This window comes from Pipistrellus kuhlii, unplaced genomic scaffold (genome assembly GCF_014108245.1).
Source record: "Pipistrellus kuhlii isolate mPipKuh1 unplaced genomic scaffold, mPipKuh1.p scaffold_m20_p_20, whole genome shotgun sequence".
In the NCBI taxonomy this organism is placed as follows: Eukaryota; Metazoa; Chordata; class Mammalia; order Chiroptera; family Vespertilionidae; genus Pipistrellus; species Pipistrellus kuhlii.
In genome coordinates this window covers 17,024,279-17,093,629 of record NW_023425516.1, presented here as the reverse complement: position 1 = coordinate 17,093,629, position 69,351 = coordinate 17,024,279, and the positions used below count along the sequence as shown (strand labels likewise).

The following is a 69,351-nucleotide window of genomic DNA, read 5'->3' as shown; positions in this document are numbered from 1 at the left end:
GTCGGGCCCTGCGAGGCGTGTCCTTTTTCGACTACAAAAAGATGACCGTCTTCCGTTGCCAGGACAACTGCGCAGAACGGTAGGGCCCTGACGTCCCAAGCTCCATTCACTTCGGACCCCTTCCTTCTCAGGGTCCTGCCTGTGGTGTTCTTTTCCTTGGGAGCATGTGATGGAGGGCGAGCGCGGGGCCACAAAGAAAGGGTCTTGTAAGGCTTTGTGGATGCATAAGTGTGTGTGTGTGTGTGTGTGTGTGTGTGTGTGAAGCATGCCTTGTGTTAAAGGTATATACAGGTGACAGTCAATATGGCCATGGTATGTCTATGTGGGTAGGTGAATGGGGTATAAGACATCAGGTGGGGATGAAGGCAAGTGGGTGGTCCCTAGGGGTCCTGGCCCCCAGAGTCCTCTCATCCCAGGTCTCCTCGCTGGGTCCCCGGGGGTCTCCATGGCGGCAGCCGCGCTGGCCTGACCGCAGCCTTCCCTAGGGGTTACCTGTATGCCGGGCTGGAGTTCGGTGCCGAGTGCTACTGCGGCCACAAGATCCAGGCGGCCAACGTGAGCGAGGCCGAGTGCGACATGGAGTGCAAGGGCGAGCGGGGCAGCCTGTGCGGCGGCGCCAACCGCCTCTCCATCTACCGGCTGCAGCTGGCCCAGGAGTCGGCCCGCAGGTGTACGTGAGTCGGCCCCTGCCCCTCCCTGCAGCTCCTTCCTTGGCCAGCGGGCCCTGGCCCTTGCCTGCCTACCTGCATTCGGCTAATGTTCAGATTGGTCTGTCCCACACCTCCCATGGCTCCCATCACCCCCAGGCCGTCGGCTGCCCTCCAAGGCTGTCTCTGTCCTGCCCAGGCTCACCTCCCATCCACCGCGTGCAGAGCCCTTTGCCCCAGCTGCTTGGCATGTTTCCACCCCCTCCCCCGTTTATCTCCTGCCCTGAGTTGCCTGCTGGATCACTTGTCCCCATCTTCCTCCTTCATCTGAGCTAGAGCATAAGCTGAGCCTGTCCTTTCTGAGTTTCTGAAAGCAGATTGTCTCTAACAATGACAATGACAATGATGACAATGACAATGGCAAACAATGCGCCCTCTTCTAAGTCCCTTATATGGAATAGTACATCTCATTCTCACACTCATGCTTCACATAGGCACGAGGAGTCACCTACTCCCATTTTACAGATGAGGAAACTGAGGTTCAATGTCATATAAGCAGCAGAGAATTTAAACCAACTCCAGATCCTATGGCTTTAATGCTTCCATGGAGAGAGTTCATTCCTCGCTTGTCTGTGCTTCCGTCTTGTTGCAAAAGTTCTCAGTTTCCACCCTGAGGGAGGAAGGGGGACAAATAGCAGAGGCCAGGAGCTGAGGACAGTGTCCTACTGCCCCCTCTATGTTTGCTGAATAGCAATTAATATCCGAGTGTCAAAATCTGCTGTGTTTCAGGCACCTTGCTAAGCCCACGGCAGAACCCATCTCATTTACCTCTCCTACAGCCTTCCCTGGCAGGGATGTTACCATTGAGAATTGGATAGTGAGGAAAGCGAGGGCTAATGAATTTAAGTAAACCTGCCCAAGGCCACGCAGTCTAATTAAAGGTGACCTTCAGACTATAAAAAGAGCTAACGGCCTTGACAAAAGATGGAGGCTGGAGGAGGATGGTCCTCCTTACCCCGGGGCCAGCGCTGCCCGAACTTGACCGTGCAGGTGAACCCTGTGGGGATCTTGTTAAAACGCACATTGGGATTCAGCAGGTCCGAGTGGGATACTATTGTACATTGTTAAGGGCCTCTCTAGCGATGCCTGGCTGCTGGTCCAGGAACCACACTTTAATAAGTAATAAGGCCGTAGGCCCCGGGGGAGCCGATAAGGCCCGCCTGGAAGGCAGGCTAGCCCGCACAAAACTTCACACCTGTCTGCCCACGCAGAGCGGTCTCTTCCACCCGAAGGCCGTTGTTTATAAAAATGCATCCATGGTTTGCTTGAGGATGTGCTCTGTTTTACAAACGCCGTATTTTTGGAGCCCAGTTCAAGCTTCGCTCTGCAGTAGGGTCCAGTGAGTTTGCAAAGGGGCCAGTTTCTGCAAACGGATGCCCCACCCGCCTCCCTGTGGGTCCGAAGGCCTGGCTGGCAGAGGGTGCAGGTGGCGTAGGAAAGATCCCAGCTGGAGAATGTTGGCACAGCCAGTGCCTGGCTTGGCCGTTCATGTAATGAGGTTTTAATGTGATGGTAGGTTTATCATCCCCATCACTGAAGCCCTGTTGCCAATATTTATGTTGTTTTGATGGTGGCTTTGACCGTCTGAAGACATGGCCTTAGTGCCATGGGTATTTAAAGGGAAAAGATGCTGCCACTAAAACAACCCAGTGGGTGGGACGAGCCAGATAACAAGGCTGGGGCTGTGAGTGTCATTAGCCAGATATCAGCCAGACGTCCTTTTGGTTAATGTTCAGAATGGACATTCTCATTCTCTCTCTCTCTCTCTCTCTCTCTCTCTCTCTCTCTCTCTCTCTCTCTGTCTCTCTCTCTCTCTCTCTATCTCTATCTTTCTGTCTCTCTCATACACACGTGCATGCACACACACACACATTTCTGAGATTACCTATTATAATAACACTAGAGGCCCGTTGCACAACGTGCAAGCATAGGCCTCTGGCTTCACGCCCAGCTGCCCGGGAGCCGGCAAGTCCCCACTTCCACTGGGAACCGGCAAGTTCCGGCTCCCAGGCTGCCTGGGAGCCAGCACGTCCCCACTTCTGTCTGGAGCACCACTCCAGTAGCTCCCTCCGCTGCCTCCCTTCCCCTCATAGCAGGCTTCACACTGCTCCAGCCTGCATATGCAAATTAACCTCCTTCTTGTTGGGTTAATTTGCATGCTCACTCTGATTGGCTGTGGGCATAGCGAAGGTATGGTCAATTAGCATTTTTCTCTTTTATCAGTGTAGATGCTCACTGATCATCTGAGACTTTATAAGCTGAACTATAAGTCTCAACCCATGGAGACCACTAAGCGAGGGTGTGTTTTGCCCTTGTAAACGTAGGAGGGCTGGATGGTTGCTTGTGAGCCACCCCTAAGGTGTCTAGTGGAGAGACAGGCCCCTGGGAAGGGGGTTGTGGGGACTCTGTCTACAGGAGCCAAGGCAGCAACCCTGGAGCTAAACCTTCCTCAGAGGAGACTTCTAGGTGGAAGAGAGAGAGAGAGCCTTGTGTTCTAGCCACGAACAGAAGTCCAGGCTCAGCAAAGTTCAGGTGTTGAATGCCATGTTGGAAGCACCTTTTCTTCTGATGTCCCATTTTACAGTTTTGGAAACTGAGGCCCAGAGAGCAGACGTGGCTCAATTGACCCTCCTCGGGGAAGGCTCCCAGAGGAGGGCTGTTTGATTAGGGCCTTAAGAGACACACAGGGTTTTGCGTGATGGAGAAGAGGGAGACATCCAGGCTCAAGACACGTTACCAAGTCGCGGCAGAGAAATCCAGGCCAAGGGAATAGAGTGAGCAAAGCCTGGAGCATGGGGGGCTCCGGTCACCAGCATATGACACTCACACGTGTTCCATCCGTCACAGAAGCGACCTGCTGCCTCCAGGAGGCAGGGAGAATGGACACCGGGTCCCCTTTGTAGCATCGTCCGTTGGTATCGGCACCGTGTGGTGACTGCGTTTCCCTGAGCAGCGGCAGCGGACACCTGGAGACTGTGCGGACTCCAAGGGAGTTTGTTGTCTTCCAGGCACCACTGGGGCGGGTGGGGGGCATCCACCTTCCGTGGGGAGGTCCCGGTAGGCTCCCACGGCAGCAAGCGCACGAAAAGGTTGGCAGAGCAAGAGTCTGCAGGCACCCAGCTAGTCTGCCTTGACCCAGACGCTCCGGGACCCTTTCCTGTTGCCACAGAAGAACCGAGAAATGGACTCCCCTCGTGGTTGGATTGCACTTTTCACAGCAGTCTGCTAAATGTGTGGGCAGCAGCAGGGGTAGCTCTGCTCCCGGGGCAGCCACCTGCCGGGCCGTGCAAACATGGGTGGCTTTATTGGGTGTTACAGGAAACATAATTCGCTTGGAAGATTCTTGCCGGATTTGTATTGCAACATCTGCGAGTCAGTCCCGTGGTGGCTGTCCGTGGTGCTGAACAAAACAGATCCTGGACTTCATGGTTCACAATTCAGAGTGGATGTTTGTGTGCCGTTGTTAGCTCTAGTGATTTTTTTTTTTTTCCTCCCCGTCTTCCAAAGTTAGAAGGGAAATTTTGTTCACTGCTGCTGATTTATGCTCACGGATACTCCATTCTGACCACTTCTGCTGAGGGGCGCCTCCGACGATTGCAGGGAAAAAGTCCCATTTTGATGGATAGACCAACCCTAGTTCCTTCTTTGCCCGGCCTGCAGGCCTCTCCTCGCCCTTGATGTATGTCTGGGAATCCTGGGTTTTATGCGGGCCTTCATGAATTATGCAGTGCAGAACCAAGGAGGTGGTAACTAGAAGCTTTTTCTCCTTCTCCCTCATGAGGAGGGGAGAATTGCTTAGCTGTTCTCCCCTCCACACAATCCCAGAAGGCTGTGGGAGCAACGTGGGTTTTGAAGTCAGGCGGACATTGTTCCTATGCCAGCTCTCTCGCTTGTTTGCTCTGTGGACCTTGGCCAGGCCATGCATTCTCTTTGAGCCTCAACTGCCTCGTCTGTAAAATGGGGGCAATCAATCCCAACCTTTCAAGGTTGCTGTGACCCCCTCAGTGAGACACAATGGAGAAAGCATCTAGCACAGTGCCTGCTATGGAGTGTTTGTAAACACCATCCCCACCCCTCCAATCTCCTTAGAGTGGAAACTCCTCAGTCTCCTCCGAGCACCACCCGGATCAGGTTATTTGAAAGTGCACACGCCCACGGGAGCCTGCAGGGGTGCCCGGAGATGGCTGGTTTGAATTCTTCTCAGACAGTCAGGCTCTTTGCGTAATTCCATCTCTCTGTGATTATAGGGAGCTGTTAACGGCTCCCAGCTCGGCTCCCAGCTCTGCCTTCCTTCCCCGCCTGCATCTTTAATGCAGTGGAGCTTGGCCTAATTACAGGGGGGCGGGGGAGAGGGTTTGCAGGGAGGTGTTAGCCTCTTTCAAACCAAGGAGAACTCTTCCATGCCCGCCTTTAAGCCAACGACGACATTTACTTCATTTGTGTGTGTGTGTGTGTGAAGCCCCAGAACAAAAAGATAACGGGACTTCAGAGGCACTTGCAGCTGGTTCCGGGCTGTGACTTCGTCTGCCCCCAGCAAAGAGGGCTGCTGCACAGTTGCTCTGCCCGCCCCTCACTCATAACCGCCTCCCCCTCTCCCCTCCCAAGACGCGGAGGCCACACTCCGTCTCAGCTAGCCTGGCAGCGAGGAGCTGACTCTGTGGGGATGTGGGGCATGGGCCCTTGTGATATTCAATAAAATCAATAAAATATACATATATTTTAAAAATGAAAATAATTAAAAGTGCTTCTGTCAGAAGGTGGCTCTCCCAGCCTGGACCTGACGCCCCTTTCCCCTCTGGCTCTGCAGATGGCAGCGCAGTCTTCCGAGGCTGCTTCCGCCGGCCCAGCAACCTCTCCCTGGCCCTGCCCGTGACGGCCGCCATGCCAAACATGTCGGTGGACAAGTGCGTGGACCTCTGCACAGAGAAGGTGAGACGGGGGGCGGGGGGGGGGGGGGGGGGGGGGGGGGAGGCCGGGGAGGGGCAGTGTGGAACGGCTGGTGGAACAGGATGCTGGGCTGGCGAGGGAGGGGATCCTGTGATCCGTGACGTGGGGGAGGGTGTGCCCTTGTCATCTGTCTCCCCCCGAGGTAGGGCTTACACAGGGTCAGTTCCTCTCGCGATAGTGAGGAATACTCAGGCGTGAGCTGGGCCTAAAAGCAAGACTGCCAGGTAGATGTAGGGATCGCCCCACTTTGGGACGGAGGGAGTTCCCATCACTGCTAAAGGGGAGACCAGCCTACTCTGGTAGAACTCACTGGACCCAGCCATGGAGGAGCGCCTTTGGTTCGTTACCGGATTATTCCTGGACCAGCTTCCTGGGGGAATTGGGCTGTGGGGCTTGAGTAGAAGCAGACTGGACAAAGGACAGTCAGCCCCCTGCCCTCCGGATCCCAGGTCGCTCCCACTTTGCTTCCCATCGAACAAGCAAAGCGATGAGGAGCTGCTCTCCCAGCCCAGCCTGGTCCTCGCAGGCCCCAGGAGCCTCTGTGGCATGCAGGCACGGATCCAGGCGGCTTTCCCTGAGGCGTGGGCTGTGTCTCTCCATCAGACCAGGGGGCATGGACCCTGGCGGGTGGCACACCGTGAGGAAGGCATTTATTTCTCAGTTTTCTTCCCAGTTCCTCCGGGAGAAAGCTCAGCTCAGTGCTGGAGTGTCTTGCGCACTCTCTGCCCTCAACTAATCTCCCTTTTTGCAGGAAAAATGGAGCCGGCACAGGGCCCAGTGTTGGCAGGCAGGAGGCCTTAGTGAGAACTTAATCACACTGTTGTGTGTCCATGGCATTTGCGTGTGTAGCATGGACACCATGGAAGCCCTGGGAGGGGTACAAAGTTTCCTGGGAAATTTAAGTCCCAAAAAGTGAGTGGACTGAAAGGAGACAAATAGATAAATAAATAACAGGGAAACAACGAAGAAAATGGTCACCATTAAAGTGGCGGGTATGTTAATTAGCGTGATTGTGATGATCGACTCACCACGTATACAAGTATCGAGACATCCCCTTAAAGACATACTATTTTTTAAAATATATTTTATTGATTTTTTACAGAGAGGAAGAGAGAGGGATAGAGAGTTAGAAACATCGATGAGAGACAATCAGTCAGCTGCCTCTTGCACACCCCCCACCAGGGATGTGCCCGAAACCAAGGTACATGCCCCTGATCAGAAATGAATGTGGGACCCTCCAGTCTGCAGACCGACGCTCTATCCACTGAGCCAAACCGGTTTTGGCAAGACATACTATTTTTGTTTAGTTCTTCAGTAAAGCTGGAAGAATACCATAGTGAGGAGGTACACAAATGGGGCCATGTTGTAAAAGCGGGGTTCCCTCACCACTTCTCGGGATCCCCAGTTGGGGAGGGGGATGGGGACAGGACGGCTTGGGCTGCTCCATGTCCAGGGGTTTAGCAGAGTTCTCCCTCGTCCTCTCCCTCGCCCGCCCCAGGAGTACCCGCTGGCGGCCCTCGCGGGCACCGAGTGCCACTGCGGCTTCCCCACCACGCGCTTCCCCCTGCACGAGAGGGAAGACGAGCAGCTGTGCGCCCAGAAGTGCAGCGCGGAGGAGTTTGAGAGCTGTGGGACCCCCAGCTACTTCATCGTGTACCAGACACAGGTGCAGGGTGAGCCAGGCCTCCCCCGCGACCCTGGGTGCTCTCCCAGGGCCTCCCTCCCAGAGGTGCCAGGACGGTCCACTCCACACAGCCACACTGTGCAGGCCAGCGGGCCGGGATGGAGGATGGAGGGTGGAGGCGGAGGGCAGGGGCAGGGCTGGTGACCTTGGCAAGGCTTACAGATTCTGGATGGGCCACAGAGGGAGGACGAGGGGTGGATTCTAAGGACCCTCAACTCTATCCTTCATACTGCAAACCCCCTTGGTAGCTTTTTTCTTGAAATGGAGACTGTGGCGTTGAGTGGGAAGGCATCGGGCTGGGAGGGGGAGACCTGGGTCTCCGACACAGACCCACTGCATGATCCTGGGCAACTCATTTCCCTTCTCGGGGCCTCCCCTCAGCTCCCCTCACATCTGTAGGGAGCAGGCCAAATCACCCCTGTGCCTTCTTAGCTCCGGGCGGGGCTGCACCCCAAGGCTGTTGCATACACTTTCCATGGCATCCCGGGGTCTCTGTAGAGGCAGAGAATGGAGAGTATCAGAATGGTGCTCACCTGTCCCAACCCATTGTACAGGTGTGGAAGTTGAGGGCTGGAGAAAATTAATTACTACACCTTTTGAGCGCTTTAGCACTTCAATGCATTCCATGCAATGTTTCATTTAATCCTTACGATAGCCCTACAATCCTGATGTTCTTGTCACCCACCCAGCCACCCACCCACCCAATCACCATTGCATCCATCTATCCACCCATCCATCTGCCATCTGCCCATTCATCTGCCTACACACCTATCCATCATCCATCTAACCACCCATTCACCCACCCGTCTACTTAACCATCCATCTGGCCATTCATCTATCCATCCATCCATCCATCCATCCATCCACGCATCCGTCCAAGAAACATTTATTACCGCTGCTCTATGCCAGATAGTATGGGAAGCACTGCGGGGCCATGGAGTCACAGCACAGGCAGGGTTTCTTGCTAAAACAAATACTTTTTGAACGACAGTTGTGATAAGCGACACGAAGGAGATGGACACTGTGGTACTCGAACACTAGCCCGGGAGTCAGGAAGGAAGGAGGGGCCGGGTCAGCAGAGAGTGGGAAGATAAGAATCGGTCTGGCTGGCAAGGGCGGGGAGGAGACAGTGAAGGCGGAGGGAACAGCGTGCCTGAGGGCGCTGAGTTGGGTGCTGAGTCAGGGAGGCGCAGAGCGCAGGCGAGGACAGGAAGGGACACTAGGTGGCAGGTGGCAGGTGGGAGGTGGGAGGGGAAGCAGGTGAGTGGGATAAGACTTGGAGGATGCAGGGGCCCAGACCCCACAGGGCTTAGGAACCAAGTCAGGAAACTTGGACTGGATCTCACGTAGATGGACGCCGCCCGAGGGGTTTAATTTGGAGGAGAGGGTGCGGGTAGGAGACGGTGACGTATGGTGGCAGGGGGAAACTGAGGCAGTAGAGAACACTCGCTCTCCTGACTTACTGAATCCCTACTATGTGCGAATCCCTTTTCATGCATTGTCCTTTAACGCTCACATCAATCCTGTGAGGGAGGAGCCGTTTCCCTCGTTTTACAGAAGGGGAAACTGAGGCCCAGAAGAGGTTCCATCATGCAACACCGGGTCGAATGGCTAGGAAGTGGCACGGGAGGGACTCACACCCAGGCTACGCCTGCCCCTGCCCCCCTGGTCATGCCCTGCTTTTGCAGACAACCGCTGCATGGACAGAAGGTTCCTTCCAGCCAAGTCCAAGCAGCTCATCGCTCTGGCCAGCTTCCCAGGGGCCGGCAACACGTGGGCCCGCCACCTCATCGAGCTGGCCACCGGCTTCTACACCGGCAGCTACTACTTCGACGGTTCTCTCTACAACAAAGGTGAGGAGGCTGCCTGGGCTTAAAAGGGGCCACTGGGAGGCCGTGGGACCACCCTTCCTGAGCGCCTACTGTGTGCTGCTCAGCTCAACCGAGCATGTGTATGGGGACCTACTATGTGCTCGGGCCCCTTCCCTTCGCTTCGATCACTGCGGGCATTCCTTAAACACCGTGTACGTGCAGGTACCTCCACACAGACATTGACCGGCCGGCCTCTCTGAGCTATGCACGGAGATCCAATAGCCGTGTTCCCTTTGGGGACATTGGTGACCTACAGGGAATCCTGGAATGTCACAAACTGTAGAAGCGTCCTTGAGGGTCCTTTGGTTCGTGGCTCCAGAGTGGTCCCATCTCACGTGTCCATTCCAGCGAATCCCTTTGCTTTGGAACGGCGTGTTGAGAAGGATTCTGAGCTTCTGTTCTCCTTCAGGAACAAAAGTGCCTTAATCCAGTCGTGATGCCTGTTGAGGGGGTAGAAGGGGGAATGGCCTACTTGCCAGGTACAACAGACCTTCTGCACACACACACACACACACACACCCCAGAATATATAAATCACTTGTCACACACAGCACTGGGCCCATGGCAGACATCCAGTGAATGCCAACGGTAATATTAATAGTGACACGAATGCATGAATAATAATGAGGGCCGTGAACAAAGGTAGAGGGACATAAAGGAGAAGGATACCTAAGTCAGCCAGAGACCTTGCAAATCATCTTATTCCCCAGTTCCCATCCCAGTGCCTGGCACATAGTAGGTGCTCAATAAAGATGTAAGAGCTTGCAATGAAGGCCTTCACACGTGACTGTGTGAGACTCCCGCAAAGAAAAGGCCCAGCGCGGGGCCGGGTGGGCTTCTTCTCGCCTTCCCCGCTCACCTGCCCCGTGTCCTTCCCCAACCCCCACCCCGGCTCCCCGCGGGAAGGGTTCAAAGGCGAGCGGGACCACTGGCGCAGCGGGAGGACCATCTGCATCAAGACGCACGAGAGCGGCCAGAAGGAGATCGAGGCCTTCGACGCCGCCATCCTGCTCATCCGCAACCCCTACAAGGCCCTCATGGCCGAGTTCAACCGCAAATACGGCGGCCACATTGGCTTCGCCGCGCATGCGCACTGGAAGGGCAAAGGTACGGCTGGGGAGCGGAGGGGTGCCGGGGAGAGGGGTCCCGGGGTGCAGCGGGCAGTGCACGGGGCCAGGGCCATCTCCTGGAGTGGGAGACTCCAGTCCCTCCGCTTCTAGTGCTCTTCCCACATCCCACGCATCTGCTGAGCATCGCCCTCCAGGAGTTAGGCTGGGATGGTCCAGTGGTTAGGGACATTGGTTGTGGAGCCAGACGCCCCAGGGTTCTAATCCCCAGCCCCGTCGCTTCCTGGATAAGCTTCCCCGCCTCCCTGAGTTTAGATCATCCCATCTGTAACATGTGATCCGTGATGCGTGATGGAGATGGAGACCCTCAGGTTGATGTAATTTGATTGAGTGGAGGAGGAGGTGAAGGTTCAAGGGTCAGGAGACCCAAATCCAGACCAAGGTCCGAGGCTAAGTGGCCCTGAGGTCACGTGGCCTAGGCGGTCCTAAGGGGTCACTTGGAGGTTGGGAGGCTCGGAGAGGGTAAGGGCCTGGCCCCCAGGTCGCCCAGCTGGAAAGCAGCAGTGCTGGCCCCTCACCACCGGACTCCATTAAGATGTCCCATCTACTCTGCCGTGGATGGATGGCTCGGTGGATGGCTGTCTAGTACTTCGTTAAAAATTGTAAACTTCCAATGCGCATACAAGCTATAGGCTGGGGAAAAAAATATTGGCAAAAAATAGATGTAAAAATTTACACAGAAGTCTTAAAACTCAATGATAAGACATTAAAAAAAAAACACCAAACACCGATTTAAAAATGGCGGCCCAGGGTCGCGGTGAGAACGTTGATGTCGACCCAACGCTTGCCTTCACCCTCCTGGGTCTCAAACGCCCCTGTCTGTTGCCACCCACAGCGCCATGGCGGTGAAGAGAATCACACGATTCTCGCACAATGAACCCTTTCACAAAGGGACAAGCTAGGTGCAGGGAGGCCTAGGCGCCTTGGCAGGAAGTCCCAGGAGCTGGGGTTTGGATCCCAAGGCTTCTTCCTCCAGGGCCCTTGCTCTTAACCACTATGCTCACCCACCGTGTGGATTCACTGAAATGTCTGTGGATAGGAATCACCCAGTTTAAAGCCCCTGGAAATGCCAGCTCCCCCCACCCCCACCCCCACCCCAAATTCATCCAGAAACAAGGCTGTTCCAGCCCGAAGTCAGGGGGGTGCTTCCTGCTCCTCCCAGCCCTCCCCCTAAAGCTCTGTCCCTCCTGAGAGGACTGGAGCCTGGCGGGATGTAGTCGACTTGGCGATCCACCCACCAGTCACACGCTCTTTGTTGTTGTCATTGATGAAAACCCTCCGGCCTGGCCCACCTGGGTTCCTGTTCCCCCATCTGTCCCTCTCTCCGCCTTGCTTCCCCTCTCAGCAAGGGGACGGAAACCTGGACAGGTGGTGCTGACATTTGTCCTGTGGTTGCCAGGAGCAAAGAGGCCGCAGAATGGTTTATTTGTAGAACGATGGACAGGGAGCACCGGTCAGGGCCAGGCGGGAAAGTCTGGCAGATGCGAATGGCGGGAGCCAGGCCCGGGAAGGGACCCTTCGCTGACCGAGCTGGAGGGGACCTGAGAGGTCCCTGAACCCGGTGGTCCTCAGCCCGGCCGCGCCTCAGAATCCCCAGAGGAACTGTGGGAAGATCGTGCTCAGGCTGCGCCCGGGACCAGGACTGCATTGCCACCCCGGGCATCTGCATTTGTAAAGCTCCCAGTGTTCAGGCGGGACTGAGAATCCTGACTCGTCCTCTGTGTATTAATGGGGAAACTGAGGCCCAGAGAGAGGCAGGGGCCTGCCAAGGTCCTGTGAAGAGGGGGGACTGGCTTGAGAAGCGCATGGGGGAGCAGGCACTTAGCCTTCGTTATCTCATGTAAGCCATCTGATCGCTGAGGAGGTAAGAAAGGCAGCCATCAGCATCATAACCTTCATTTCACAGGTGAGACACCGTCTCAGAAGGGAGGAAGTCACGTGGCCGAGGCCCCCGGTGTAGACTGAGCTGGGTCTGACCCAGGCAGCAGTACCGGGCTCTTTCTCGCGTTGCTAACCCAGCTTCTCCTCTCCTGGCACAGACCCTGTTAAAGGGGCCGTCAGCTGGGAGCTTTAAACAGCAAGAGAAGGGCCGAAACCGGTTTGGCCCAGCGGTAGAGCGTTGGTCTGCGGACTGAAAGGTCCCAGGTTCGATTCTGGTCAAGGGCATGTGCATTGGTTGCGGGCACATCCCCGGTAGGGGGTGTGCAAGAGGCAGCTGGTCGATGTTTCTCTCTCATCGATGTTTCCAACTCTCTATCTCTCTCCCTTTCTCTCTGTTAAAAATCAATAAAATATAAAATAAAATAAAATAAAATTAAATTAAAAAAAAGCAAGAGAAGGGATGGTCAGGACCGGCTGAGCCTGGAAGCTTCAGGGGTGAGAGGGGGGGGGGGGGTTTCAGCACATCTCGTGTTGGGGTTCTGGGGTCCCCATGTAAGTCTGGAATTATGGGAGCACCCCTCAAACCTGACCCAGGTCCTCCAGAGCTCTGGCCCAGAGCCTTCCGCAACGGACCAAGCCCCACACAGCCCGCCCCCACCCTCTCTCTCATTTGTGTCTTTGAGGCCCTCACCTTAGGGCCCGGCACCAGCAATGTCAGTATCACGTGGGAGCCCGTTAGAACCGCAGGTTCTGCCCCTGACCCACTGGGTCAGAACTCGGGGGGGCCCGGCCTCCGTCTGTGCTTTCTGGACCCTCCAGGTCTTCCTGGGCCGGTGGCATCGACTTCACATGGGGGGTTTTTAGAAAAGCAAATCGCAACCTCCTCTCCACCGCCCCCCAGTCTGACTGGATCCAAATCTGCATTTCTATGAGAAGCTTCGCGGGTGCTTGAAAGTTTGAGAGTCTCTGCTTTAGGATGCCGCCCTCAGCCTCGCGAGGGAGGGTCGCCCCCCTCAGAGCAGAGGTCACCCCGCTGTTGAGCGTGCCCACCCCGCCCGGCCTGTGTCCCCTCTGGGATGTAGCCGGGTTGAAGCTCCTTGTAAGGCTCCCCACCCCCACCCCCGTCGGTTCCGTAACATTAATTTTACGATGTCCCTGGCGTGGGTCCAAAGCAAAATTTTATGTGCTGTGATTACGCAAGGTGAATTGTCCTGAGTCTGCTTAATGGAACGGGGACGGTGCTTAATGATTCCGTGGGGAGCTGGGTCCAGGGAAGCTAGTCATCAGCCCCGGTTCCTCCCGCCGACAGGAAGGCGGAGTCGGGTGGCCAGGCCCCCGTGGCCAGTGGCCCGTGGCTCAGGGAGTCTTCATTTTACCCACTTTGAAGGCAGCAATCCATTCCCGGAAACCTGAGCTAATCAAGGCTTTTATTATTTTTTTTAAATATATATATTTTATTGATTTTTCACAGAGAGGAAGAGAGAGGGATAGAGAGTTGGAAACATCGATGAGAGAGGATCATCGATCAGCTGCCTCTTGCACACCTCCTACTGGGGATGTGCCCACAACCAAGATATGTGCCCTTGACCGGAATCGAATCCGGGACCCTTCAGTCCACAGGCCGACGCTCTATCCACTGAGCCAAACTGGTTTCGGCAAGGCTATTATTATTATTATTATTATTATTATTATTATTTTCCTTTTTCCATGTCTCTCCTGTATCCCAGCCCCTGTGCCAGGGCCTTGTTAACTCTCGCTCCGTTCCACCTGCCCAGCATGTAGGCCGCAGTCACCATTTCGCAGATGGGTAAACTGAGACTCAGGGACATCGACTAATGTCCCCACCCAACCAAGGTCACACAGCTAAAGTGGAGAGGAGCTGGGTTTTGGATGCAGGTGGTCTGACTCCGAAGGCGTCACAGACCACATCCGGAGAGAAGAGCGCCCGAGCCGAAAAGATCAGGAGCTCAAAGGGTTTGCCAGGAGGGAAGGAGCCAGGCCGGGCTTAAGGTGGATGTGGGTTCGAATCCCGCCTCGGATACACTGTGTGGCTTCGCGCTTTGAGCCCCCTCTCTCTCCCCTGTGTGGACGATGGGGCTAGGGATTCCTACTCCTTGGGCTCCTGTGGGCGCTGCCTCAGATCATGCCCGAGCACCGCCCTGCACAGCCCCTGACACAGTGGGTGCTGTCCTGTCCCGCCCCACGGAGGTGCTCAACCAATAAAGAGGCCACCCCCGTCCCACCTGCATCCCAGGACCACCCACCACGCCCCGCCCTTTTCCTTGAGGACAACCCTCTTCCAGCAGCCGCTGGCGATGGATCTTCGGAGTGGCCAGGCCCGGAGTCAGGATCTGTCTGTCCCCGGTGCCCGGGTGCTGCCTTCGTCCCCAGGAGCTTCTGCCTCGGGAGCAGCCGTTGTCCTGAGTCACCGGGGATGCTGGGAGGTGACTTGGGAGCGGGGAAGTTTTAAAAGAAAAGAAGAAGAAAAAAATAGCGAAACAGACTACGTACATGCTAAATTTTCTCTAATCACCCAGATACATCTGGTGTCAACCCATTATAGCAGGGTAGGCCCAATTAGCCAGATCCGTGGTAAATAATGTGTTGTCGGGATAAAGAATATCCTTCTCGCCAGCATAAACGCTTCCCCAGCCGTCGGGGGGTGCCAGCGGGAGCTCCGGGGGAGCGGGAGCCGCGGCGCAGGGCCTGGTGTCAGCTGCTGGCAAAGAGGGGTCCTTTATCACAACGGCTCCTCTCAGGAACTATTTATTACTGAGCCCCTGCTGGGTGGGAGGCAGCAGGGGGCGGGGGGGGAGGAAACGGGGGCGAGGCTGCTGGTGCCTTCGGAATAACGAGAGAGCGAGTTCGGAGCCTGGAACCAGGCAGGCTTGGCCTGGATGGGGCTCTCTGGCTGCGTGGCCTTGGGCCAGTCACTGCACCTCCCCGGGCCTCAGTTTACCCAGTGGTGATGGTGAAGACAGGTCATTTCTTTCCAGGGTAATCGTTAGGATGAACTGGGAGTGCGGGGATCTGTCACCCAGTAAGGGGTGCAGATTTCGTTATGAAGAACCAGCTGGGCTCCCTACCAGGGCGTGGGAGGTGACTCGGGAGCGGGGAAACTGACTGATGCTCCTTCAATAAACATTTCCTCCTGGAGGGAGCAGCTGGCATTGTCCTCGGGGAAAGCACTTGGTCTGGCTTCAGGGTTTCGGAGAGCCTGCCCCGTGACTCTCCAGCTGGGGCTGGCCTCCCTCCCTCTGTCCCAGAATCCTCCTGGGCTGGCCTCCCTCCCTCTGTCCCAGCCTCCTCCTGGGCTGGCCTCCCTCCCTCTGTCCCAGCCTCCTCCTGGGCTGGCCTCCCTCCCTCTGCCCCAGCCTCCTCCTGGGCTGGCTTTCCACCCTCTGCCCCAGCCTCAGCCTCCTCCTGGGCTGGCCTCCCTCCCTCTGTCCCAGCCTCCTCCTGGGCTGGCCTCCCTCCCTCTGTCCCAGCCTCCTCCTGGGCTGGCCTCCCTCCCGCTGTCCCAGCCTCCTCCTGGGCTGGCCTCCCTCCCTCTGCCCCAGCCTCCTCCTGGGCTGGCCTCCCTCCTTCTGCCCCAGCCTCCTCCTGGGCTGGCCTCCCTCCCACTGTCCCAGCCTCCTCCTGGGCTGGCCTTCCACCCTCTGTCCCAGCCTCCTCCTGGGCTGGCCTCCCTCCCACTGTCCCAGCCTCCTCCTGGGCTGGCCTTCCACCCTCTGTCCCAGCCTCCTCCTGGGCTGGCCTCCCTCCCACTGTCCCAGCCTCCTCCTGGGCTGGCCTTCCACCCTCTGTCCCAGCCTCCTCCTGGGCTGGCCTCCATTTCTCTGTCCCAGCCTCCTCTTGGGTCCCCCTGTAGTTACCCAGCTTCTCTCTGGTTTCAGCCACCCCCGGGGCTGGCTGGCTGGCTCTCTGGGGTCCTCTCCAGGGCTCCGTAAGGAATTTCCCGCATTCGGTGATAGCTTGCCTTTCAAGTCAGACCATCCCAAAAATACCTTCCCAATTTTGGTGACAGTCCATCCTGTCCTTTTTAAAAAAATATATATTTTATTGATTTTTTTTTTTTTCCACAGAGAAGAAGAGAGAGAGAGAGAGTTAGAAACATTGATGAGAGAGAATCATCATCAGCTGCCTCTTCCATATCCCCTACTGGGGATGTGCCCACAACCAAGGTACATGCCCTTGACTGGAATCGAACCTGGGACCTTTCAGTCCGCAGGCTGACACTCTATCCACTGAGCCAAACCGGTTTCGGCCATCCTATGCTTTTACAAGCCCAGCAAGGGAGTGGGTGTGGAGATCTCCCAGGAGGAGAGGTGTTCGTACTGCTGTGAGTGACAGCAGCCGCTCGGTCCTGGGTCCGGGAGCCCCTCCGCCCTCTGACCCGGCCCTCCCTCCCTCCCTCCTCTCTTCCCCAGAGTGGCCCGAGTTCGTGCGGAACTATGCGCCGTGGTGGGCCACGCACACGCTGGACTGGCTCAAGTTCGGCAAGAAGGTGCTGGTGGTGCACTTCGAGGACCTGAAGCGGGACCTGTTCGCGCAGCTGGGCCGCATGGTGCGCCTGCTGGGCGTGGCCGCGCGCGAGGACCGGCTGCTGTGCGTGGAGAGCCAGAAGGACGGCAACTTCAAGCGCTCGGGGCTGCGCAAGCTGGAGTACGACCCCTACACGGCGGACATGCAGCGCACCATCCAGGCCTACATCAAGCTGGTGGACGCAGCCCTGAGGGGGCGTAACCTCACGGGCGTGCCTGACGACTACTACCCCAGATGATGGGCTGGCCGGGGAGGGGCCTCAAGGCCTCTGGGGACCCCCCAACCCATCGTCTGGCCGGGGACAGCCCCCTCGGCTGCTGCTGGCCTTCAGTGCGTGTCCTGCATGACACAGGAGCCTCAGGGGACAGCCACCTGCCCGCCCACAGCCCTTCCCAGCCTAGGAGGCCCCTGATTGAGGGCGGGGGGAAGGGGTCCCAGCCACACAGACTTCTGTCCCCCACCACTCTGGTTCTCCCCCTGGGAGGTGGGCTCCTGGGTGCCTCCCATGGGTCCTGGGGACCTGGGTGCTAAGGAAAGTGACCCCGGTGCTCCGCCCTCTGGGGCTGGGCTCCCGTGGGCCCCTCTCTCCACCGAGCAGCAGCGAGCGGCACCTGGTTCATCGGCCGCTCGGGGGGACGAAAGACGGATGGCTGGAGGCTTCTCATGGCGTCCAGTTTCGGACATCCTGGCTGGGTGGGGGAGCCCCAATGCTCGCGGGAGGTTCACGGGCACCCCCAGGCAGGGTCCCCGCATCGCGAGCCCACCCCACTGCTCCTGAGGACCGAGTCAAGGTCAAACTCTGCCCTTCCCTGCCCCACTGGGCCCAGGAGGTGACCTGAGGGTCCCTGATCCCCCGTCCCCCGTCCAGGGTTCTCTGGGCACCAAAGGTTACCCCCACCCCCACCCCCAGGATGGCCGAGGGCCCACACGGACTCCGAGTAAGAACGAGAGCGACGGGTGCGACACGTGGACCTCACACTGCCTCCGAGCCCTGCCGACGGGGACTTGGCTCTCCAGGCGAGAGAGCCAGGGTGCTCCGAACCAGGGGGAACCAGACCCAGAAGCGGCCCAGCTCCCCTCCCCGGACCATCGGCCTCCCTCCATCACAGTCCCACGTGCGGCCTCTGAGGGGTGACAGGAACCCGATGGCTCTTCCCTCCCGTGCGAATGCTGCTCCCCGAAGCCGAGACAGCAAACCAAAGGATTCCTGGGCCCCCGTCCCCGATGCTCGATCTTCGAAAGCACGGATCCAGGATCCCTCTGCTTCCGCGCCTTGGAGACCAGCGGCTTCCCACTGGGCCCACGCCCGCGCTCTGCACCGCCCCCACCGCGTAGACACAAAAGCCATAGGTCCCAGCTCGTCACTGTTCTGTTCGGAGCACCCCCCTCCCCAGCAGCCCCCTCCCCCCCTGAAGCCTCGGGGTGCAAGGACAGGCTCGCTCCCCAATAGCCAGGAGACCACGGAGAAGGCGAGTGTCCAGAGATTTATTTTTTTAAGAGGAAAAGGACTCATACATTCCACCCCTTAGCAGCCGGCCATGCAGGGCGAAGGGGCCAGCGGATCAGACCTGTGATTCTCGCCCTGAGCCCTCCCCTGCCGGCTGCAGGCGACCCCAGGGCCCAGCCGGGGCTCTGAATGTATTTTGTACCGCGATTCGTTCCCCGGGCTCATTTCTAGTCTTGGGGGGACCCCCCCCCCACCTCTCACCCCCCCCACCACTGCTCCCACCCACAGGCCAGCGCCTCTGGGGGCCTCTGGGCCCTCGGCCTGGGCCACCCCAGGCCACAGGCCTCTGTCTGAAGATTCCTCAGGTCAACAGCACCATTAAAAGGGAGTTTCGTTGAGAATTCCACCCCGAGGCCGTGTTGTGTGAGGCGCGCTCACCGGGGGTGTTTTCGGGGGTGTCTGGGTTGGACCTGCCTGTGTCTGGGTGACTCTGGCACGGCTGGTGGAGAACCGAGCGAGCACCTGTGTGTATGACACTGTCCCCGGGGCCAGCAGCCCGCTGCCCTGAGGCTGTGACCCCCGCACCGGTGCCCCCCGGGGGGGGGGGGGGACACTGTCCCCGGGGCCAGCAGCCCGCTGCCCTGAGGCTGTGTCCCCCGCACCGGTGCCCCCAGGGGGGGGGGCACTGTCCCCGGGGCCAGCAGCCCGCTGCCCCGAGGCTGTGTCCCCGGCACCGGTGCCCCCCGGGGGGGGGGGGACACTGTCCCCGGGGCCAGCAGCCCGCTGCCCCGAGGCTGTGTCCCCCGCACCGGTGCCCCCCGGGGGGGGGGGGACACTGTCCCCGGGGCCAGCAGCCCGCTGTCCCGAGGCTGTGTCCCCCGCACCGGTGCCCCCGGGGGGGGGGGGGGACACTGTCCCCGGGGCCAGCAGCCCGCTGCCCTGAGGCTGTGACCCCGGCACCGGTGCCCCGGGGGGGGGGGGGGGTCCTGCGTGTGGAGTCCCGCACACGTAGAGCGGGAGGACGGTGCCCTCAGACCCCACAGACAGAGCGGCCTCAGTGGAACAGGGAGGAGGTGGAACGGGGAGGAGGTGGAACGGGGAGGAGGTGGGACGGGGAGGAGGTGGGACGGGGAGGAGGTGGAACCGGGAGGAGGTGGAACGGGGAGGAGGTGGGACGGGGAGGAGGTGGAACGGGGAGGAGGTGGAACCGGGAGGAGGTGGAACGGGGAGGAGGTGGAACGGGGAGGAGGTGGGACGGGGAGGAGGTGGGACGGGGAGGAGGTGGAACGGGGAGGAGGTGGAACCGGGAGGAGGTGGAACGGGGTGGAGGTGGAACAGGGAGGAGGTGGAACTGGGAAGAGGTGGGACAGGGAGGAGGTGGAACGGGGAGGAGGTGGGAGGGGGGGCAGTCAGCAGCTGGGACAGGCAGGGGAAGGGGCGCCCGGACCGGGAGGAGATGGAGGTCTGGAAAGGAAGACCTCGGAAACGGGAGAAGGGGGGGCTCTTCCAGGATCCAGGGAGGGCCCTGCTCCTCCGGGGGGAGGGGGGGGGTTGTGTCGGCTCTGCAAGCCTTTCTGTGAGGTTCCCGGGACCCCAGGCTGCCCTCTGACCCTGTCTCACATCGGGACTCTGGCCCCAGCCTGAGCCTGAACCAGGGTAACTAAGTGTGACTGGTCTCAGATGATGGACCCCGAGTCACCCCGAAGCTGGAGTCTTGGTCACAGGCTGAGCCCTGGCCCCGCAGAGGCCCAGCCTCAGTCCCTTCCCCGCTTCCCTCACACATTGCTCTGCTCTCCCCCCACCCCTCCCCCTCTCACTGGGCTCCTGCCCATGGCCTCCCTGTCTCTGTTTCCCTTCTCGTGGTCTCGTGTATTTCCTCGAGCTGCTCCTAGCCCTCTCTCCTTTCTCGTCCTCCTCTCTCTTTCCTCGCCCGCGTTTCATCATCATCATCTCTTGCTCGGTTCCTGCTTCTGCTGGACAAGCATCTCACTACGTCTCCCCCCTGAGCTCCGAGCTCCTGTCTCCCTGCCCACCTCTGGCTCCTGCCCTCCCTCCCCCCTCCCCACCCTATTGTCCTCTCCCCAATCCTCCCTCCCCCCTCCCCACCCTATTGTCCTCTCCCCAATCCTCCCTCCCCCCTCCCCCCTATTGTCCTCTCCCCAATCCTCCCTCCCCACCCTATTGTCCTCTCCCCAATCCTCCCTCCCCCCTCCCCCCTATTGTCCTCTCCCCAATCCTCCCTCCCCCCACCCCACCCCATTGTCCTCTCCCCAATCCTCCCTCTCCCCTCCCCACCCTATTGTCCCCTCCCCAATCCTCCCTCCCCCCTCCCCACCCTATTGTCCTCTCCCCAATCCTCCCTCCCCCCTCCCCACCCCATTGTCCTCTCCCCAATCCTCCCTCCCCACCCTATTGTCCTCTCCCCAGTCCTCCTTCCTCGCCTTCCTGGAGAATGGGCGTGACTCAGTGGGATCCAGACACAGCGAGACACATGCTACCCAGGCCAGTAACCAAGGAAGTGGTTTCCTTAGCAACAGAGTCTGCAGGCATGTGCTCCACTGCCCTATCCCTTCGCTATTACAGTGAGGCCTGGGGTGGGGGGGTGGGGGTGGGGGTGGGGAGTCAGTAATGACCCTGCTGTGGTGACCCTCCGGAGACGGGGCTGTGGTCCGGGACCAGCTCCCTGCTGGGCCTGGCATTGTGGGGAGACCCACGGGAAATCTGAGAGGTCGGTGGGGGGCAGGGCAGTGTGGGGTCTCCATGTCACATGGAGGGAGGAAGCCACCGGACTTGGTGGCAGGCCGGATGTGGGCAGGGGGAGGTGACAAGTCCGAGAGGCCCCCACACTCAGCCTGAGCAGCTCCTGGGAGGGGGTCCTTTGACTGACAGGAGAACCTGGGACGGAGGAGCGGGGGAAGGCTGTGAGCTGACGTCCCTCCCTGTGCCCGGGGCCTTCACCATCTGGTGGGGTTGGCATGGGGGGGAGAGCCAGAGGTGGGGGTGGAGACAGACACGGAAATATCCCTATACATTAGGACGGGGGGGGGGGGGGGGGGGGTCAGGAGCAGCCTGAGGGGCCGGAGGGGCACAGAGAAGGTGATCCGTTTGCTCAGGGGAGAATCCTCTGGTGCCTGTCCCCAGGACAGAAAATGTGGAGAGGCGGGGGGAGGGGAGGAGGGGAGGCTTCAGTCACTTCTCTGGTACTTCTCCCACCGGGAAAATAAAAGCACGTTCCATCGCAGAGAAACAACCTCGAAGGAGACAAAAGCGCCCCCCCACGCAGGATCGCTTTGGCAGCTGTAAACGTCCCCAGGAAAACACCTGTCCAGACTCATGGCTTCCAGGGAGACGCACTGCTCCCCCTCTTTCAGGCCGATGTTTAGGTGACTCCGGGGGGAGGGCAGAGGGGAGGGGAGGGGTGATGGGGGTGAAGAGCAGAACGTTGGTCCAGGGCACCCAGAGAAGCTGAACACCTCGCCCGCCCGGCTTCTCCACAAATGCAATGCCCCCGCTGGCCCGCGAGGAGAGCTGTAAATCTGCGTGACCACGAGATCGCCCTCGCCAAAGCAGCATGTTTATTTATCGTGTTTGCACGCTGCCCGTCTCCCCTCGGATTTACAGTCTGCAGTGCGCCGGCATGCAGGGGGAGACGCATGGAAATGAGAACAAACCGGCGGGACGTCGATCCCCGCGCCCCACCCCCCAGGGCCCGCCGCCTTCGGTGGGTCCAATAATTTCAGACGGAGGCGGGGAGGCGTCCGAGCGGGCCCCGCGTGTCTGCCTCTCAGGCCACCGGGAGCTAATGGAACTGAGCAGTCATCACGGGAGAGAATGTGTTACAACAAAACGGTTTCTGTGTCTCCTGAGTCAGTTGCTAAACAGTCAGTGATGGAGAGTGAACCGCCGCCAGAAGCGAGAGAGACGGTGGATCTTGGTGGGGACAAGGCGCGCATGCGTGTGTGTGTGTGTGTGTGTGTGTGTGTGTGTGTGTGTGTGTCCTACAGTGAGGGGCAGGAGGGAGGGGCAGGTACCCAACCTGTAACCATGGTTACGTGGGCCTCCAACACGGAGAAGGCCCAATTCTCATCCCAGGCCTTCTGAAGCAGGGACGCTCTGGGCCTGCGGGAGGCAACATTGTGTTCCAAATTGCCTTGTTGGTAACACCTGGCCCGCCAGGCACGGGGACAGTGGGGGCCCACCAAGGACTGTCAATATCCTCCACGCATTCGCTGGCCTTCCGTGCATTGTGATCCATGCATCCCTGGCCCTAGCACAGTCCCTGGCACATAGTAGGTGCTCTGGCACATAGTAGGTGCTTGGGAAAGGCTTGTTGACTTCCTGAGTCGGTGAATCGGGATTATTAAAGATGTTCAGAGAAAAGCGGCCAGTCATCAGCTGAAGCAGGTCTGAGAAGTGAAGTAACGCATTCAGTGTCACCCAGCTGGGAGTGATAAAACTGGGCTTTGGCCGAGACCGGTTTAGCTCAGTGGATAGAGCGTCGGCCTATAGACTGAAAGGTCCCGGGCTCGATTCCGGTCAAGGGCATGTACCTTGGTTGTGGGCACATCCCCAGTGGGGGGGTGTGCAAGAGGCAGCTGATAGATGATTCTCTCTCATCGATGTTTCTAACTATCCCTCTCTCTGCCTCTCTGTAAAAAATCAATAAAATATATATTTAAAAAAAAACAAACAAAAAAACTGGGCTTTGAACTCAGGCAGCCAAGCCTCAGTGCCTGTGTCTAAACACCACGCTGCATCCCAGAGGGAGGAATGAGCCCGAAGCCAGAAAGGGAGGGCTGGATCTGGCAACGGGAGACGGCAGCGGGCCTCAGTGGGGCTGTGGACGGAGAGGTGGGGGGAAAGGAGAGGGAGAGACAAGGCCGGCACGCGTGCAGCAGGCTCGGAGCCGGAGCCCCCCATGTCTTTGGTTTATAGGTTCCCATGGCAACTGCCAAGCAATAATCTCATGCTCCACACAGCTCAGTGATTCTCCAGAAATCCGCTCCTTTTTGCCTCCCAGGCCGCCCCTCCCAGCTGATGGAGACAAGGTGACAGCTTCGATGGCCTGAGACCCTTTTAGGATGGCACTGGTGGAGGGACATTTGGGGGGGGGGGCGCAGGGGCAGAACAGAAGAGAAGGAGGGTTGATTTCTCCCCCTTACTCCCGCCGACTCCCTCATTCCCTGAGGTTTGAGCTTCTGATCGACGTTATTCGGTCTCTGGGTCTGTTCTTGTTCATCCGTCTATGCCATGAGGGTATTTCCTGTATCACATGATCTCACGCATCTAGGGGAAATAATGAACAACATAAATTGATGAACAGAAACAGACCCGGAGACAGAGAAGCAGCGATCAGACTGTCAAACCTCAGAGGGAAGGTAGGGGAGGGTGGGGGTAAGGGGGAGAGATCAACCAAAGGACTTGTGTGCATGCATGTGGGCCTGGCCAGTGGCCATGGACAACAGGGGGGATGGGGCATACGTGGGAGGGGTTTGGGATGGGAATGGGGGGGATGAGGACAATTATGTGATACCACAATCAATAAAGAAATAAAAAATTAAAAGAAAGAGAAGGAGGGGCTTAAACCCTCGAAGTGCCAATCATCAGGCTGGGAAGGGACTGCAGCAAGGGCTTCTCAGATCAGCCTGCAAATTGCATGAAAACCACGCATCGTCTCCCCAGGAAAATGTGAGCGTACACGTACCCCCCACACAGAGTCTGGCGTGTAGCTACAGGCAGCATGTACAGCCCTCGGGACCAAACGCAGGGAATTAAAAGTCATCTGATCTAGCCTTTTCCAAAGTAGGCCAACAGAATCCTATCTTCAATCGAGTGTGAAACCCTAATCTCTAAAAACAGTGGCTCTCAATTGGGGGGCAAGGGGAGGTGGGGGAAGGTGGAGATTATGCGTCTGGAGATCGTTTTTTGGTTTTCACCACTGGGAGGGGGAGAGATGCGATTGCATTTATTAGGGAGACACCTAGGATAGCGTGCAACATTCTATTAAGAGCATATCAACCGGCCAGGATGAAGAGTCACATGACCCCATGCCATAGCTGGTGTGGCGCAGTGGATAGAGCATCGGTCTGCGGGCTGAAGAGACCCAGATTCAATCCCGGTCAAGGGCATGTACCTTGATTGCGGGCACATCCCCAGTGGGGGAGGTGCAGGAGGCAACTGATCGATGTTTCTCTAACTCTCTCTCTTCCTCTCTGTAAAAAAAAAATCAATAAAATATATTTTTTGAAAAAGAAAAGAACTGAACCAGCAAGGGCACTCTGCCAAACACTGTGTGAGCTCAATCAGTCCTCACAGCAACCCCATGGCATTTTCCAGATGGGGAAACTGAGGCTGGGGGAGGTTAAAATCACCTGACCAAAGCGAATAAAAGGCGGAAGTGGGATTCTGTGTGCTTATCAGTTTATGAATGTTTCACCTGAGCAGGGGCAGCTCTTCTCTGCTCCACTGGGGACTGCGAGCCGGAATCTTCTGGAAGGAAGCCAGCACCTGGTGTCAGGGGCTCCGGGGTCCAAGGAAGCAGAAAACCTGAAATCTCCAAGAGCCCTTTCTGCTCCCGCTCCTCCACGGTTTGAAGGCCCCAAGCCGACCCTCCCCTTAATCCAATTAAAACGGACTTGTTTGTGGTTAGCAGCTCTTTATTTGGTTTGTTTAAAACAGACACACACACACAAAAAAAAACCCTGCAAATTACCCAGAGGCCTCTTTGTCCCCTGAACCAAAGGCATCCGATAAAACTATTAAGTCCAATCCAATTAAGCGCAGCTGCAGCAGCTGGAGTTGGGTGGCGCAGGGCCGCGGCGAGGTGTGGAGAGCAGAGTTTGCTGGATTGGGGGGGTTGGAGGGAGAGAGACCTGGTCTCCCCTGCTGGTTCCTGGCTTATCATTCAGAGTGTGGGTAGGATACGGGCACCCAGAGGCACATGGGCCCTGGGCCACGCCTGTTGTGTATCATTTAATCACCTCAGTAACTCCGCCAGGTGCGTGTGATTGGACCCATTTTGCAGGTGAAGGAACTGAGGCTCAGAGAGGTCACATGCCCAGGAAGCAGCCGAGGCAGGATATGAGTTCTGATCTGTCCGGTCCCTGGAATCTTGGAATGTCAGAGCTTCAAGGGCCCTGCTTAGAGGTCGTCTGGCTGAGAGGAAGGCAACACACACGCCTGAGTCCCCGCCTCCTGAAGACACAGCCATGGCCGCCTCCCGGGGCTTGGGGAGGAGCCCGGGAGAGGGTGTGCCATGGAAGCGTGTGGCATAATGTGTGCTCACGTCTGACACGCACTCTTTTTTAAAAAAATATATTTTATTGATTTTTTTTTTATAGAGAGGTAAGGAGAAGGATAGAGAGTTAGAAACATCGATGAGAGAGAATCATTCATCAGCTGCCTTTTGCACACCCCGCACTGGGGATGTGCCCGCAACCAAGGTACATGCCCTTGACCGGAATCGAACCTGGGACCTTTCAGTCTATAGGCCGACGCTCTATCCACTGAGCCAAACCAGTTTCGGCTGACACACACGCTTGTCCAAACCCTTCCTATGTATCAGAAGGGAAGGTCGAGGCCCAGAGGGGGAACATGACCCTCTCAGGTTACAGACACCCCGTGACGGAGCTGGACGTGGGTGAGAGCCCACAGGGCAGTCATGGCACGGGAACGGGTGGCCTCCAGACAAGCTGGGGTGCCCCCCCCCCCCAATTCTCCCTGACAAGAGGGCAGCTGGGGGCAGGGAAGCAGGTTACATTTGGGAGCAGCCAAGTCCACTTTCCACAGTTTCCCACTCACACAGGACCCGGGAGAAAGGCTCTCGGGAACTCCAGACTCCTCCCCTCCGAGACCCTCAGACCAGGGCCCCCCTCCACGCACCCAAAACCACCGGGGGAAAGCAGGGCCCGCAGCGTCTTGGAGAGGGTGAGTGTGTTTGCCCAGGGGAGACAGCCCAGGAGCCTGTAAGATAGACATTTGGACTAAAATGGTGACACTGGTTCGATCGGCGTGGTAGGGCTGCTGTCAGGAAATACCACACACTGGGGGGAGGGACTGGGGGCCGGGAGAGCTTAAAGAACAGAAATGTATAGTCTCCGGGCTGGAGGCTGGTAGTCCAAGGTCAAGGTGTCCGCAGGGTCATTCCTGGAGGGAAGGCTGGCTCAGGCCTCCTCCCTGTGTCCCTCAGCCTCCTCTCTCCTCTGGGAGAGTCTGTGCTCCGGTTTCCCCTTTTTGTGTGGACGCCATTCCTATTGGATTAGGACCCCACAGAACGACCTGGTTTTAGCCTGATGACCTCTGTGAGGCAGGTCCCCATCTGAGGTCGTGGGGGTCAGGACGTGAAGATATGAATTTGTTGGGGAACACGGTGCAACCCATAACCTGATAGCGCTTCATTGTTTTGGTTTCCTGTGTTGCTTGGCTGCCAATGCTGGGTGGTTGGTGTGGGAGGGCCTGAGAGGGATGTCCTAGACAGGACCAGATCAGCTACAAAGAAATTACATGCCCACACGGTAGCTGGCGTTCCGGGTGCAACGCCAGTGTGTGATTGAGGCGGCTTTGTGCAGCCTCCCGAATCCTTGGCCCGGATTAGGCACAGCCCCCCGAGATAACAAAGCAAATGCAGTCTTGTTGCTCCAGTGAACGGGAAGGGGGAAAAACAACACAACAACATACAACAGCCAGCCAGATGGCTCCACAGTTGAGAGTCAGCCTATGAACCCAAAGGTCGCTGGTTCGAGTCCCGGTCAGGGCACAGCTGCTGAATTCCCAAACTCCAGGTGTCTCTGTTCAAGAATTAATGCACCTTCCTCCTTGCTTCAGCCAGGGGGAGTGGAGGTTTGCATTCTAATGGAAAGAAGTCATCTTATTTTCTTTGACTTTTGCTTGGTGTGTTTCAAGCTGTGGGGCCTAAAGAGCTGTGAGTCCAATGAGCGTGGATAAGGACTTTTTTTTTTTTTAATTTCTTTATTGATTAAGGTATAACATATGTGTCCTTATTCCCCCATTGCACCCACCCCTCACCCCATTCATGCCCTTAAACCCCGATTAGGCTTATATGCATGCATATGAGTCCTTTGGTTGATCAAGGAGGACTTTTATTCATTTCATTTATATTCCTGACCTTGGAAGTGGTGCCAGAGAGATCCACGGCTTTAAACAGACCGCCTTTCTCTCCTCTGCTCTGTACTCACGTCTCTAACTCAGGAAGCAGGGTGTCGAGTGAAAAGAGTAGAAGCCACAGAGCTATACAGAGGTGGGGTTCAAATCCCAGCTCTGCTATACACGAACACCTGGAAAGGTGTATGACAGTAAGGATGGCGACAGCTGTTGTGTCTCCCAGAGCCTAGCACAGCGCCTGGTGCACAGTAGATGCTCAACAAAAACCAACAGGTGGATAGCTGTTCCGGGAAAATCACTGGACCCTTTGAGCGCCCACGTCTTCATCTCTAAAATTAAGTTGGGTTTGCCCTTCAGTTTCCAACGAGGATGAAATGGGAGGATAGATGTGAAACCGCCTCAGGCTGCCGGTCGCCATGCCTGAAACCCCATCCGCAGTCACTCCTTCCCACCCAGTAAGGCACTGGAGCCCGGGCAGTGCCCTGGGCATTGTAACTGCCTGCCATGCCCGGCTGGCGTGGCTCCGTGGTTGAACGTTGACCTATGAACCAGGGGGGGTCACAGTTTGATTCCCAGTCAGGGAACATGTCCAGGTTGCAGGCTCAATCCCCAGTGGAAGCCATGCAGGAGGCAGCCGATCAATGATTCTCTCTCACCATTGATGTTTCTATCCTTCTCCTCTTCCTCTCTATTAAATAAAAATAAAAATAATTTAAAATAATGATAATAAACTGCCTGCCAGCTGAGACTGGTTTGGCTCAATGGTAGAGTGTCGGTCTGCAGACTGAAGGGTCCCAAGTTTGATTCCGATCAAGGGCATTTATGTTGGTGGCAGGCACATCCCCGGTAGGGGGTGTGCAGGAGGCAGCTGGTTGATGTTTCTCTCTCATTGACGTTTCTAGCTCTCTAGCCCTCTCCATTTCCTCTCTGTGGAAAATCAATAAAATATATTAAAACACACACACACACACACACACACACACACACACAAACTAAATTGCCTGCCATAAGCAGGGGCTCACGGGCGATTCCCAGCCACCAGCCAAGGCTACGAACCGTCTTTCCCACTTTTCTGCGTGTGTCCCAGCTGCTCAGCACCCGCATCCGGGAGACACGACCGATGCCAGAAACTCCTTCAGTCATCCAGGTGTTTGCTCTACGGGCAGGGCCCTCTGCAGGATGGGAGCCACGGAAAAGATAATCCTGAGGCTCCGCAGGTCCTGGGGCCGGGCACCAGGGCTCCGGGGACACCTGGGGTCAGGTGTCTGGCTGTGCTTTCTGCCCTCGCTTCGCCCGGTTCCCAACCCAGACCTGGCGCCCGGGGGATTGCTCCATCCACGATTTCAACGTGAAGGATAAACACAGGAAGTCCGTGGTCGTCAGCATTGTACCAGCCAAATCCTTGATCCAGTCCTGGGCCAGAGGAGAATTACAAAACAATAGGAGGAGGAGGAGGTGGAGGGGGCGGTGGAGGGAGGGGAGCAGGGGGAAGGAGGCATCTGGTCTCTTTATTTTCAGGCTAGAATTATGGATGATGCTTTAAAAGTGCCTCCATGAGCATTTTCATATCCTCACAGCAGTCAGTAAGGCAGAAGGTCCCCATCTTATTTGCAAAAAAAATAAAAAGGCGGCCTCGGTTTCACCATCTGTAAAATGGGTGGACGAGAAGGGCCGCGTTGGACGAAGCAGAGTCTCTCCTAAAACTCTAAAAATTCCCAAGATTCCCAGGGCGGTGCAGAAGTGACCAGCCCATCCAGACACCCTTCCTTCCTTCCCAAGGAGAAAGCAACCCCTCACGCCGCCCTCTCCCCGCTCCCCAAAATCAGACACCGGAGGTTTTGCTGTGCACCTTCCTCCTCGTCCCACGGAGGAGTCTGTTCGGAGCTCAGCTTAGGTGTGCAGGTTGCTTTAGAGCCCAACGCTACCCTGTGTGTGTGTGTGGGGGGGGGGTGTCGAATCCCAGCTGTGCCCCTTATTAGCTGGGTGACATTGAGCAAATCCTTTCCCCTCACTGAACCCCCATTCCCTCATCGGAACATGGAGAATAGTCAGGGTCCCTCCCACAGAGGTCCCCAAGGGATTCAGTGAGAAAATGGAAGGAGCGTGCTTGGAGGTCCCCGGCCTCGGGCATGCTCAGTTCACATTACCTACTGGTATTATTATTGTCGTTATTGTGGTTGCTGTGGTTGAAGCCTCGAGTGCGGGAACGTGCCCCATAGGCCTGTGTTTCCTCCTCCCTTCACCTCGCTCGCACCCACAGCCCACTGGCCCTGTCTCCTGGACAGCAGCCGGCTGATGGGCCCTGGGGTGTCCCCATCTCCTGGGGTGGGAGTGGAGTAGGAGGGGAGTCTCCGGAAGATCCCCCAGGACAGGCCTCAGCGACCTCCAGGTGACACCCACGTCCAAGCCGCCTGCACAGATCCCCACAGCCCCGCCCGCACGGGCAGCACTCCGGGCGGGTTAATCTGCGTGTTATTGACGGGGCTTTATGGTGTGCGCGGAGGGCTCCCCTGAGGAACATCATTGTGCACGGGGAGGTGCGTCTGAATAATATTTACAATTAAGTTCCGTCAATAGAGCCAGGCGCCGAGGCCTCAGCACGGCGGGAACGGCCCCCCAGCTGGCTTCCCGCTAACCGCTTCCCGGAGGAGGCGTGGGGAGCCTGGGATCTCTCTCCAGCAGGCAGTCCACGCCCCTCAAGGTCGACCTCTGCTCCCAGGGTCCAGGCATCGTCACACGCATTTGGGGGCTGCGGGGTCCCTCCCCCCACTCACCCCTTCCCAACCAGAAGGGCCCAGGCCTAGGGCATCAACGTGCAGATCTGAGCACATCGCTGTTGTATGAACTTCCCCTTCACCCAGGGTCCAGGGTCCCAGGGTCCAGCCCTGCCTCCTCTCCATCCTGTGTCCCTATGATCAGTCTACCGGCTCCACCGCAGGTGCCTCCCCTTCCAGACCCTCCCCTTCGCTCTGTTCCCTCCCCCGTCCACACTGCACCCCCTCCCCCTGGCGCCGCCCCTCCACACCTCACACCACACCAGCGCCTCCCTCTCCCTCGCATCCCAAGCACCTCTCCCCCACACCGAGAAAGTGTCAGAGCCCTCTCCAATGTGCGTGAGGCACTTACAGAGGCTGCTCTCCATTTGGAGAAAATGGTTGCTTGTTTGTTTTTGTTTTTTTTTTTAATATATTTTATTAATTTTTTACAGAGAGGAAGGGAGAAAGATAGGGAGTTGGAAACATCGATGAGAGAGAAACATCCATCAGCTGCCTCCTGCACACTCTCCCCACTGGGGATGTGCCCGCAACCAAGGTACATGCCCTTGACCAGAATCGAACCCGGGATCCTTCAGTCCGCAGGCCGACGCTCTATCCACTGAGCCAAACCGGTTTCGGCGGTTGTTTTGTTTTTTTGAATTATTGGCTGTTTCTCCCACTGGCCAATGACGAGGACAGAGGTTGTATCTTTGGATCGCCCTGTATTCCCAGGGCCCAGCCCAGGGCCTGGCCAGGAGTAGGTGTTGGATAGGTTTTGATGGCCTGGGGGAGCGGGGGACAGGTAGAGAGGACTATGGACATGGATGGATGGGAGGAGGGATGGATTCGGGGCAGAGAAAGGAGGCCCAACCGGAAGGAGGAAAACAGCTGGTTTGGATTTTGCTCCTGTGCACCGGCTTTTCCAAGGACAAACTGATTCCCCGGCTTCCCCCAGGGCGGCCTGGCCTGCACTCGGCCGGCCCAGCGGGAGGAGCGAGGCACCGAGCTGAGAAAGCAGCCGTCCTGGGGCTCAGAGGCCCAAGTGGCTGGTTTCTGAGACCCAGAGTCCGTCCCACACCATCTTGTGCCTGAGTCGCTTCACCTGTGACGGCGAGGAGGGGTCGCTGGAGACAGGGGGGCCATGTGAAAAGCCCCCCCTTTTGCTCTCAAACTGGCCGAGGGCAGGCTGCTTCGGGCAGGCGGAGGCTGCGGCGTGGGATTTGGGATGGATTCAGGGCTGGCTCGTGGCAGCTGACAGGGAAGGAACAGTTTGTCTCCTAACGAGGTGCGATTCCAAATGGCCCATGGGCTCTGGCGCTCGCCAGGCGCCGGGAAGACATCCCAGCTGCTTGCTGCCTCTCCGAGAACTGGCTTCGGGATGGAGGGACCGGGAGGGGAGAGGAGGCAGAGCCCTCGGAGACCTGCCTCCCGCCTGTCCCCGCCTGTCCCCGCTGTCTGCCTTCCCCGAGTGCAGGAGGGGGAGGGAGCCCTCGGGTGAGTGTGGATGGCCGTCCGGGAAGCTGGAGGGCAGCGGCATTGTCTTTGCCAAGCGGCGCTGTCCTCTTTTGAAAAACGATTTGCAAAGCTGACTTTAAAAAGGCCGTGATGACGACGACGACGTTTCGATGAATCCACCGAGGCATATGTATTTATGGTCAAAAAAATCCCAAGCCCCTCTCAAAAACCTTACGACTCTGCAGCCTTATTGGAGGCGAAGGAGACCTAGGTTCGAATCCAGGCGCTGGCGGAGACCCGCTGGGCGCCCTCAGGCCAGTTCCTGAACCTCTCTGAGCCTCCCACGCTCCCCATGCAAAAGGGAAGTCACGTGTGACGGTGCCTAACGCGGGGCAGCGGCGAGGCGGACTAGTCGCGGGATCCCACCTGTGCGGTGCTTACCGTGGGAGTGCTAAATAAAGGCAGGCTGCGGCTAGAGTCCAGAACCGCGGTCGGCAAACTGCGGCTCTCGAGCCACCTGCGGCTCTTTGGGCCCTTGAGGGTGGCTCTTCCACAAAATGCCACGGCCCCGGGCGAGTCTATGCTGAAGAAGTGGCGTTCGAAGAAGTTTACGTTTTAAAAAAGTTGGCTCTCCGAAGAAACATCAATCGTTGTCCTGTTGATATTTGGGCTAAGGTTTCTTTCCAAACGTCGGGGCTTTTTTAAAACGCTGCGGGACTCAGAACTGTCTGGTCACCTTACATTTGGCTCTGTGGACGAATGAGATTGCCGACCACAGGTCTAGGACATTCTCCATAGATACATTCTCTAGACTCGGGTCAGGCAGAGCCTCTGGCTGGCTGCCTGCGGTTGGGCCAGTTGTCCCAGGTGAGAAGAGGCTATGGGGCTGCACACAGGAGCTCCGAGCCTCTGGCACCGTGCCCACGGCCTGCATGCCTGCCTCCCAGGCCTGCACGTCAGACCACAAGGTCAAGGTCAGGCTCCAAGCTCCGCTTCAAGTTCAGCGACCGGGCCCTTGGACGCCCTCCCCAGCCGCAAGGGACTCCACCTAGCTTCCTGCAGTTGCCTTGGAGCTGGTCTCTAGCGAGGCAGGCGTGGGGGAGGAAGTGGGGGGAGAAGACGGGGGGGGGGGGGAGGCCCTCGATGCTCACCTTCGGCCCCGGAGTGTTTCGTTCTGAGTGGCTCCAGCCGGAGCCCATAGATGAAGAAGGGAGAGAGGAGCCCCTGGGAGCCGGTGGGGGCTGCTGAGGGAGCTGCCCCCTCCACCCAGCCAGGGAGCACCCCTTGGGAGTCACCCCAGGAACAAATGGAGTCAGACAGGGGATGGGGGAAAGGACTAGCACCACCCGCACCCCCAAAATAGCTCAGCACAAAGCCCACGGGAATCTTTCTCCTTCCTCCTCCCCCGCCCCCGCCCCCCCCCCCCCCCCGTCCCCCAAGATCCCCTACGGCCCTTCAGGGCCTGTTCTCTGTGCTCCTAGGACAGCCGGACACAAAGGCAATGCACGGCCCAGGGCTCATCGGTCACCTTCCTCTCCCAGGTCCCCACACATGCCCTGCCCCCCAATCCAGAGGAGTGAGACATCCATCCATCCGGCCGGCTGCTGGATGGGTAAGTAGGGAGAGGTGTGCTCTGCCCTCCTCCGCTCACCCGGGATGGGACCCGGGAGAGTGTTTGTGTCATTTCCGGGGGGGCGCACAGTAGGTCGCATCGTCTCCGTGTCTCGTGCTCATGGCGGTCCACGGCGGTGCTTTGGAGAATTCTCCCTCTTGTGCTTTGCGTCGTTGTCATCGGCGGTCAAGGCTGGTCTCCCAAGGAGCGTGGGACGCTGGTCCAAGGCTGAGGGCCCCTGGGCACGCCCTGCCCGCCATGCCGCCGGGAGGAGAAAGGGGCCCCGGGCCCTGGGTGTGCCCGGCTCCACATACCGTCCGCCCCGTGTGAGATGCAGCAGGCGTGGGTGGGCGCTGCCCAGGCCCCCGCTGCGACCTTGGGGAGACAGCGCCTTGGATCGCCAAGGCCAGGGGGTGTCTGCTGGGGGTCTCAGAACATGCCCGTCTCCTTCTCGATCCTGGAGGACCTCTCGTTTACGGACGACATCCTGGTGGAGTTCCGGTGGCTGTGGTCGGGGGACTGGCCCGCGTCCTCGCTCAGCGCGTTGGCCAGGCGCGAGAAGAAGGCCACCCGGAACTTCTTGAAGTCCTGGCCCATGAAGGCGTACAGGATGGGGTTCATGCAGCTGTTGCCGATGGCCAGCACGGTGGCCAGGGGCAGGCCCAGGGTGAAGACGGCGGCGGGCACGGCGCTGTGGCGCAGCTCCAGCAGGCACAGGGTCTGGTAGGGGCACCAGCAGAGGAAGAAGGTGACGATGATGCTCAGGATGACCCGGAAGGGCTTCCGGGTCCTGGCCAGCCGGTTGCGCCGCAGCTTGCACACGATGGTGACGTAGCAGGCCGTGATGGCGACCACGGGGATCAGGAAGCCGCAGAGGAAGCGCAGGGCGCCCACCGCCAGGTGCCAGCGGGCCCCCGGCGGCGGGGAGCCCGGGTGGGGGTGCCCGGGGCCCCCTGGCGTGGCCGCTGCCTCGGCCAGGCTGAAGTTGCTGAAGCACACGACCTTCCCGTGCACCAGCACCGTGTCCCGGAACACCAGGGAGGGGACGCTCAGCAGGGAGGCCAGCGCCCAGATGGCCACGCAGGCCGCGCACACCAGCCGCACGCTGCGGTGGTTCTGGGACCAGACGGGCAGGACCACGGCCACGCAGCGGTCCACGCTGATGGCCACCAGCAGGAAGACGCTCGTGTGCATGTTGTGGTGCAGCAGGAAGTTGCTGAGCTTGCACAGCGCCGTCCCGAAGGCCCAGTGGTAGCCCAGGGCCACGTAGGCGATGTGGAAGGGGAGGAAGAGGTTGAACAGGAGGTCGGCCACGGCCAGGTTGACGAACCAGATGGTGTTCACCGTCTTCTTCACCTGGAAGGCGGCCACGAAGATCACCAGGCCGTTGCCCAGGATGCCCAGGCAGCAGATGACGCTGTAGGCCGCCACCAGGAAGATCCGGAAGGCCCCGCCGCCGCCGTCCGGGGACTGGAACTCCTCCAGGATCACGATGGCCTCCGAGCCGTTGAGGTAATCGTCCTCGTAAAAGTAGGACACGTTGTCGTCCTCCCCGTCCATGCTCTGCAAAGGGGAGACCGAGACCGCGAGGCCGTGAGAGGAGCCTGGACAGGGACTGCCTTCAAGAGGCCAACCAAGCCCTCACCGGTTTGGCTCAGTGGATAGAGCGTCGGCCTGCGGACTCAAGGGTCCCGGGTTCGATTCCGGTCAAGGGCATGTTCCTCGGTTGCGGGCACATCCCCAGTAGGAGGTGTGCAGGAGGCAGTGGGTCGATGTTTCTCTCCCATCGATGTTTCTAACTCTATATCCCTCTCTCTTCCTCTCTGTTAAAAAAAAAAAAAAAAGCCGAAACCGGTTTGGCTCAGTGGTAGAGCGTTGATCTGCGGACTGAAAGGTCCCGGGTTCGATTCCGGTCAAGGGCATGTATCTTGGTTGCGGGCACATCCCCAGTGGGGAGAGTGTGCAGGAGGCAGCTGGTCGATGTTTCTCCCTCATCGACGTTTCTAGCTCTCTCTCTCTCCCTTCCTGTCTGTAAAATATCAATAAAATATATTAAAAAGAAAGAAAGAAAAGGAAAAGACTAGAAGATTATTAAAAAAAAAAGAGAGAGAGACAGAGAGAGAGAGAGAGAGAGAGAGGCCAACCAATATCAGCAAGCCCGACCTGGTCCTCCCTGGCAAGGCACAAGGCCAGTTCCTTAGCGTAACTACTTCCTGTGTGTGTTGTTTTAAATTTAATAAATCTTTATTGTTCAGATTATTACAATTGTTTCTCCTTCCCCCCCCCCCCACAGCTCCCCTCCACCCTGTTCCCTCTGCCCTTACCTCCCCACACTGTCCTCATCCATAGGTGTACGATTTTTGTCCCATCTCTTCCTGCACCCTCCACCCCCCAAACCCCGTTCCCCCTGAGGATCATCATCCCACTCCCTTTCCATGCCCCTGATTCGATTCTATTCGCCAGTTTATTCTAGCGGCTTCCTGTTTTGCCATTTTATTTACTTAACCAATGAGCCGGCCAGCACCTCCTACCCACCAGGGACCATCCTGAAGCCCTGACCTGTACACACTGCTCTTCATCCTTGCAAAAGCTCAGCGGGGTCGATGGGCGAGGGACCCTGTGTTACAGGGGAGGCCACGGAGGTGATTGGTCCGAGGCCCTCCAGCTGAGTGTGAACCGAACTTCGGAATCTGCCCTCTGGACAACCGCATTCGGCTGCCCCTCTGGAGCCCTCCCCGCTCCCTTACAGTCTAGCTGGGGAGACAAACATCCATCCACCATCCCGTGATCATGGAGAAACGGGGAGTGACGATGCTGAGGGCACTGGAGGAGAGGTGCACGGGGCCACGGACTCGGTCCCAGCCATGTCCCAGGGCCCAGGGGACAGCTCCGCGGGCTCCCACACTGCCCATGGACCCCAACGGCGCCTGTGGAGAGATGAGCTCAGACCCCAGGACTTCCTCACCGTTCGTTCACCGTTAAGGTGTCCAACGCTCTCCGGGGTGGGTCCTTGGCCCGTCCGTCAGTCTCCACCGGGCTCAGGTACTCCTGCAGGGGGAACAGTAGGCAGCTGCTGGGTCGGAGTCTGGCATACTCCTCTTGTTGCCACTCCCGATTCATGGAAAAGGAATCAAAGCAACCAGCCTGAGGTGACTCCGCTCACGAGCAGCTGAGCTGGAACTTGAACCCAGGACCCTAGTGCCCTGGAATCCCTGCACTTCCCACCACCCAGGCTCCTCCCATCCTGACAAACGGGCTCCGAGCTGGTGGATGTCTGAGTCCGGCCAGACTGCCCACTGGCGCTTCTCCATCACCCATCGCTCCAGCCTCCCTCCATCTAAATTCACTGCCGGTCCTTCATGGACGCAAGGTTACATTTTATTGCACCTGGTTTTATGCAACAAGAGCTACTTGTAAAACTCCATGGAGGGCGGACCCTGGGCTCCAGGGACTCCGGGCTGGAGCTGGGAGCAGATTCCAGAGGTGCCCAGGCCTCCGGGCAGGAGGTGGCAGGGCTGGGATTGGAGTCCCGTCTGCAGAATCAGGGGTCTCCCCATTGCTCCATGCTGCCCCCACATCGTGATGTGATGGCTGGGCGTCCCCATCCATCCCCTGTGCCTGGCTGTGCAGGCCCCAGGGACAAGGAAATGGCTCTCCGAGCAGGAAGGCTGCCTGCGCTGCAGTCATCACCTCCCAGTCATCACCTCCCCATCCCAGGTGGGAAGCAGGGAGAGGTGAAGGAGGGGCCTCTGTGGAGCTCACAGGGGGTTGCCAGGTGCCAGGCCGAAGAAGTGCTCCCCAGCCAGGCAGGGGTGCTCCCCGGCCTGGGAGTCGAGGCTTCCTCAGGCCCCAGGAGGCTCCCGTTTTGACCCATTAGCTGAGCCTGAAGGGCAATTCGGAGATGACAGAAGGAGCCCTCGCCGGTTTGGCTCCGTGGATAGAGCGCAGGCTTACAGAACTGAAGTGTCCCGGGTTTGATTCCGGTCCAGGGCACGTACCTCCCTCGAAGGCTCGGTCCCTGGACAGGGATCGTGTGGGGGGCAGCCAGTCGCTGTGTCTCTCTCACGTCGCCGTTTCTCTCTCTGTGTCTCTCCCCCTCCCTTCCACACTCTCTATGATCTTTAGAAAAACAGCCTCGGCTGAGGACTAACAACAACATCAAGGAAAAAGATGATGGAAGGAGGGAGGAGGGTGGGCCCCACCTCCCAGCATGCCCCCAGTTTGACGGCCATGCTGGGCGGCGGGGGGGGGGGAAGGGGGGCGGTGTCTGAGCCCCTGGAGGAGGGTGGAGAGGAGCGGGGACTCAGGACCCAGCACTTGGCGCTGCGGCGTCTGCAGAGACGCTCTGGGGACACAGATGACGTCCCGTCTGGCTCTCTGGCTGGGCTGGGAGCAGCTTGGGGTCAGGGGCCACCTCTTTCCATCTCTGAAGGGGGGCCAGGCTGGGCCGGCTCAGGGTGGCGCTGACATCTTCTGGGCATGTCTGCCCGCTCCCCCCTCACCCCTCCTCCTGAGAGCTGAGCGAGTCAGTGTCCTTAGTTGGTATATGTCCTCCCCCCCACACCCTACCCCCTCACCACACACACACCCCAGTCCCTCGGCTCTCCCTGGGCGGGGACCCCACTCACAAGCTTGCACGTGGCCTGTCCTCTGTCTGTCCCCACAGACATCCCTCCTGCCCCAAGCTCCTTTCTGCCCCCAGACGAGGCAGTCCTGGGGTGAACGGTCAAGGACACCGATTCTGGGCTGCCACGCACCCAAAGGCTCGGTCTGTAGGAACTTCCCATGACCCTCTCTGCACCTCAGTTGTCTTATCTATGAAATGGGCATGACCACAATCATTGGGAATGGTTGAGGGGATTAAATGTCACCTGCGAAGCACTTAGAACAGGATTGTAACTGGGTAACTAGGCTGTTATTTTTTTTATCACTGTTCTTTTTGTTGTTGTTATTATTATCATGATGGTGATTATTTCTTAGGCTTCTACTCTTTTTTTTTTTAATATATTTTATTGATTTTTTTCAGAGAGGAAGAGAGAGAGATAGAGAGTTAGAAACATTGATCAGCTGCCTCCTGCACACCCCCTACTGGGGATGTGCCCGCAACCAAGGTACATGCCCTTGACCGGAATCGTACCCGGGACCTTTCAGTCCCCAACCCGACGCTCTATCCACTGAGCCAAACTGGTTTTGGCAGGCTTCCACTTTTAACTCCCTCCTACAATGGCCTTCGCCTGGGAAGGTGGGAGGGGCGGGGAAGGCCAGAGGACCCAGGCTTCCCATGCACTCGTCACCCAGCTCTGGGGCCAAGGGCAGGTCAAGGGCAGCACAGGCAAGGATTTTGCTTCTCTGATCCTGCAGGCCAGGCCGAGGGACCCCCCTAGTGCATGAATTAGTGCACCGGGCCTCTAGTTTATTATAAGGAACTAAAACAAATATCAAGTATAATAGCTATAGACATAAGGACCAACCCAAACCCATTTAAAAACCTGCAGACCAGCAGGGTCCATGGCATTGCTGCTGTTGACCTGCAAATGTGATTCAGGGCTTCCTTGTGGCCAACTCAAAAAGGGAAATGTGAGCCGTGGTAGGACCTGAACTTTCAAGAATGAGGAAGCAGCCCCGTTCTGCAGGGGAAGCAGTGGGGCTCCCTACCCTGCATTCTCAAGGGCGCTTCTCACTGGGAGCGGGTGTCCTAAGGGCACCCCAAGAGAGCAAGGGCCATTGCCTTGACCATGTCTGTTCACACCTTTCCCGGTGCCCCACCCTCCGGGGACACCTCCTCACTCAGATCTTTTTCCCCCTTCCCCAGTTTTCGGGACAGCCTGGCTGGGGTCCGGGGCACAGGTGGGAATCATTTGCCGAAGGCAGCACCGTCTGTTACAGCCCTGGGCAGGTGATCCTGGGATCAGCTGGTCCCTCCTCCGCCCTCAGCTCCCGGGAGAGCCCGGGGAGCAGATGGGGTGTCCGGGCTGGGCTCCCAGAGTCTTCCTGTGACCCTGAACTCACACCCGGGTTGGAACGGGGGCCCAGTGCTGGTCTTCTCGGAGGCTCCTGGGACAGACCAACCCCCAGGCCAGCCGTGCCCGGCCTTTCCTTGGACAGTTCCCATAGGCGCCTCGGAGAGGCTGCCATGGAGGATTTGGTACAGAAGGCAGGAGATTGGCTGGGACACCTGAGGAAGTCGCTTCCCCTCTCTGGGCCTCGGTTGTGTGATCTGTAAAATGGGAATAATAGTATGTGCCCCACCTGCTTCTTAGGGCTGCTGGGAGGATGAGCTAGCACGAAAAAGATGAGCTTCCGGAATCAATGCTGGGAGGAAGACAATCTCTAGACTCCTCTCTTTTTGTGACTTTTTTTTTTTTTTACTTAACTCTGGAAATAAGTTCAGACTCACAGAAATTGCAAAAATAGTACAGAGCGGTCCTGGGTAGGTACCTACCACCCGATGGCCCTTGGGGCTGGAAGAGAGAGGGCGGGTGAATGTTGTGCAGCTGTCAGAAGCGACAGATTATAGAGGGCTCACACCGCAAAGAGGGATGCAAGCATCCTGAAGCCACTGCCCGCCCAGCACGGAGCCCGTTGGAAACGCACGTGTGAAAGCAGCCACACGCATGTTTCTCGATTTGGTTTGATTTTTGCGAGAACATGGTGGAATCACAAGATACACGTGGAGCCCATTAGGATACACATTGAACCAATTAGACCGGTTCTGTGGGAGCGGAAACGGGAGGAGGGGGAGCAGAGAGCGGGGCTGAGAGGAAACCAGGGCGGCGAGGAAAGGAAAGGATGGAGATGGACAGAGGGGTGTCATTATATCGGCCCCTCCTCTCCCCTCCCGAGGTCCACAGACACCCAAAGCCAACAACCGGGCCCCCCAAACCCCTGCCTGGGGTTCTGTTCGGGCAGCGCCTGGGTCACTGAATCCCGGGGACCAGATGGTCACAGGCAGAAGGTCCCGCTGTGGATGGCACCGCCCTGCCCACAGCCCCGCAGACCCGCTCAAGGTCACATCTGGTCCTCCCACCACCGAGTGCAAAACCCTGAGACGGATGTTCTCTGCTTAGTTTTTGTTAAGTTTTGTCTGCAGGCCCGGCACGGGTCTAAGCACGATTACAAACCAGGAGACCGGGGCCCAGAGTGGGTCAGTAACGTTCCCAGGTCACACAGCTAGCTCCTTGCACACACCGCCCCCCAACCATAGCTGTCTGTCCGTGTCAGTCTGTCCCATGTCTCTCTTGTCTCTGCCTGATTTCTGTGTGTGCCTCTCTCTCCATGTGTCTCCTCTCTGCCTCTATCTCTTTCTCTCTCTCTTTTCCTCTCTCTCTCTCTCTCTCTCTCTGTGGAGTCTCCCTGTCTATCTTCTCTCTATGTCACCCTGTCCCTCCTTCTCTCCCACCCTCCCCTCTGAGAGGCTCAGCAATCCTCACCTGCCGACATCACTCACCTGTGTGCCCAGCTGTCCGAGCTGGCCCTCCCCACCTGCTGCTCTCCGGGCAGATGGCACTAACTGCCCCTGGTAGTGGCCCTGGGCCCCAGGCACCTCATCAGCCACCCCCGTCAGAGCCCACAGACGCCTCCTCCGCTGGCCCTGGGGCGTGGGAACCTTCGGGGAATCCCGGAGGCCCTTCCCCAGGGTGTGGCCTGGCTCCAGTTCCCTTTTACCCGCACCCCTGCCCACCCTGACAGCACGGAGGCCCCGCCTCTGTGTGTCTCAGCCTCCGAAGGGCTTTGAGGGGCTGCGAGGCCCCTCGGAGGGCACCCCATTTTGGAGCTGGGGACACTGAGGTCAGGAGGGAGCGCATGGACCTCCCTGAGCCACCCGGAGGGGGACCCTGGGCTGTGGCGGGCGCATCCCCAGAGCCTGGGACACCCCGCCTGGCGCCCCCCACCCCGGAGGCCTCTGCATGGCGCCTCCTCGGCACACAGGTGGAGGGGGACCTCGCTCAGCGGGTGGGTGGCCGGCCAGGCTCCCACAGCCTCCAGGCATCCGCTCAGGATGTGAACCAGACTCCCTGACCCCTTTGCTGTTCCTACTGGTCCAAGGGCACAGCCTCAGGCAGCGGCGGAGCCGTTCCAGAGCCTTCCAGACATCACGATCCCGGTCCCCACCGTCCGCCTCTCCCCAGCAATGTCCCCACGTCCCCCAGGCCTTTGCTTCCTGCCCGGTTCCCGCCTGGTCCATCCCCAGTGCCTCACTCTTCAGGGCAGAGAAAAGGGGCCTCCCGGTCCCCCACCCCCAGGTGTCTCCAGGAAACCCCCCAGGGCTCCAGTCCCCGAATCCCCAGCTCTGAGGCACCCCGAGACCCCAAAACCACACAGCGCCAGCTGCTGTTCCAGCGGTGCGTCTGGCCGCCGTCCCCGGACAGAATTAGCTCTGTGCTGGGAGCGTTTCCTCCCGCTCCCACACCCACACCGGGAGTCACGCTGAGTCACCGGCGGCCTCGCCCGCTGCCCGCTTCCTTCTGGCCGAGACTGGGTGCGTGCAGGGGTCGGCGAACCCCGGAGCTTATGCCTCTGGGCCTGGACAGCCCACCTGCTCAGAGGCAGGGGCCCCCAGAAACCTTCAGTGTCTGGGGAGAGCCCAGAAGCGGGACACCCCAACATCTGCAATGCCTCGAGTGCCCCCCGGAGAGCGCCCCTCCTTCCCCCCCTGGGTGCTGTCCCCACACTCACTCCCTGCGGCTCTGGGCCCCGCCCGCTGGCCCACAGGAGTGACCCCAGGCGGCTCCTTGTCCTCTGACCTCTAGGAGTGGGGGATGCAGGGCACTGGGACAGCGAGCCCAGGCGTTCACTCTCCCAGCGCCCTTCCTGCAGGGTCTCCCTCTGCCCCCAGGGTGGCCGTGACCGCTCTGCCCTCGGCCCCTCGGCCTAGGACAGGAGGGTCTCTGTGCACCGTAGACCTGGGATCGCTGCAGTGTCCCTCACACTGCCCACACTTTCTATGCCCGCCCCCTTTCCTCAGCTCTCACCATTCACCCATTCTGAATGGGTAGCTTGTGTCCTGCTGAGACCCTGAGGGAGAGCCCAGACTGCCCCTGCCTCCCCCTCCCACACCCCATATCTGTCAGATCCTACCCACGGTCCCCTAAACAGCGCACAGACCTCGTCACTGCTGCTCCCGGGATGACTACGACAGCCCCTAGCCACCACCGTGAGTTTATTTCCCCCCCAGTAGCTGGCGAGGGCTTTCGAAAATGCACACCTCATCGCATGACTTCCTGCTTCTGAGTTCTCAGCTGCTCGCCGGGCCGGTGTGGCTCAGTGGTTGAGCATCGACCTATGAACCAGGAAGTCACGGTCAGGGCATATGTCCGTGTGGTGGGCTGGATCTCCGGTGTGGGGCGTGTGGGAGGCAGCCGATGGATGAGTCTTGCTCGTCGTTGATGTTTCTATCTCTCTCTCTCTCTCCCTTCCTCTCTGAAATCAATAGGAATATATTTTTTAAGAAAGATATATTCTGTATCTCCCAGCGTGGGCCTGGAGCCTGCACGCTGAGGGTTTGTGCTGAGGCAGGATAGTAAGAAGCTAGGAAAATGCTTGAGCATGTGGGGTGCGGGCGCTGAGATAGGCGAGCCCACAGGCCGAGAAGTTCATGGCTGGTGCAGAAGGTCACTGCCCTAGAAGTAACGGCTCCCCAGGCCCCTCTACGCCAGGTGGGCCAGGGACCCTCGCACCAGCTGCCAATCAGCAGAGGTCATGCCCCTGACGGAACACATCTGGGAAAGTTGACTAAGATTCTGCCGACACCCTCCCCTGCTATCTTCGCGAAGATTCCCACCTGCAGGAGAGAGATAAAGCCTTTGCGACAAATGACCCACAGGCCTGTGCCTTCCCTTCCCCCACAGCGTGCACCTCCTAAACTCGGGGGGACCCCAGAGACGTGCAACCAGGGGAGCCATGGGCAGCGGCAGCTCGTCCCGGGCTAACCCCGGGACCTGCCTGCAAGGCCCCGTTTGCCCTGACTCCCCAGTGAGCCCCATGGGGCCTCTCCTGTTGCTTCCTCTACCCAAGGCCCTCCTGTGTCTCACTGCCCCCAGCTTTAGCAGACGCACCCCCAATGTCACCCGGACTCGGGCTGTGAAATGTGTCCCACCCGAAGCCAAGGGCCCACCCACAGCCAGCTGGCCCGAGGCAGACCCGCTCAGGGGCCCTCTCTTGGGAGTCCAAGTTCCACGGCCCTTCCTAGTTCGGTGAACATGGACGAATGACCTCTCTTCTCCAAGCCTCCGTGTGCCCATCTGTAACCTGGGGCTGATCCCATGCCTCCCTTCTCCCAGAGTTAGCGTGAGCGTCATGGAACGATGATACGGACACAGGCCCCGGAGCCCACCGTAGGCGCCCAGCAGATGTCGGTATAGAAAAAATCAGATAGCGATGTTATCTGTGAGTGCAGGCAGGGTCCTCTCCCCACAATGGCTGGGGGCGGGGCCTGAGGGCGGGGAGAGACCAGGGTGAGTGCAATTCGCGGGTTCTGAACCAAAGCACAGACCTGTGTTCCTGGAAGTCACCAGAGCTCAGAGATGAGTCTGGAGGGTGTCTGGATGCCAGGCAGCAGCCTGCGGTCCCGCTCCGCCCCCTCCTCCCAGACCACACGCGGCCCCGGCCGGATGAGGAAGCCGTGGCCACGGCCCCTCCACCTCAGCTCAGCCCGGTCTCCCTTCCCGGCACCCCCACATCCTTTGCCAAAGCCCCTGCAAAGCCTGTTCACACTTGATTCAAGCCCCTGGGTGGAAATCAAGACGGTGCCTCAACGCTGTCGGCCCAGGGCGTCAAAGCATGCAAAGGGACAACAGCCTTTCTGGGACTTTGAGGTGGTCCCCCCCACCCGTGCTCCATGAAGATGAAGGAACGGGATGAAGGAAAGTCCGCCCCCTGGAGGGTCAGGGTCCCCAACAACACCACGGCCCCCTTATTCCCATTGCACAGACGAGCAAACTGATTCGGCCACCTTTGGTGATCTTTCCCCACGTGACCCAGCAAGTGAGTAGTGAGCAGGGCTGAAGCAGGATGGCAAGAAGCTAGGAAAATTCCTTGGCACCTGGGGTGAAGAAACGGAGACAGCTGAGCAAATAAATTGCCTGAGCCATTGACAGCCAGATACGGAAGGTCACCTTCCTAGAGATATAACCTCCAGGCCTCAGCGGGATTTCAGCTCCAAGACCAGCAAATCAGCAAAACGAGGGTGGAGACGCCAGGGCCAGCTGCTTCCCCCTGCTCTGGCGCTGACCAATCAGTGGAGACAACAACCCTGCAAGGGCACAGCTGGAGAAGCTAGTGAATATTCTATGAAGATCACCCCCCTCCATCTCCTAAACTCAAAGGGTCGTCCTCGTGAGACTTGCATCCAGGGGAGCCATGGGCAGCGGCAGCTCGTCCCAGGCTAATCCCTGAAACTGCCTCTGAGGCCCCCGCGGCCCTGATTTCCCAGTGAGCCAGAGCAGCCCGCCTACGCCAGTGGTCTGCAAATTCATCCGTCCACAGAGCCAAATGTCAACAGGACGACGATGGACATTTCTTTGGAGAGCCAAATCTTTTTTTTAAACTTGCACTTCTTCTAATGCCATTTCTTCAACATAGACTCGCCCAGGCCGTGGTATTTTGTGGAAGAGCCACCCTCCAGGGGCCAAAGAGCCACATGTGGCTCTCGAGCCACGGTGTGCTGACCATGGGCCTAAGCTATCCTGTTGTTCTTATGCCCTAGGCCCGCCCTCCCTCCCTTGGTTCGCCCTCCCCAGCTTATTAAACCCACCCACTGCAGGCTGGCCCGAGGCAGACCCACTCTGGGCTGGGGGCCTTTGCCAGTCACAGAATCAAGAGCTCCAGCCTGGGCTTCTGACTCCTCTCCTGATTATCCCCGGAATCATGTTAGGTATTGAAAGATGACATAGAGTGGGGGCCGGAGTCCGGGATGCCAGGACACAGGCTTTATTAAAGAGAAGGGTACCCCCCTGCCGGCTGCCTTCCGGAGAGAGAGAGAGCGGAAGAGAGCGAGGGCTGGGGTCCATGTACTTTTAAGGGCAGGATAGAGGACAGGGCTTAGGGCACTCAGCACACACTGATGGGTGGTTTCCTATAAGGCCTATGATCAGGGACCTAGGGATTTAGGAATCGGGGGCGTAGGGCATTTGGCAGGTGCTGATGGTTGGTTCAGTGCTCAGGAATGTCTGGCTGCAGGTGGAGTTTACGTCTGTCCATCAACTGGAGGAAGGGAGGATCTATCAGGTATCACTTAGAGCTAAGTGTTCAGCCCAGCTGCAGCCCCTTCGGGCTGTGTGACCTCGCACTGGTTACTTCACCTCTCTGAGCCTTGTGAAGGGTCAAGAAAACAGGGCTGGTGGCATGCTTGGCCTGGTGCCTGCCACAGTCTCGATTACTTATTACTGTCAGGAGAGGAGAAACTGGGGAATGTGTTCCCGCTGCTCCCTCGGTGCCGTCCACACCATTAAGGTCCCAGGAGGACTCGGCAGGGCACTGGGACTGCTCAGAGCAGGGTGGGTGCCAGGGACGTTGGGTGAACTGGAGACCCCTGGAGGCCTTGGCCTCAGCACCCCTTCCCCATCCCCTCCTGTTCCCTCTGCTCAGGCCCCGAGCAGCCCTGAGGCCTGGGCAGCCCCACCCAGGCCCCTCACTGGCTGCCTCCAGACCATCTTTTTTCTGGAAGCTTCCTGTCTCCAGCCCCCAGCATTCCCCTCCAAGGAGGCCCTGTCGGGAGGGAGGAAGTGCGCTCAGCATGGGCCCGGGGTTCCAGGAGTGCGGTTTGGCACCTTAGCCTGGGAGAGGTCAGAGAACAGAGGCCCCATTGGAGGGTGAGGGAGAGGGCGGGGGTGGGGACCTGGCGGGACAGGGCCCCTCTCAGGCTGACTCAACCCTCCAGGAAGTGGAGGGGAAACTTCCAATAAGATGGCCTTGACATTCAGCAGCGGAAAGCTCAAAAACCAAGGGCGCTCGCTTCTAAGAAATGTTTATTGAGCAGCTATAATGCGCCAAGCCCAGAGCTGGGCCCTGGGGACAAAGATCGTGTCCCTCCCTGGAGGGGCTGGCCTTCTGGGCGGGGAGGTGGGGGTAGGGAAACAGGTAACAAACATAAACCATAGAAAAAAGGCAAACATCCGGTTCCAGGCCATCTGGGTTAAACCCCTGCTCTGCCCTTCACCAACTGTGTGACCTTGCACAAGTCCCCATGCCTCTCGGTGCCTCAGTTCCTTCCGCTGACTCACAGGACTGTTGCAAGGATTAAATGAGTTTGCCCTGGTCAAGTTTTGAAGCATACCTGGTGCATCAAAGCACTATGCAAGTGGTCGGCAAACCGTGGCTAGCAAGAGCCACATGCTCTAATCCCCACTTCCCAGCAGACAATGAGGTGCCGAAAGGGACCTGATCAGATCGCCAGCACCAGGTGGAAGCAGGACTCGAACTCAGGTCCCAGGGAGTCCAGAGCCTGTGTTCTAATGGACCCAGCCGCTTCAATGGGCTGATGGCTGTGACAAGCGTTCTGGTAGCATCCCTCCCTCTCCCCCCCCCCCCCCCCCCCCGCCCTGAGCCTCCCCTGCATCTCACCAGCAAGGCCTCCCTTTGGGGACTCAGATTCCTCCACCGTCCCAGGGTCCTGGGGTGCAGCCCTGGGGTGAGAGGGACAGAAACTGAGACGCTGGGGGCGACGGCACTGACCCCCCACTCACCGGGTGCTGACAGGGTCCCTGGTGCCTCTCCTCGGAGCAAACCTTCAAGGTGGGGATTTGCATCCCCATTTTGCAGATGTGGAAACTGAGGCACCAAGACGCAAAACCACAAGCCCGAGATCCCACGGCTAGGAAGGGGCAGAGGTGGCACCTTGAACTGGGGCTATTCTGACACCAGAGCCCACATCTTCCATCGCCGGGACTGCCCTGGACTTTCTATGACTTACCCGCGAGGGACCTTCCCCCCACACACTGGACCCTCCTACGTTTTGCACCCCCTGACCCCACCTGAGCATGGGGCTGGCAGCATTGTAGGCTGCCCACATCTACCATCCCACCTCTGAGCCCTCAGACCCGACTCACCCACCTCACACGCCAGGCTCCGGGGCACGTGGGGGGGCAGGTTGCAGGGGCCTGTGCCGCCAGGAGGACCCCCGGGAGATCCCGGAGCCCGAACCGCCCCGGCTGCACCCTGCGCAGGAGGCAGCCGGGCACAGGCGCGCGCCTGGGCATTCGCGAGGGTTCTGGCCCTTGGAATGCCCTGGCCCCGGCCCAGGCCGTTGACGAAAAGGCTGAGTGCTGCTGCCAGCAGCCAGGTCGCTGGGAATGTGAGATCCCACCCAGTTTCCAGGCCCTGGGGGAGGAGGGACAGGCTCCCTCCCCTCCACCCATCGCCCTGCTGTCACCGTCCTCACGGCAGAGCTCGAACTTCGACCCGGGAAGGGTCTTGCTGAGAAAGTCGCCCCCCCAAACACACACACACACACACACACACACACACACACACACACACACACAGCTGCTTCCAGCCCAGAGGAAACGCCAGGATCCTAAACACTTGCTGGAGAGGCTGGAGGGGCGGAAGCTCAGCCGCCCTCGAGGGACAGATAAGGCAGGTGGCCCTGGCAGCTGAGCACCAAAGCCCCAGGTCCCCACGCTGCCCGGCCCTGCACCTGCTGTGAGGGTCACTGACTCCTTCTCTCCACCGGCACTCCACCAGGTCGGCGTGAGGGTGACACGGGCTCGCATCCCCGGGGGGCAGACCCTGGGGTGTCCCGAGATGCCCGACCTTCAGCACGCAAACCAAATTTCTCTGCCCCCGTGGTCGGCAAACTCATCCGTCCACAGAGCCAACTGCCGACAGCACGACGATGGACATGCCTCTGGAGAGCCAGCTTCTTTAAACGTAAACTTCTTCTCACGCCACTTCTTCCGCGTAGACGCGCCCAGGCCGCGGTGTTCTGTGGAAGAGCCACCCTCCGGGGGCCAAAGAGCCGCAGGTGGCTCGAGAGCCGCGGTGTGCCCACCACGGTGCTAGGCACACCGGGGCAGGCGGGTCATGCTACCTGTGCGAAGAGTCCACGGGAGGACTGGCTGGCGAGAACGCCTTCTGAAGTCAGACAGCATCGTGTTTGGGTCCCGGCTCTCCATCAGAAACTCTTTTTTCACCCCTTCATTCCGTTAATTATATACCTCTCTAGGGTGTGCCAGGCGCTGTACTAGGCACAGGAAGGTTACGGCGAGCACAGTGGGCAGAATCCTGTGCCTGGTCCCCTCCCAGGTCCCCTGAGCCCTCACATCACAGCTCGGAAATAAAATAATTGTAAATAAACTCCCCCTCGTGTTTGGTTATTTTCCAGAGCAGGTCGCCCCTCTTTCTCCTCCCCCACGCCTACCCCCACCACCAGCAGAACTTCTAGAAAAGCCCATGAGGTCCATGAGCTTTTTTTTTTTTTTTTGCTGAGCTGAATGGAGCAGCCCCTGCTCCCTCACCCCGGCCGGCCGGGTCAGTTGCCAGGAGTCACACAGGATAAGCGGTCACCTCCTTCCCCAGGCCCCGGGGTCACTTCCTCACGTCAGCCGCAGCGGACACGTCCTCAGTGTTCACCTTAACCCCTTGCCTTCCGGCCCCTTCCAGGTGGGGCCGCCCCCTGAGCAGGGTGGGGGGGGAGGGGGGCGGGGAGCTGCCCAGTGCCCTGGCTTGCAGGTCTGTCTGTCTGTCAGTCTGTTGGCTTGTCCGGAAGGGAGGGGGAAATGCATCTGCGCGGAGGCTGGTGGGTCCAGGAGGACATAAATCAAGAGAGAAAGGAGGAAGGGAGGCCAGGGTGGGGACAGAAAGCACGGCCAAGGCCGGGGAGGAAGAATGCAGCGCCCTGAATGCCTCCCGTGGGTGGGCCACGCCGTCCCCTCCCAGCCCCCGCCTTGGCCACCAGCCCGCGCCCGGGAACGCCGAGCCTTCCCTGGCCTTTCTGAGCCGGGAGCCGGGAGCCGGGAGCCGGGAGCCGGGAGCAGGGAGCAGGGAGCAGGGAGCCGGGAGCAGGGAGCAGGGAGCAGGGAGCTGGGAGCAGGGAGCAGGGAACTGGGAGCTGGGAGCTGGGAGCAGGGAGCAGGGAGCTGGGAGCAGGGAGCCGGGAGCCGGGAGCAGGGAGTCGGGAGCCGGGAGCGGGGAGCGGGGAGCCGGGAGCGGGGAGCCGGGAGCCGGGAGCAGGGAGCAGGGAGCAGGGAGCCGGGAGCAGGGAGCCGGGAGCAGGGAGCGGGGAGCAGGGAGCCGGGAGCCGGGAGCCGGGGGCAGGGAGCCGGGAGCCAGGAGCCGGGAGCAGGGAGCAGGGAGCAGGGAGCCGGGAGCCGGGAGCCGGGAGCCGGGAGCCGGGAGCGGGGAGCGGGGAGCAGGGAGCCAGGAGCTGGGAGCAGGGAGCCGGGAGCAGGGAGCCGGGAGCCGGGAGCAGGGAGCCGGGAGCCGGGAGCCGGGAGCAGGGAGCCGGGAGCCGGGAGCCGGGAGCAGGGAGCCGGGAGCAGGGAGCCGGGAGCCGGGAGCAGGGAGCCGGGAGCCGGGAGCCGGGAGCCGGGAGCAGGGAGCCGGGAGCCGGGAGCGGGGAGCCGGGAGCAGGGAACTGGAGCCGGGAGCAGGGAACTGGAGCCCGGAGCCCGGAGCTGGGATGTTCCCCGGGTTTATGGGGGGGAGAGGGGGATGCAAATGGACTTTGGGGACCGACCCACATCCCCAGGGACATTCCGACTCTGTGTGAACACAGCCTTGAGGCCCCGGTGTCTCCAGGGCCATCCCGGGGCGGCTGCCCGAGCACAGCGCGGTCCCCACGTGCCAATGGCTCTGCCCCCTGTGGCGCTCAGCGAGGGCCAGTGTCCCCAGAGCCGCCGGGCAGGAGGGACCACGCGATCCGGCCCAGGCATCCGGGTCGTGGGCTTCCTCGGAAGACGTTTCTAGAACATCTGGCGGAGGGCCGAGCAGGTGGCTGACGCTGCGTCTCGGCCCTGTCGGCAGCGGTCAGTGCCACCCTGTCTCCTGCTGCCCCGCTAGCACTCCGCCACCCACGGGGGCCAGGCTCCCTCCCCGACACCCGCCTGTCTGTCACCGCGTCCTGAGGCTGGCACGGACCTGCAGGACCCACACTGGGCCCCAGCTTGCAGGGGGGAGGGGGCCAGGGGTGCCCGTCAAAGGCAGAGAGGGAGGCTGGCTGGCAGAGAAAAGGGAGTGAGCACACGGCCTCTCTCGGGGCCTCAGTCTCCATGGCTATAAAATGGGACAGTTGGCCCCAGCTCCCACATTTCCAACGAGTTTGCCGTGATCCTCCGAGAGGGGCAGCCGGCCCCAGGAGGCCATTCTGGCGGGGACAGGATTGCGCAGAAGCTCAGCCCAGACTTGAGAGTGAAAGTTACCAGTTCCTTCAGGCTCCTGGGAGGAGGGAGGAGGCGGTGCTGGGAAATGGGAGACCCCGGAGCTGGGGAAGGACCCAGAATATGCAGTGACCAGAAGCCTGGAAACCTAGGCCATGGTATTAACCATGTCACCCCAATGCATTTAATGAACAAGGAAGCCAGCCAGCCTGGCCCCGGAGCCACCCAGCAGGCCAGGGGAGGCCCGGGGCCAGGAATCAGTGATGGGGAGGTGAGGGCATCGTCCAGCCAGGCTCCGGAAAGCCGCCCTGCCCTTCCCCGGAGCCCTGCTCCTGATTTCCTCCATGCCTGTGGCTTTCCGCGGGAGGGGAGAGGAAAACAGCCAGAGAAAGGCCCCTTTAGGCCAGCCTGGCCGGCTTCCCCCGGGAGGGGCGGGGCTGGCCGTCCAAGGCCGCCGCCCGGCTGGGCCGTGTTCTCCACCAACACAGGAAACCGAGGGCAAGGCGTGGGCAAAGCCGTGCCGCTGGCACCACCAGCTAGCCCCTCCCGGCTCGGGGCTCCCGGTCCCCGTGTTCTGGGTTTCAGCCCCAATGCTGTGCCGCCCACGATCTCGCCTGAACCACACACCTCGGCTCCTGTGAGCAAGGCCCCTCTGTGAGCCCCAAGATGCAGCGGGGGAAATTGAGGCTCGGAACAGGCCCGTGGCCTTTCTGAGGTCCCGAATCAGGTTTCCAATCAGGTCCCTGGGAGCAGAGGGGTCTCTGCTTCCACCCAGCAGACGGCCGGCCGCTCCGTTCACGCCCCAGGAACCCCCTTTTTCTCCGTGACCCACATCCCTGACAGCCGAAGAGGCCCCCCTCGGAGTCCAGCCTGTCATAAACAAGGCTGGAAATCGCACACGCTCCCTAAGGGCCGGCCCTTGACGTCAGCCAGTGGAAACTTGAACGCCCAGCTTGGCACAGAGGCCGGTCCCTCTCCCTCCTTGTAAACACGCCGCCGGCCGACCACAGGTGCCATCCTGAATCAACTGGAAGAAACACCTCGTTTTCTCCCAACCTCTGTGCCTACCTCCGTCAGCAAGTCCCGGGTCAGAGAGGGGGCCCATGATTCGGTCAAAAAAAGCCACCGTAGCAAAGTTTACGGAACCAACTGCCCAGGAGAGTACGCTGCGAACCCGCGGGCCCTCTGCCAAGCTGGGATCTCCTCCTCCATCAGCTAGAGGTTGTCTGAAATCTCCCATCATCCAAATGTGAAAGTTTAAGCACTGAGTGTGGGGAGGATGGGCCCCGGGGACCACAGGATGCTGCTCCGGGGACGGCTGCCATGGACCACCCGGGAAATTGGCTGGGACATGCCAGGCCCTGCAGAGGGTCAAGACTGCCTCCGGCCGCGCCCTGCGTCCGCCCACCACCCCAGACATCCCTTCCTCCTCAAGGCTCTCACGCTGCTCTCCCCTCGGAGACAGCTTTTATTTCTGGCCAATGTCTCCTCCAAGCACTCGAGGCCAACTCATCCCTGGAACCAGCTCAAATGCATGCTTCCTTCTCGGAGTATTTCCTGGCGTCCCACGTCAGTGCCGCCCGCTCTCTGCTCCTGCCGGACCCTGTGCGCTGAATGCACTAACCGGGCAGGCACTAGCTCGGCGTGGACTGAACAGGAAGCGAGCCGTCCGAAGGGCCCAGTGTCCACCTGCTGAGCTGAATGGAGGATGGATGGGCATTGTCCTGGGTGTTTGCGAGTCAGGGGCAATGGACTCCCGTGCATGTGCATGTGAAAGCTAACCTTCTGGCTACATGAACCCCACTCTGTTGACACCCCTGAGGGCAGAGCTCATGTGTCCCGGTATCCCATGCTCCCGCACACAGTAGGTGCTCCCGGCACACAGTAGGCGCTCAGCAAATGCCTGGGGAGTGTGTGGAGGCTGTGTCCCGGCTCTCTCACTGCCTTTAGACAAACCCCTCTCACTTTCTGGGCCTCACTTTTTCCATCTGGAAAAATGGGAGTGGAGATGAGCTCAGTGCTATGGTTGCACGCTTGGGCCCTCCCCCACCCACCAGCCATACATTGAAGTCCTGACCCCCAATGTGATGGCGTTAGGAGGTGGGGCCTCTCTCGCCAGCTCTGGCCCGCGGTGCCAGAAGGAATAGCCCCGGGCGCCAGCTGCTGATGCTTGCACCCACCGCCCACGCACACGCCCCCACCTCCTTGCCCAACCGCCGCCCTCAGCACGCGCCCGGGGCTGGGATCAGAGGACCCAACTCCCGTCCCGAAAAAGCAGAACCGATTCCGGCTTCCTGCCGGGGTTAGCAGCTGACCGCCCTCCTGAGTCAGCCACTACGACGCCAGGGTTACCAGAGTGTGTCTGTGGTGGAGGGAGCACCGCCCTGCCACGGGAACCCGGGCTTCTCCACGGGGCGAGGCCTGGCCAGGGACTGGCCTGGGGACCCGAGGCACGAGGCGCCAGGCGCCCACACAGCCCAGATGTGCAAAGGCGCATCTCAATGCCCGTTTTCCTGAGAGTCCAGATAGAAGGGCTTTCTTTGAGCTGACCTCCAGCTGTCCTCGGTGCTTTATGGGTAGAAACTCATTTAATTCCACCGGGGCCCTATGGAGTAGGCACTGAGATGGGGTCACTGAGGCCGCAGGAGGTGAAGGGGCAGAGCTGGGGTCTGAACCCTCAGACTGGATGGCTGTGGAGGCTCTCACCGTGTTCGGTGGTCAAGAGATGCCCAGCAGACATCGGTATGTCTGTCTCTGACGGCACCAAATAGACTCACCGCCCTCGGTCTCGTCCAGCGGGTCAGGAAACCCGACTGCTTTTCTCCCAGGCCGGAGCCCATCGTTGCAAAAACAGGGAGGTTCCGAAAGAGAAGTAAAACCAAGTTTCCTAATTTTGCCTGAAGCCAGCATGTCCTGGAGTCCAGCAGCAGCACCCAGTGGCTGCCAACCCCCCTTCCTTGCCACCGAGGCCCGGCCCAGGGCCTCCTCCCTCCCCCTAGAGGCATGAAAAGAGGCTGAGATTAGGGACCAGGAGCCCCAGGTCCTAGTCCCACCAAACAACCTTAACCCATCTGGGCCTCGCTTTCTTCTTCTCTCCAATGGGGGCAGGTAACCCTGTCCTTTTCATCCTCCTGGCTTACGGAGGGAGTGTCAGACACACGGAAGGTGCGAGCACAAAGTGTCTGCCACAAGCTTGCTTCCTTCCCCCTCCTGGAAGGCCTTCAGAACAGGAACTGGGCCTGACTCATCCTGCGTTCTCACATTCATAGACCTTTCCTCCACCGCAGGCCTGTTCACACAGGAAGTCGATCAAAGCACCCACTACGTGCCTGGCTTGGTCCTGACCGCAGCGTCACCGGCCTTCCTCAGGCAAGAACAATCCCCAGCTGCCTTATAATCAGTACGTGTGGCTCCTTCTAGGGACTCGGGTTCCTATCCCTGCATTTTCACACCCACCTGTGTGTGCACACGTGTTGGCATACATATGCACAGGCAGTGAGACCCTAGGGCAGGAGGAGGATTTTCTGAGTTCAACTCCGAGTTCTTTTGCTTATGACCTATATGTGACCTTGGGCAGACCCCTTTTCCTCTCTGAGGCTCGTTTTCCCCACCTGTAAAATGGGGACGATAATCCTGAAACCTTTCACCACAGGGTCGTAAGGGGATCAAGTGAGATCGTGGTTATGAAAAGCTTCGGCTCGGTAAATGTGCTGTGCTCAATAAAAATTGTTAGCCTGGCTTCCTTTTTCCAGAGGGAAAGAGAGCAGCTGTTGACTATGTTCCAGGGAAACCCGTGTTTAGGGCCCGGAATGTAGGAATTTTCTCGGTTGGGGATTGACAGAAATGTAGACTTGCGATCAGAGAATGGAAGAGACCCAAGAAACCACCATACCTGTGGCCAGGACAAGCCAGTTGTCCACAAAAAACAATCTCCCCTCTACAACACACGGCTGTCGCTGGGAAACTCCATTTCCCAGCCCCCTTTGCAACTAGATTGGTCACACAATTAGTTCTTAGGTGTGGTGGAAGGCAGTTCAGAAGCAAGCATGCCACCTCCATGCATTCCTTCATCAGCGACATGCCCATGGGGACAGTAGGGACATGAGATGGGTCCCTGCATCGCCATGTGGAGGAGAAGCACCCTCCATTCAGAAATGCCTGCCTTATAATAAACACCTGTTTTGTTTGAGCCAGTATATGCATTTGGGTCTATCTGTTACAACAGCTATTACCCTGACCTGACAAATACAACATTCTTATTTACAAACTAGAGGCCTGTTGCACAAAGATTTGTGCAACAATAGGCCTTCCTTTCCCTGGCTTTGCTCCCGGCCCCCCAGGAGCCTGCAAGTCCTCTCTCCCAGCTGGAGCATCACTCCTGTAGCTCCCTCTGCCCCCCTGCCCAGCCACTCTATGCCTTTGTATGCAAATTATCTCAACATCTTTTGTAGGTTAATTTGCATACTCGCTCCTGATTGGCTCATGGGTGTCACATAGGTAGGGTCAATTTGCATGTTTCTCTTTTATTTGTGTAGATGATTATGGCCAGAGAGTACCTTGTCCAAGGTCACAGAGCAAAACTTTGGTCACAGAGCAAAAACTTTGGTCTCTAACAATTTGGAGTGAGTCTGCAATCTTCCACCTGCTCCACAGAGCTATTGTGATTCTTAAAGGTCCGTTAGCGATGAGAGTGATGTTTAGTGAGCTGAAGTCTAGAGCCCTCCACTCCTGTTTCAATTAGGATAGCAGCACCTTGATCTGTTTCCTCCATATATTTTCATTGGAGCAAAGGATTCTGTGGCTTAAGATACTTCCCAAGTCTGCACACAATCTGCTTTCTGTGGTACAACACAACAAAGTTTCACTTCTTCTCCACCATGCCTCCTGACCTCAACTGCTGACACAGGGTATAACTTGCAAAGAGTACACTTATATCTGCTTAGAAAGGAAAAAAACAAACCCCAGTGTGCAGCGAAGAACCCAGAAACCTGGGCAAAGGCAAGGGGAAAAGGCGGCCGAGTCCTCTAGCGCAACGGTTCTTACGGTTTGGGGTGCATCAGACTCCTCCGTGAAGTGGCTTCCAAATGCAAACTTTGCACTGCTTACCCTCAGATATTCTGACTCAGAAAAATGAACCTCTAAGAAATACTCAGGATTCTCAGGATTATTGATCAGAATGTCAGGAATCCCAGGATTCCACTTTGAGAAGTCTTGAGTCTACTTCGTAGCCTCAAAACTGGCCTTGATACCTGCACCTCTGCAAGCGTAGCTCAAAGAGAATGAAACTGGCTTTTGGTTTTCTTGTACACTGACAGGAACCTGGACATTGATCATCGGCTGGTAAAGAAATCAATAATTATTTCTACTTGGCTCACAGGGGTGTCACAGGTGTAGATAGTACGGTGGTATAGAAATGATAACGGAATAATAGCTACTGTTTATAGAGCGCTTGCTACAGGACAAGCCCACTGCTATGTGCTCCTCAAATATCATCTCATTTAATCTTTTCACAATCCTAGGAGGTAATTACTATTCATACTCCCATTTTATAGATGAGGAAACTGAGGTATAGAGATAAGGCATAGCTTGTTCTCTGTCACTAAGGTGGCAGGTGGCAGACCAGGATCAAGCACACACACACACACACACACACACACACACACACACACACCAACAGAACCTAACCCCGTAGCCATAGTGCTCTATTGCCTTTTATGGAGGTCTAACATCAGAACCCTTCACCGGGACTCAGTTTCCTAATCTGTCAAACAGACGTATGGATAGCAATTTTATCATAGCAGCCACGCTGAGGATCCGAGAAAACGATAGCAGTAACATGGTTTGCCAGCGGACAGGAGTTAAGGAAACATCTAAGAGATGAGGCTTCAGTCTAGCTCCCTCGTCCCATTTTACAGATGGTGAAACTGAGGCCTGACCACGTTACTTATGAACGAGTAACTGAGCACCTGCTACATGCTAGGTCTTGTGCAGAGGGTTGGGGATCCAGAGAGAAGAAGAATAATACCCTGTTGTGGCTTCAAGGAGCTTCCAGGCCCGCAGAGGAGACAGACAGCAGGACGGGCAATTGCAAGAGAGCGCAATAGGCGCTGTGATGGGTGAGTACAGGCACCAAGAGTGGAGATAGGTGTGGACCCTGTTGGAGGGGCTGGGGTGGGGGGACTTTTCCACAAGGACTCAGCCAAAGAGGGGAGTAACTTACCCAAAGTCAAGTTTGTCTATTCGCTGGGGTCCGGAGGAGTCCAGCGGACGCCCCTGTGTGCCCAGCGATAAAGAACTCCTCCCTGGGGCTCCTCAATGCCAGGCCCCCCGCGGCGTGAGCATCCTCGCGGGGGTTTCCGTTAAAAACCTTCTAAGCAGAGGCCAAGCCGCCTTCCTCCCGCCAGCAGCCGCGAGGCCTGCGTTAGCCGAGGCTGTTCCTCTCAGCGGCGCGGGCATTGGAGAAGTTTTTCCTTTCGACAAGTCGGAGGAAGCAAAAGAGACAGCGAGAGCGGCAAGAAGGTTGGTCTTAAAAAGGAAGTGGGGGCGGTGGGGAGGTTCCAGAAGGGAAACGGGGGGCTCCGGGCCTTCGAGGAAAGAGAAACCAAGACCCAGGGCCTGGCCGCGGCCTCACCCCCCTCTCTGAGCCACACCCGTCTGAGTGAGCAGACTCACCCCCAAGAGCAGAGTAGACGGTGGTGTGTGATAGACCTGTACACTGGAGACCTAGCAGTCATTTAACCCCATGCCGCCCCAATAAATCTAATGTTAGAAACTGGCCGAAACCGGTGTGGCTCAGCGGTTAGAGCGCCCGCCTGCGGACTGAAAGGTCGCAGATTCAATCCCAGTCAAGGGCATGGACATTGGTTGCGGGCACATCCCCAGTAGGGGGTGTGCAAGAGGCAGCTGGTCCATGTTTTTCTCTCTCATGGATGTTTCTGGTTTTCTATCCCTCTCCCTTCCTCTCTGTAAAAAAAAATCAAAATATATATATATATTAAAAAAGAAAAAAAGAAACTGGAGGGGGGCGGGGAGTGAGTGTGTGTATCCACATTTACATGCTGACATGTGTCCGGTACATCGCAGGCGCCCAGCGAACATCATGGGCACCATGAGTGAGTGGGTGAGGGAGTGACGGATGGGGACGGCACCTGCAAAACCATCTCTGGGCGAGGGGCCCCTCTTTTGTCTCAGTCCTAGGAGTTAGGGCTGCCCCGCGGTAATGACCCTCATTTCATCCCAATCTTTGATAATAAAAATTAAAAAAATTTATTGATTTCAGAGAAAAAAGGAGAGGGGGAGAGAGAGAGAGAGAGAGAAACATCAATGATGAGAGTCATTGATCGGCTGCCCTCCTCCAATGGGGATGGAGACTTCAACCCTGGGCATGTGCCCTGGCCGGGAACTGAACCGTGACCTCCTGTTCATAGGTCAACGCTCAACCACGGAGCCGCGCGGGCCGGGCTCATTCCAATCTTGACCTCCCAGCTGACTGTCTCCACAGCCCTGAGCCCGCGCCCTCCCCTCTCTGAGCCTCAGTTTCCTCATCTGTAAAATGGGGACTCGGAAAGCACCTCCCTCGTGGGGCGGCTGTGAGAGTAGCAGAGGGACGGAGGGAAGCTCTGAGCTTCCTGCTTTTAAAACTCCGGGGAGCCGGCTGGTTCTCGCAGTGTGCATGCCTGACTTCGGAAATCTGAGCATCCGAACTGAGTTCTAGTCGTTTGGATAAAAAGTTAACTTTTAAGAAGAACCAAAGAGGTTCTAGTTAACTAGTCTCTCCTGGACTAGGGAACTCCCCTTTCCTGGCCCCTGCGGACGGGGCCAAAGCCACCCCTGGTACCTTGAGGCTGGTTTCCGCCCAGGTCTTCCCGAGGGCTCCCTGGACGTCAGGCCATGCGAGGCTGTGCAGGAGCCCAGCTGCCGGCTTCTGTCTCCCAATCACACTGTTCTCTGGCTGTGGCCGTGTGCCCAGAAAGCAGTTCCTCTGTGCCTTCCACATCCCCTAGAACCCCACACAGTGCAGCCCCGCCCCCGCCCGGGAGCACCCTCGCCCCCAGAGGCTCCTGGGGAGACAGCGGTCTGTGCTGAGCTCCGGGCTGGTTGGGGCTGCTGTCCCACAGGGGACAGGCTCCTGCGGAGAAACAGCTGGAGGGAGGAGAGCGGGAGGGAGGGAGGGGCAGGAAACTGGGCCGATGAGGGAGGCAGGGCGGGGGCGGCCAGCTGCAGGGAGTGGGGGCTGCTGGGAGGCTGTCCCTGCCAGCCAGGGCTGCTGGGTGGTGGCTGGTGGCAAAGCCTGCTGGGGTCAACCCGCCCCTCTGGCGGCCCAACCCAGCTGGGAGCCGTGCCCGCTGGCTGAGCACAAGTGGGGAGCACTTCAGCTGGGGAAGCACTGTGCTCCCTACAAGGGCCTCCAGACATCTGGCTGCCCGGAGACCCTACACTCTGGCGCCTCTCATCCCAGGCCTCCGTGCCTGCTGTTTCTTCCAGCTGGGTGCCCTTCCTGCTCCCTCTTTTATTATTAATTATTATTATTATTATTATTATTGTAAATTGAAACAGCAATGGGGTTGGTTTTTTTTTAAAATATATTTTATTGATTTTTCACAGAGAGGAAGGGAGAGGGCTAGAGAGCTAGAAACATCGATGAGAGAGTAGCATCGACCAGCTACTTCCTGCCCACCCCCTACTGGGGATGTGCCCGCAACCAAGGTACATGCCCTTGACCGGAATCGAACCTGGGACCCTTGAATCTGAAAGCCAACGTTCTATCCACTGAGCCAAACTGGTCGGGGCAGCAAAGGGGTTTTTTAAGTATCAAATGAACAAAGATGACAATGTGTTATCAGGTTTGCTTTTATTCAATGCTGTACGGAAGCAAAAATCACATAGGTGACTGGACTAGGCAGGGACACACCATTTCCGGGCAGAACACATCAAGCCTTTAACTACGCTCAGACCCTGTGCGGCTTACAGACAAATTCTGAACATGGACCTCATTCTGTTTTACCAGCCGTTAATTATTTCATCGGCTCAGTGCACTTTAGCTCAGTGATCATCAAACCACGGCTCGCAAGCCACATGCGGCTCTTTGGGCCCTTGAGGGTGGCTCCTCCACAAAGACCACGGCCTGGGCGAGTCTGTGTTGAAGAAGTGGCGTTGGAAGAAGTTTATGTTTAAAAAAGTTGGCTCTCCAAAGACATGTCAATCGTCGTACTGTTGCTATTTGGCTCTGTGGACTAATGAGTTTGCCCACCACTGCCCTAGCTTATTCAATCAATACTTTCTTGGTGGTTAATTAGTTTATTCTCAACTTTTTAGTCACAGTGAGCACACTTGTCCAATTACTTTCTTACACAAAATCCTTATGGACATCTAGGCTAAGTGATCTCCCGTCCATCCGACGGACCGGCCGGTACATATGACGTGCACAGGCAATTTAAAAATTAACGTTATCTCACGCATGCACGATACATATAAAGCTCTCCCTGGTGCCAATCGCATGCGTGTTTTGATTTTATCATACTATATTATATAACCTATTTTGACGTGTAATTTTTTGCAGTCACGTAATTACTACACGAATCTCTCTCCTAATTGATTTCCTTTCAGTGTGCACGAATCCATGCACTGGGCCACGAGTATGTTCATATTACCCAAAGGGTCTCTGCTCCCCCTTCAGGTCTGAGCTTGGGGAGCAGCTCCTGGGAAGCCTTCCCTGCCTTGGGGGTTGGGGTGTAGGGGCTGTGGGGAAGGGTAAAGGGAGGGGACTCTGCTCTGGGCTCCCTCAGCCTTTTGGACTCCCCCATCACAGCACTGACTCCTGTGAAGGTGTCCTTCCCTGTGAACGTGTCCCTCCCTGTGAACGTGTCCCTCCCTTGCTCTGGGAACTCCTTGGGGAAGGGATGTATTTCGTCCCCTGCTCTGTCCCCAGCTCAGCACCGTGCCTGGCTTAACGTCTGCATCATCCCATCATCATCATCATCATCATCATCATCATCATCATCATCGCCATCATCAGGGGGACCATCCAAACGGCGAGCAGCCTGGCAATGTGCTGGGCACTTGCTCCTTGTCCTCGCTGCAACCCCGGGAAGTAACTAACGTCTGTCCCCATTTCACCGGCGAGGAAACTGGGACGCAGAAAGGTTAGGTCCCGTGTCCAAGGCCAACAGCTGGGCGGCTGGAAGCGTTCCGAGCGGGCTGCCTGGCTCCGGAGCCCCGCCCTTCGCCTCCACATTAGAGAACAGACCGAGAGGGGCGGACCTGGCGCCGAGCCCTGGACACAGCGCTCTCTGTGCAGCTGGTGTCACGTGCCCATTTCACAGATGAGGGTGCTGCGGCCACCGAGGGGAAGTGGTTTCGCCAAGGGTGCCCTGGTCGTGCCCACAGATCTGATCGCAGAGCTAAGGCTGCAGAAAATAGCTTGTGTGCAGAGGAAACAGGAAGGGGGGGGGAGGGCAAGGGGGACGGAAGGAGAGAGGGAGGGAGCAGGGTCACCTCAAAGGCCTGGGCAGGTGGAGGGGGAACATGACCGGCCTCAGAACCTCACCTCTCTTCCCGCACCAACCCCCACTGTTAATGCAGCGAGATTTACACGTAAAAAGCGACCTAGTCTAACCGGTTCATTTCCGGGATAATAACCGGTAGCACAGAGAGGGTAAGTCACTTGCCCAAGGTCACACAGCTCCCCAGAGTCAGATGTCAGGCCCAGTCTGACTCCAAACCCCTCTCCTACCCCCTCTGCCAGTCTTTTTTTTAAATATATTTTATTGATGTTGTACAGAGAGGAAGGGAGAGAGATACAGACTTAAGAAACATCGGTGAGAGAGAGAGTCATCGATTAGCTGCCTCTTGCACACCCCCTACTAGGGATATGCCTGCAACCAAGGTACATGCCCTTGACCGGAATCGAACCCGGGACCCTTCAGTCCCCAAGCCGACGCTCTGTCCATTGAGCCAAACCGGTTTCGGCCGCTCTGCCAGTCTTGCCCAGCGGACTAAGGGCTTCCGTCTCCCCCTGCCATGCTGTACAGGTGGGACCGCTGGGTCCGGAGAAGGTGAGACGTGCCCACGGTCACCCAGCAGGGAGCGGCAGCCTCGACGCCTCAGGCCCAGGGGAGAGGACATTCCGCCATGGGGTGGGGGGAGCCCGTACATCACCCCTAACCATCCGTGACTGACGAGACCACTGGGACCCCCGCAGAGCCGGGCCTGGGGGCCTGGGAGACACGCGCACGCCCAGACCTCGCTGCAGACAGCAGGATGGGGCCCCGGGGGCGGCTGCCCAGCCAGCTGTGGGGGAGCAAGCTGCCGGGGGAGCCGGAGCTTGCTCGACGAGCCTGAAGATCGCAGATTCAGACATTTCCGTTAGGAATACAACCTGGGCCCCGGAACAAGTCCTCTCGTCAGCCACAGGCGAGTGGTTACGCAGCGGGGCTGTGCCTGGCCGGTGCGGCTCAGTGGTAGAGCGTCATGAACCAGGAGGTCACGGTTCCATTCCAGATCAGGGCACAGGCCTGGATTGCAGGCTGGAACCTCCCAAGGAGGGGGCGTGCAAGAGGCAGCCGATGGATGGTTCTCTCTCTCATCATGGATGTTTCTTTCTCTCTGAAGTCAATAAACAATATATTTTAAAAGAAAAAAGTAGGAGGAGAAGGAGGGCTTTGAGGTCAGAAGGACCAGCTCTGATTGAACCCGTCTCCACCCCTCACCCCTGTGATGGGGGCAAGTCCTTTCACCTCTCTGAGCCTCGACTTCCTCATCTGCTGTGGGAGGAGGAGGAGGAGGAGGAGGAGGAGGAGGAGGAGGAGGAGGAGGAGGAGGAGGAGAAGGAGGAAGAAGAAGATGGAGGAGGAGGAGGAGGAGGAAAAGGAGGAGGAGGAGGAGGAAGAGGAGGAGAAGTGAAGGAGGAGGAGGAGTGAAGGAGGAGGAGAAGGAGGAGGAGGAGGAGGAAAGGAGGAGGAGGAGGAGGAGGAGGAGAAGTGAAGGAGGAGGAGTGAAAGAGAAGGAGGAGGAGGAAGAGGAGGAGAAGTGAAGGAGGAGGAGTGAAGGAGGAGGAGGAGGAGGAAGAGGAGGAGAAGTGAAGGAGGAGGAGGAGAAGGAGGAGGAGGAGGAAGAGGAGGAGGAGGAGAAGAATCCGGGGGGCGGGGGGGGGGCTCATTAGAACATCCAGCAGCTTTCCAGGTGCAGCCTCTCAGGGTCTAGGTCTCCACTGATTGGCCGGTTGAAGCCAGGGAGGGGCGGGGTCATAGTGGAGGCAGCTGGTCCTGAGGCAGCCCAGGCTGTGATGAGGTTTGATCCACTGGGAGCCACGTGTGGCTCCGGGCAGGCCAGGCCTCTGGGTGCCAGGGGTGGGGGGTGAAGCACAGAACCCCACCACCCCCCTGAAGAACAGAGACCACCCAAAGCAGCCATTCTGCACTTGGGTAAGCTTGGCACTTTCTTCCTGAGAATGTAAAGGGGTTGGGAGTGTGGGGTATGTCTTTTTTAACAGGATTTTGAAAACTAGGGCCTGACGTGGGGATATTGGGGCCTGAGAGAGAGGCAGGAGCCTACAGGGCATTCAAGAGTCCTGTTTATTCCTTTGGAATCCGTAGTTCCAAGATTTCGGACCGAGCTTCATCTTTATTTATTTATTTATTTATTTTAATATTTATATTTCGCTGTGCTTGATTCATCCGATGACTCACTACACAAATATATTTATTTTAAAATATATTTTATTGATTTTTTTACAGAGAGGAAGAGGGAGGGATAGGGAGTTAGAAACATCGATGAGAGAGAATCATTGATCAGCTGTCTCTTGCACACACCCTACTGGGGATGTGCCCACAACCTAAGTACGTGCCCTCGACCGGAATCAAACCCGGGACCCTTCAGTCTGAAGGCTGACACTCTATCCACTGAGCCAAACCAGTTTTGGCTCGAACTTCATCTTTAAATACACACACACACACACACACACACACACACACACACGATTTCAGAAAGGAAGGGAGAGGGAGAGAGAGATAAAACATCATCAGCGATGAGAGAGAATCATTGGTCAGTTGCCTCCTGTACACCCCACACGGGTGTGGGGGGGGTGACTAAGCCTGCAGCCCAGGCTTGTGCCCTGACCCCGAACTGTGACTCCTGGTTCAGGAACCACATCCACCGGGACAGCTTCATCCTGATGCTCCATTCCAGGGGGTTGGTTCTGGAATCTGGGAGCTCTGCGCTCAGGCCTGGTTGGAAAGAGCACAGGGATTGATTAGCAATGCCTGCTCCAGACCTGGGGGACCAGGGACAGGGGGCGGGTGGCCTTCCTCCTCCCACTCTGTCCTCCCCCAAAAAGAAGTCCATCCCATTTAAAGCCTTTTCAGCGGAAACCGGTTTGGCTCCGTGGATAGAGCGTCGGCCTGCGGACTGAGGGGTCTCAGGTTCGATTCCGGTCAAGGGCATGTATCTTGGTTGTGGGCACATCCCCAGTGGGGGTTGTGCAGGAGGCAGCTGGTTGATGTTTCTCTCTCCCTTCCTCTCTGTAAAGAATCAATAAAATATATATTTTTGAAAAAAACAAAACAAAAACCTTTTAGCTGTTTGTATACGTGCGTGTGTGTCCGGGGGCCTGAGGGACATTTTGGGGCTTTGCCATGATGGGGGTGGGGGTCCAGCGACCCCAGAGCCTTGAATGGCCTTCCCACAGGCTCTCCGGGGCCCAGCTCCCCGGGGGCTCCCTCACATCGGGCTTAAGAGGGAGATTTTTCCATGGATTTTTACAAGGAGGCCGACGGTACCTTTTTATGTGGGTCATTAAAAAAATAAAAAGAATTCTAAAAACACGGAGCAACAGGAGAAATTCGTCATAGCAACGGGGCTGCTTCTCTCCTATTTTTGAAAAGTGAGCTTCACCCTCCTCCTCTTAGTACAGAAAGTTTATTTTCCTGCCTGGGGCCTCTGACTCAGAGATCAGCCCAGAACCCAAGCGGCCGCCTCTGAGGAGAGACGGGGAGGGGTGGGGGTCCTGGGCCTGGGCCCGGCCCTGCCCGGCCCGGGTGGGTGACGCCTGGGGGGTGAGGGGGCCCAGACCTCAGATTCTCCTCAGCTGGCAGGTCCCTCAGGCACTCAGGTGCCCCTGGTTTCTGGTCACCCACATGCTCCCACCCCAGCTACCTCTACAGAGCAGCCTGCCTGGCAGGCACGACTGAAGGACTCCTACTAGTTCTGTAAACATTAAAATATTTCCCAAGCCAAAACTGGTTTGGCTCAGTGGATAGAGCGTCAACCTGCGGACTGAAAGGTCCCAGGTTCAATTCCGCTCAAGGGCATGTACCTTGGTTGCAAGCACATCCCCAGTAGGGGGTGTGCAAGAGGCAGCTGATGGATGTCTCTCTCTTGTCAATGTTTCTAGCTCTCTATCCCTCTCCCTTCCTCTCTGTAAAAAATCAATAAAATATATATTTTTAAAAAAATAGTTCCCAAGCAGCCGCAAACCCCAGCTCCACAGGACTGTCTCCTAGATGCTCCCCACCACCCAGGAGCCAGAGGGGTAAACGATTCTCAAGCGGGGGGAGGGGACCTGGGAGCCTGATTCAGGGTGACTTTTCATTGATCAGGGCCTGTGTCCTATCCGATGATAAAGAAAAGATTCCCGCAGCCCGAGGGCTTTCAGGTGGCAACCGATGGAATGGAGAGCATGGTGTAGGTTCGAATCCTGCCCCACCACTTACCAGCTGTGTGACCTACGGCAAGTGGCTTAACCTCTCTGTGCCTCAGAGAGGTTATGATAGAGGGCACAGAGGTAATAATAGAAACCGTGAGTGATGGTGGCAATGACCGGAGTTAACCCAGTGGTCGGCAAACTCATTATTCAACAGAGCCAAATATCAACAGAACAAGGATTGGAATTTCTTTGGAGAGCCTAATTTTTTTTAAACTTAAACTATACAGGTGGGTACATTGTTATTAGCTTAATCAGGGCACTCCTAAGCTGGCCTTTGCTAAAAACTCAAGGAGCCAAAGAGCCGCATGTGGCACGAGAGCCGCAGTTTGCTGACCACTGGGTTAACCCATGTAAAGCACTTAGCATAGTACCTGGAACATGGACTCTCAATCATTTCCTAGCTCCTATCCTTTAAAAAAATTTTTTAATTGATTTTTAGAGAGGAAGGAAGAGGGAGAGAGAGAAGAACATCAATAGATCGGCTGCCTCCTGAACACCTTACGGGATTGGGCCTGTAAGAAGCATGCGCCCAGACCTGGAATTGAACCAGTGGCCTTTCGGTGCACGAACAAGGCCCAACCAACAGCCACTAGCCAGGGACCTATTTCTTATCCTATCTAATAAAATGATAATATGCAAATTGACCATCCAACACACAAGATGGCTACCACAAGATGGCCAGCAGGGGAGGGCTGTTGGGAGGGACCAGGTCTGCAAGGGAGGGCAGTTGTGGGTGATCAAGCCTGCAGGGGAGGGCAGTTAGGGATGACTAGGTTGGCAGAGGAGGGAAGTTGGGGATGACCAGGCCTGCAGGCAAGGGCAGTTGGGGGCAAACAGGCTGGCAGGGAAGTGGTTAGGGGGTGATCAAACTGGCAGGCAGAAGCAGTTAGGGGGAATCAGGAAGGCAGGTAGGCGAGCAGTTGGGAGCCAGCAGTCCTGGATTGTGAGAGGGATGTCCCAGATTGGAGAGGGTGCAGGCTGTGCTGAGAGACACCCCCCCGCCCCCATGCATGAATTTTGTGCACTGGTCCTCTAGTCCTTTATAACACTCCGTGACCCGTGAGAAAGCCGAAATAACGGGATCACACGCATGTGAGGCGACAGCCCAGGTCTAAACACCTTTCTTCACTTTCCCCGGGCTTGTCCCTCCTCAGACAGCGCCCTGCGAGGCGCCTTGGCCTGGAAGGCTCATACGTAAGATTTCTCTCCGGGCTGCTCGCTGGCTGTTCACGGCAGCTGGCCGCCTCCTGCTTCAGTGCTCTCCGCGCGCCTCCCCCGTGTGCTGTCGGGGCGGGAGGAAGAGATGAGGGCCCAGAGGCTCATCTCGAATTCGGCAAAGGAGACTGGAAATTATTCACCCAGAAAGCTGTCTGTCTGGCGCTGGCCGGATTCCCTCCTTCGGGAGGCGGCGGCGGGGGATCTGCCCCCCTCACTGCTTCCACAGCACGGGGGCGGAGTCACGTGCGGACCTCCCAGGGCCCAGGACCATGGGTGGCCATGCTCTTGGATTCCTTTCATGCCCGCAGCTGCCCACATTGGTTTTCACTCTTGGAGGCATCTTGGCTCCCAAAGCCCACACTGGGCGCTGATGGCATCTGAAAAAAAACACGCCGGCTGGCTCTGCGGTTGAGCGTCGACCGGGAACCAGGAGGTCACGGTTCAATGTCCAGTCGGGGCACCTGCCAGGTTGCAGGCTCGATCCCCAGAGTGGGGCTTGCAGGAGGCAGCCGATCAATCATTTTCTCTCCTCATTGATGTTTCTATCTCTCCCTCTTCCTTCCTCTCTGAAATCAATAATAAACACATACCACACACACAAAATAAAATAAACTGTGAAAATGATTTTTTTTTTTTCCTTACAAAAAGAAAGAACTGGCCAGGACCGGTTTGGCTCAGTGGATAGAGCGTCGGCCTGCGGACTGAAAGGTCCCGGGTTCAATTCCGGGCAAGGGCATGTACCTTGGTTGCGGGCACATCCCCGGTGGAGGGTGTGCAAGAGGCAGCTGATCGATGATTCTCTCTCATCGATGTTTCTAACTCTCTATCGCTCTCTCTTCCTCTCTGTGAAAAATCAATAAAATATATTTATAAAAAAAAAAAAAAAAAGAAAGAAAGAACTGGAGAAAAACAAGGTAACTTTACCTCCCTCTGCTCTCCCACCTCTTCTCGTCAATTCCTGTCCCATCTTTAGAGGGCAACTTGGCCACTTCCTGTAGGAACTTGGCCACTTCCTATGGGAAGTCTCAGTGGAGGGCTCACAGGTCTTAAGCTCCTTCTCCAACACTTGCCAGCCTCCCTTTATCACAGACAGCACTGGCACGGACTGGGCTCCGAGCTTTGGGCAGGCAACAGTGTCTAGCTAGCATCGAATGCCAATGCTTTATCTCCACTGTATCTTCGGGGATGGGGTAGTTAGTTCGTGGTTACCTTCTCGTTGAGGAAAGCAATCATCGGTTTCTATTTACTGTGATCACCTCGATTTTCCTGGTGAGCGACACTTAACGGATCATCTTCATGAGCACATTCACTGACATTAATAATGAGATGTAAAAGAAAAAGTATTAAATCCGTGACACCTTCGAGGTGGAATGCGAGCAGGGCAAGCATCAAAAAGGGGGCCCTGGATAGACAGAGGCTGGAGAAACGCTGCCCCATGAAATTAAAAATAACCCAGCCATGTAATTATGTCGCCCTGCCAGTAGATTGCAAGTTACCTAAATAGCACCGACTCGCAGTGGCCCATCACTATTAAAGCACATTGCTGAGGGCTTACGTATGCGGTTCCTGTAGCAACAGAGCTATAACCGAGTCCTATTCAAACCGCAAGACCTACGGGCCCCAGAACCTAATTATTGGGAAATTATAGACCTAAGAAACACGGCCACGTCTCGCTGTGCGCCACAGGGTTCCCCGTGGCGATCGGATAAAACGCGTCTACACAGAAGCCGTGTGGAAAGGAAGGGCTCCTCCCTCCAGTGCGGACCCTGGACCACCTGTGTCTGCAGAACCGAATGCATTCATTCATTCCTTCATTTGCTCATTTATAGTCACACAATCACTGAAATTTCAACTGAGCCGGGGTGATGTGACCCAGAAACACAATGAAGGGCCGCAGTGGACCTCCAGTCCAGAAGGGGGCGCCAGATGTCTCTCTCTCTCTCTCTCTCTCTCTCTCTCTCTCTCTCTCTCACACACACACACACACACACACACACACACACACACACACACACCTCACACGCCTGCCATCTGCATTCTGACAAGAGCACCCTTCTTTGCTAGCATAGAACCCAGGAGCCTGCTCACCCTGGGGGTAGTCAGAGAAGGCACCCCAGAGGGCGTGGCCACGTTGGGCTCTAAAGATGGAACAGGAATGGACGAGAGGAGGAGGGAGAGGAGAGGGAGGTGACAGGGCAGGGGCGCCCAGCTATGTGCGTGAGCCCTCCCATCCCATGGGCCGCCCCTCATGCGGTGAACATCTCACCCTGGGCCATCACCCCCAAGAGGGATCCTTGCATTCAAAGACACGAGTTTCAAATGCCTCGACCCCAAAGTGCCAGGGCTGTGCCCGGGACTCTGGGGAGCTATCAAGCCTCCGAGACCAAGCCAAGCCCAGGACATAGTTATGACAGGCCATGCCTAGGACATAGCAGACCATGCTCAGGACATACTCATAACAGGCCACGCCTAGAACATGACAGGCTAAGCCTAGGACATAACAACTGGCCACGCCCAGGTCATTAAGTTAGTCTCTCTGGGGGTGGGGCCCAGTGACTAGTAATGTTTAAAGCTCCCCTGGGAGATGGGGGGGGGGGGTGTCAAGTGTGTGGCCAAGGCTGAGAACTATGTAGAAAATCTAACCCCCATGGAGGATTCAAATCTACAAAAACTTACTGCACATCAGATCCAATAGTCATTTGAGAACCACTTCAGAAGGCTTCCCTGACTCTGCACAAACGTGTGCTGGAGCCCAGATCGAGCTGGAAAGTGCTTTGGTTGAGAAATTGCCTGGCTGGGGGGGGGGGGGGGGGGGGTACGGGGCGGATCTGGTCAAAATCAGGTTCTGACTCAGCAGGTCTGAGTTGAGGCCCTGGAGTCTGCACTCCCTACAAGCTTTCTCGTGTCGCCTGTCTCTGCCGCCAAGGACTGCCTGTGGGTGGGTGGCCAGCTCCCTCAAGAGAAC

General features: G+C 57.8%; 2 protein-coding genes across 3 annotated transcripts in view; one reads left to right on the top strand and one right to left on the bottom strand.

Annotated features, from left to right (window-relative positions):
- WSCD2 (WSC domain containing 2) overlaps nt 1-17,705 on the top strand; it is a 19,515-nt gene extending 1,810 nt beyond the window's left edge. For both annotated transcript variants that reach the window (XM_045585646.1, XM_036448831.2), the window contains 7 exons: nt 1-79; nt 486-670; nt 5,515-5,636; nt 7,153-7,327; nt 9,027-9,191; nt 10,116-10,316; nt 16,648-17,705. The exon at nt 1-79 is cut by the window's left edge and continues 36 nt beyond it. In XM_045585646.1, the coding sequence (XP_045441602.1) occupies nt 1-79; nt 486-670; nt 5,515-5,636; nt 7,153-7,327; nt 9,027-9,191; nt 10,116-10,316; nt 16,648-17,000 (1,280 nt within the window). In that variant the 3' untranslated portion in view covers nt 17,001-17,705. The remainder of the gene's footprint in view (nt 80-485; nt 671-5,514; nt 5,637-7,152; nt 7,328-9,026; nt 9,192-10,115; nt 10,317-16,647) is intronic.
- A 12,922-nt stretch (nt 17,706-30,627) lies between these two features.
- On the bottom strand, nt 30,628-58,594 carry CMKLR1 (chemerin chemokine-like receptor 1). The gene is made up of 3 exons (XM_045585647.1): nt 58,305-58,594; nt 36,118-36,200; nt 30,628-34,715 (listed from the first exon to the last, which is right to left on the bottom strand). Exon 3 carries the CDS (start codon nt 34,710-34,712, stop codon nt 33,582-33,584), a length of 1,131 nt encoding a protein of 376 aa, XP_045441603.1. The 5' UTR covers nt 34,713-34,715; nt 36,118-36,200; nt 58,305-58,594; the 3' UTR covers nt 30,628-33,581.
- Nucleotides 58,595-69,351: the final 10,757 nt, after the last annotated feature.

Excerpts from the sequence above, each read along its gene's own strand:
- CMKLR1 (XM_045585647.1), bottom strand. The coding sequence starts at position 34,712 with ATGGACGGGGAGGACGACAACGTGTCCTACTTTTACGAGGACGATTAC.